At 34.9% G+C, this 72,089-nt stretch overlaps 1 protein-coding gene across 1 annotated transcript; it reads right to left on the bottom strand.

The window, feature by feature from the left end:
* Positions 1 to 35,135: 35,135 nt before the first annotated feature.
* Positions 35,136 to 66,521, bottom strand: LOC149777736 (steroid 17-alpha-hydroxylase/17,20 lyase-like). Its single transcript, XM_089938783.1, has 8 exons — positions 66,087 to 66,521; positions 48,583 to 48,785; positions 46,019 to 46,225; positions 42,480 to 42,618; positions 39,766 to 39,979; positions 38,286 to 38,337; positions 36,679 to 36,806; positions 35,136 to 35,459 (listed from the first exon to the last, which is right to left on the bottom strand). The coding sequence occupies exons 1-8, from the start codon at positions 66,427 to 66,429 to the stop codon at positions 35,252 to 35,254; spliced, it is 1,494 nt and encodes a 497-aa protein (XP_089794909.1). The 5' UTR covers positions 66,430 to 66,521; the 3' UTR covers positions 35,136 to 35,251.
* Between the last annotated feature and the right edge of the window lie 5,568 nt (positions 66,522 to 72,089).

Genomic DNA, 72,089 nt, shown 5'->3' with positions numbered 1-72,089 from the left:
GCTAATTTGGACGAGATAATTTTGGATTTTACCCATTCCCTTTGCCAAAATATTTTGACCCAAATATTAAAAATCTGTCAGCCCAAGGTCATAACTATAATAATTTCTTGTGAAAATCAAAACCCAGCTATTTGCAATATTTTTCTTATTCTAAGTTCTGCTTTATTGCAGTTTTAACATAGCATTATCAAAGAATTCCAAGTATATTATAGCATGAAATAGGATTTGACAGATATATATATATATATATATATATATATATATATATATATATATATATATATATATATATATATATATATATATATATATATATATATATATATATATATATATAATGGTTAATACTATGTCTGACCTTATAAAAATATTTCCATAGCATATCCACAGATTCGACTCCAGTTTCTAACATATGGTACAGACTTTCATGAAAGAATGGTTGGTACTTAACAAATTAAATGTCTTTAACCAACTTATCTATTGTAAATAGGATTTTAAATATAAATAAATTAATCAGCAAATAAATAAATAAAACTGGTGCAGTTCAAGAGAACTCGTGAGTATAGTAATTTCATTCATAAGCCAGTTCATTTTCAGCATTAATATCTCTTTTCTTTATCTTCCGTTTAACAACCCCACTTGTTATGTCTAACAATCTTGCACTTGTTCTTCAGAATTTAAATTCTTCACGACTTTTATCATCACTTTCACATTTAAAGGTGATCTGACCTGACCCTCGTGAGCATGGGGCATGACAATAAGTAATATATCTGCATTAAATTAGGCACAACTTGCAAATAATGGGTACACAAGGCATACGAATCCCAGTCATGTAACTTAATGGTTAGACTTGGCACATCATTCATAGTCATCTAGCTTGATGGGTAAATAGGCGTAGTAATCATAGTCATGTAACTTGATGGTTAGACTTGGCACATCATTCATAATCATCTAGCTTGATAGGTAAACAAAGCGTAGTAATCGTAGTCATGTAGCTTGATGCTTAGACTTGGCACCTCATTCATAGGCATCTAGCTTGATGGGTAAACTAGGCTTAGTAATCAGTCATATAACTTGATATTTAGACTTCAAACAGCAAGCATAGTCCTCTGGCTTGATGGGTAAACTAGGCGAAGTAATCTAAGTCATGTAGCTGGATGCTTAGATTTTGCACAGCATTCATAGTCATCTAGCTTGATGGGTAAACTAGGCGTAGTGATAGTAGTCAAGCAGCTTGATGAGTAACCTAGGCGTAGTAATCATAGTAATGTAACTTGATGGTTAGACTTGGCACATCATGCATAGTCATGTAGCTTGGTTGTTAGACGTAGGACAGCAGGCTTAGTCATGTAATTTGATTACATATAAATATTATTTAGTGGCCCTTTTGTGTGTTTCATATTTTATCTGGTCAAATATTTGAATAAAATCCTGTCCCAAATAGAAACATCTAAAATGTATGATTTGTTTGTGATTTTATTCCCCCACATTTTGCTATGAGACTAGAATTTCAATATACATTTTTTACTTCACTTCTCTGGCAAATATCTGTCATGTCAGTGAACTTCATATGCACTTAACAGATGACATGACATATCATCAGGCTTCAAGGCATTTGACATATAACATGCAAAGTCATTGAGATTCCAGACAGTTGACACATACTTTGTCATGTCGGACTTCCAAGACACTTGATACTTACATGTAATGTCATCAGTCGTCCATGTACTTGACACATATCATGTCACTGGCCTTCCAGGCACACAATATGCCAGGTCACTGGGTTTTCAGGCACTTGATACATACCATTTCAGGTCGCTCGACTTCCAGGCATTTGACACATAACATGCCATGTCACCAGACTCCCAAGGACTTGATTTATGATACGTCATGTGATCGGCCTTCCAGGCACCTGGCACATATCATATCACGTCACTGTTTTTCCAGGCATTTGACACATGACTATACAGTATATTTTTAATTTTAACAATATCTTAACCATTTTAGAAATAATAATCAACTTAGACTTGGGTTTAAATTTGATACCTTAGATTTTACAGTGTAGGTTTATTTCAAACACACATTGTTGAAAATATGTAAATTTTCATGAAATATTTGACTTTCTATTGATACGATTTATAGTGCAACTGAAATTTGTGTTTGGAATAAGAATAAAGAAAATAATACTTACGCTATCACAGCACCTACTTTCACCTTTGAAATGCTACTTTTATAGTTAACGTGACAAGAAAATTAATAAAGTAAATAGGTACCCATTGGTTATTTGATGATCTTTTGATCGCAAATGTTGAAACATTGACTGGGAGCATTTTATGCATTTTCTGTAGGAATCAGACATAGGTTTTGAAAAAGCTTAGATAACACTCGCTGTGTATTTCTAGGCCTAGATTTCCTCATATAAGTTGTAGATCCAAGTGGTCAAATCTTGTCAGAATAATTGGTCCTGTCCATGATCACGCCCACTATAGAAAACTTTATAGGTATACATTTATAAGAAATGATATACTGGTATGTTGTATCAAGCTACTGATCATTTGTCATATCAGTTGAATTGAATTATTGCTCATCCAGGCAGCTGGAAAAACTATATATGCTGCTCTGCAAGAGTTTTCTCATGGCCACAAACTCCTACGTAAGTGTTTAGGATATGTCCTAGTTTTGTTGATTTATCTTATTGTTTTATTACTATATGAAGCTAGAATATTTGGCGATGCTCAAAATGTCATTCCTGCAAACATTGATGATCCGTTTTGTAGAATGAAAATGTGAATCCTGCATATATGGAAGATGAGTTTCACAGACTGCTTCACATGTCCAGACCCACTTTTGAAGCCTGCGTCAACTATCTTCAACACAGTCCTGAATTTCATTTTGAGGGAACTGGTTGAAAGGAGCCCATCTCAGTTTAAAAGTCATTGTATATTACATGAAGTTTTTTTTTGGTGGGGGGCTTTGATACCTTCAAGAAAATAGTTGATGTGTTTGGGCATTAGGTTTTGGCGATCTCGTGCAGGTCTCAAGCAATCAAAGCCGTTTTAATTCATCTCATATAATTTTTGCTTGGCCAGAGGATGAGGACTTGCAAGATATTTTCAACACGTGTATGCAAATACACAGCTTCCTGGGAATGAGATGGTCCCCTGTTTAGTACCCACATTTGCATACGTTTCCTGGCTATTGATCCTGGCAAGGACATCTTTTTAGTCTTTTATCACCCTGCTTAGTATTTACATTAGCATTAGCTTCCTGGGAATGGTGCGTGTCCTGCTTAGTACCCATACTAAAGCAAGAGTACCCAAGGATTTTACCCAAACATATCTGAACAGGAAGGCATGTCATTACATATGGTTGCAAGCTGTGAACGATACTAATATGGCTTCTACACATTATTTTTCAGGTAGTGGCCATGAATCTTCGAAAGCTACTTAAGGGTAGATTTAGAATACTGATACGTTGTGTGTAAGATAATGTCTTTCTAAAACCTCGTGATTACATGAATGACTTTCTACAGGAATATGATAACTTGGCAGATAATCAATGACCAAGTTTTGTTGTAGATAATCAAGATAATGGTGCTGAGAGTGACTTAAAAATAAATATTATTACAAGAATTCTTTTTCATGCACATAGCAATGTATTTCTATTTAACAAGAAAGTAGTACAAATGTGCAACATCTGAATAGTGAACTTAAACCCACTTTAGTATTTAATATTTTGTGTTAGAGAATAAATACTAGAAGTTAAAACAGTTGAAAATGTTGAACAATTTTACCTTTATTTAGTTGTCATTTTTCAACTATAGCCTTGGCCCAGAGCGACAGACAAATTTATTTTGGTTGTAATTGAATAAATATTGATCATATTAATAAGATTTCTAAAGGGTAAATTTATAAAAATAAAAAAAGTTATGTTATTTGCAAAACTCTAAAGCTCAATGCATAGTAAGTTTTATCTGTCAGTGCATTTTGAAAAATGGTTTATGCAACCCAAAGAAAGAGATATAGGGAGGAGAGGTCACTGTGACATATCTCAGCAAGTATTCAGTGTTCAGTAAGGAGATAACCTTTTTGTTTCCGTGGAGTGGGATGGCTTTTCAGATACTCTTTCTGACGAGGACATCTTTTTAGTCTTTTATCACCTAAATGACGTCTTCAATAATGTCTGTCTTTCTGCAAATCAGAGCAAAATAATTTTGTTTCAAGCATTTTGTATCCTGGAATGTTAAACAAGGATCATAGAAAACACATACGCCTTTGTATTAAATGTTTGGACCCTAATGTAATACAGAAATAGTTAATCAATGTAGCACATGCCATGAATTAATATTAATGAAATAGAGGCTCGTGGGATTAGGCATCATTCAGGTAAGTGGATAGTGAGTCTCTGAGACATGATGTCTCCATACAATTAATGCATCTTCATTTAGCAATGAAACTCGCAATGATTTTACTCTATTGTTAGTCAAAACTTGCCTGGGACTAGGAAAGGTTACTATTATTTACTTTTGGCGTTGAAAGTAGCCCTCTTAAAGAGTAATGGCATAATCAGGGGTCATGACTATAGAGGCAAAGATAAAAAAAAATGCTTCCAAATACATCACTGATCACAGTACAGTTTAAGCTGTTTTGAAACGACCACCTATTTTGTGAGCAAAATATGGTCTCTCAGACCCAGTAATCTAATTGGAGGAGGTCTCTATCAACATGACCGATTAATATGTGCATAGAAAATATGGTATTTCATGGTAGTGCTCTCAAGGAAGTTTTATAACATTATGAGATCCAGAATGTAAAACAGGTTTAGTCTGCTTTTACGTGTGAGACAAGAATGATGTACTGTATATAAATAACATTGTATGTCAGTAACAAAAAAAAAGTTGTTTTTTTGAACCCTTTCTGGATTTTATTCTGAATGATAAAATCAAAGAAAACAAAATTATAAAAATAACCTGAAAATAAAATAAAAATTCTTGCAAAAATGTAAAGCAAGTTATTTTTCACTGCAGTTTGCATATGCTGATCTGAAAGTGCCGATTGAAAATAGTTAGTAACCTTTTTATACTCTCACCATCCTATTATATAATCATACATACTGCAGATGATACCATTTCAAAACATGAATAGCGAGGTAATATAACCCCATTATGAATAGTATCTACTCTCTCCATCCTGTTATATAATCATACACACTGCAGATAATTACATTTCAAGACATTAATATATAGTCAGGTAATAAAAACCCAGTATGAATAGTATCTACTCTCTCCATCCCGGGGCCCCGAGTGGCCGAGTGGTCTAAAGCGCTGTCTGTTACTGATCACTGCCATCTCACCTCTGTCTGCGCATGTTCGAGTCTAGGATTCAGCCAATGTGGGTATATGAGAAAGCTTTCCAGTAGCTTCTCGTGGGTCGGTGGTTCTTTCCGTGGTTCTCCCGGGTTCTTCCTCCACCATTAATACTGTCCGCCATGTATAGCCAGCCTATCGTGTGCTGAAAAATGACGTTAAACCCAACAACAACAACAACAACTCCCCATCCCGTTATAGAATGATACACACTGTAGATAATTGCATTTCAAAACATCAATATTGAGGTAATAAAAACCCAGTATGAACAGTATCTACTTTCTCCATCCTATTCTATAATCGTACACATTGCAGATAATACCATTAATATTGATGTAATAAAAACATGGTACGAATAAGTAACATTTGCATACGGGACAGTCATTGCACTCGAAACATGCATTCAAATGTATACAATCCAAGAAGACACATTCTGCAAATTCCCCATCTTCATACAAATGCCACATTTTTGAATAAACAAATTCGTAATAATAAATGAAGAATATGAATTTTGCTTGAAAAGCGAATCATGGATCAATTTCTAACTAAGATGGATTAAAATACTTTTGAAATACACCCTAAGGGAAGAATTTGTCAGTTTTCAATACAATTAAAGAAAAATAATTTGGCATTTTTCAAACTTTTGAAATGTGAAAAGTTACGAATGAAATGTATTTGAAGCAATTGCAAAAGCCAACAACTTATTAGAAAGATAGAACTTGCAAAAAGAGTCAAATACACGTTCATCTTTTCTAAGACTCTCATTTTTTTATATAACAACTTTTACAAGACTCATGATGGCAGAGATTTCTTCCAATGGATCCTCTATCTTCTTTCTGCTTCGTTTGCATCTACAGTATTTTGCTGTTCAGTGTAATTCATCATGCTATCCTATGGTACTGAATGTAATCTTCAAGCTTTTTTTTAAGATTTGGGCATTTCACTGTAGTTGCTGTTGTTTTCCTGAGTTTACTTATTATCAACAAACACTGAACTTGTTAAATAACTATCTGTGATTTTTTACATAAGATATAGATCATTTCCAAAAATGTTACCAAGCTCTTCTTTATGTTTGTATGGAATTATTTTTACTCTGGGTATTTTGTTCCTTATCATTTCTGCAGCATCATCCATCTCCCTAAACCTTGATACGCATTAAAACTGTTTGCATTGACCTTCATGCTGGATGCAATATTTCCGGAATTATTTTTTGCGTCATGCTGCCCAATTTAATTATCTGCGCATACTCGGGTTACACTTGTTTGAGGACAAGTGATTCTTCCATATTCTAGTTTTCTGATGCTGGAATACATCTCAGTGTCCATTTCTATTACACCAGACTGTCTAAATAAAAAATATAATACACTGTGCATAACCTTTCAAAAAGTAAGTATTAGAAAAAATATTGAATATGTTGTTTCTTACTGATTTAAATATTTATAAATCTTCAACTTCATATACAGTGCTGTGGCTTGGAGATTTTATAGAATATTTTATTTTTAAAGGTGACTCAGACAAAATTGTATAGCTTTCCACTTATATTTACAAACAATACCCCTTTGATTTTGTTGTAAATAAGCTGTATATAAATTCATGTCCTTGAGTTTCACCGAAATAATTATTATCATGTATGTATTCAGATCTTTTGTTTCTTATATATTCATGGTGTGCATTTTAATATTTAATATTATTAATATTTCCATATTTCCTTTTATTGTAAAATGTATAATAATACAATTATAACAATAGTATAATAATATTTAAAATGTAATTTTTAAGGACAAAACGTAGCACGATGAGCGGATATCCTTTCATGGGGTCCCTTCATTTGCATTTTATAGGCTCCTTTTGTGAAACCTTTCTTATGGTCTTCTTGGCACCCCATGAGCGTTTTCAGTTTGGCTGACGTTCTTTCTGAACGTTTTTGTATGAGATAACTTTTAGTAGATTGAGAGCTCACATCACTCAACGATTTATTTTTGGAGGCTCATCAAATTCTTTTCGATAATTCTCCCCTGCGAAATCCCAAAACGAAACGAATATTTTTAGATTCAGAGGGTTATCTAGGCCTTTCAATTTCATGCACACACACCCCAATATGAAACCCAGAGGAGGTGTAAATGAAATCCCTTTTTGGAACTGGGGCACGAGAATCAGACACGCTAGCACTGCACTACGTACCAACCCTGCTGATGTATGTTTCCGAAATTATTATGACGCTATCTGTGATTATTATTATACTGAGTAAATAAACTACAACGTGGATTTATTTCCATTTTCCAGAACTCACTGTATTAAAATAAACACACATTATATTTCTGCCTTTGACTTTGTCAACGTTAAGATACAAGTAGATATGTATACAGCTATTTACCTAGAGATCTAAAACTAACTTAGCTATATTGTACACATAAACGGAGCGTGTGTGATTTAATGTTTTTCTGTCTTGATTTTGTCGTTGACGAAGTTATTTGGGGACAAAATTAAAAGGGGTAAATACCCTTCTACTAATTTCAACTATTACAAAATAAAGTTACTCAACTAACGGCTAATTAGACACTGAATGATGACAAAAAATTATATTACACAGTAACAAGCGGGGTAACTAATTAATTACTCTACCGGAGAAAGCTTACCTTGACAGAGTTATCTACCTTGATCTGTTTGTATCTACCACAATTGAGAGATACTGATTTGGTTATATTATTTGCGACCAGTGTATTGAACACCTGCAAAAATCAAAATATTTGCCATCTGCATATGTCAATGGAAATATCATTTCTTCGTCTGCGTTTCTAAATTTGTTATTTTGACAATGTATAATACCTCGTAAATTACCCAAGGAATTAAAGAGTTTCCTGCCGCTGATATGATCATTCACAAGACCGTATTCGAATACCCCGTGGAAACATTTGTAGACAAATTTTTGAGAGAGATAATTTGTCTTCCCCTCAGCAGTATCTCTGAGATAATCAGTATCAATCACATTGCCAACTGCTCTTTTTAGTGGACACTGCCTAGTGATAACATCACGTGATGCCTCCGTAATCCTTGATGATGCGATGTTTCATAAGTTCATTTTGTACCATTTCTTTAATATTTCTTGTATAAATAGTAATCTTTAAAATCTGGCTAGATAGTCTTCTTGTAACCTTGTCATTATTGTCGGTGTTTTATCTTTTTATCGTAATATCTTTTCAGATCTCTGTATTTTGTACCATCACTTTGCACACACAACTGCGTTTCTTCTCTAACCCCAACACCACACTTCAAACACAGCTTTGGTACTAATTGAACCTTCTAAATCTAAATTCGATCTTGATAGAATAACCCCTGACTTGCGGAGGCTAGCTCTGGTTGATGCGACGGAAACTCTGATTGAAAGTATTTGTGATGCCAAGAAAGGATTTAGCAGAGATGGCACATTTCATGTGTAATCAACATTCAAAATCATTAACAATAAAGATGTTATTGATGCTTCAACGAATGACCAATGAGCGTCGACGATTATTAATTACCTCGTTAATCAAAGATATTTTTTCAGAGAAATATTTATTGTGGGATTAGACAATACTAGGATCATCCGTGACAAACATGACCGTCCGTCTTTACACTGGAAATATTCTTACGTTAAATAAAATTTCCAAACCAGGAATGTTAACTAGTAGTACAAAACCGTATGATGAAAGAGCGTATCCTGTGACCGCAGTCCTTTATGCAATATACCCGCTAAATGATAAACCGATAAATCCAGCGTAAGTGATCTCAAACCAATGAAATTTTTGAAAATAAATTGTGTAGCCGAGCGAGTATTTGTATATTTTACAAACGCGATACATGAAAATGGTTTAACGGATCTAAGGCGTAAAAAACAAGAGCTGAAACAGTCAAGGGTAAAGGAGTTACACTAAATGATGTTGATGAATTCAACAAGGAAAGAAATTAAAATTCCCAATAAAAGTAAAAACAATAACAGAAGAGATTTTGTATCAATAGTGATGTCAATCGAAAGGAGCTCCGATAAGTATTATTGATCATAATGAGCATGCGTAGACATCGGCTCTAACAATATTTCCACGAAATCAAACTGTTGTGTTCTATAACGGTGATATGTTTAAGTTTATTAATGAAATAAGTAAGAATGATGCAGTATCATTATGGTTATTTCGTAGTTCTGAAGAAAACCACAACGAATTAATAAAACCTGATGGAAGTGTCTGTGTCGAAGAAAATAAGTTTGATCAGTTCGTAAGACCTAATTGGGAGATTTATCGATGAGAATCTCTCCACGAAGAAATGAAAAATCTTGCTCTGAAATATACCCATGACGATGTCATGCATGAAAAGTTGCTCAGTAATTGTTTTCCGATTCCATCATTCGCGGCTCATTTTGCTAGAGAGAAAATATCGTGAAAGCCTACGAGATTTATTTTCTCGATTATATAATATTGAGTTGTGTTGAATACGGACATGGTGGATTGTGAAATACCAGATGCGATTATATAGATGTCATCTCGATTGATATGGTTACATGTTACCCCATACGTTTTCTTAGAATGGGAGAGTGTTCTAAGTATTTTGGGCGATTTGGGCATCGAGCACAAGAGATGACCAGAGTATCGATAAACAGACCATTAACAGATTTTGACCCGGCTGGATTCGCTTGTATCGAGCCACTTAAATTTGCCGAAAATCTTCATCCAATTTGTTATGTCCAGTTTGGCAAACAATTGTCAGAAAAAAAAATTGGTCACCAACAGTATTATTACGGTTTATGCTTGATGTAAAAAGACTGATATCATTGATTGTAAATGAAGAAATATATCATATAGTCCGCAAAAACAAGATTTGATACCACAGCAAAAGAAATAATCTGATGATGAAAATCCTGATATAACCGATTCTGAGATAAAAATCGCAAAAGATCTTGGTATAAAAACAATTGCTAAATTTTACCCAAGGAGGATCATATGATCATAAACGACATCTTAATAGATTATAACTAATGCTGAACTAGTTTTAATAATTGCTCATACAACGAAGAGAAATAGGTTTATAGGTCGAAAACAGTTTTCTAGCCAAATGAAACTAAATTATATACAATTATGAGTTATATTGATGGTGAGTCACCGCAGTTAATTCATTTAAGAACAACAATACTTGCGTAAGTATCGATATATTTATTATCGATGATGAAAAGATTTTCTGATACCACGGTTAGAGTCGCTACAGATTCATTTTATTTAATAAAAACATGCAGGATTATTAGAACAATTACATATAGGCGCTTATGCATCATGGGGCGAATAAATAAATAGATAATAAAGGTTACTTAGTTATTCTGAATCTGCCGACGTTGAAAACAAAACTATTTATTACAAAAATAATAAAATATGAAAATTATCATCAGCATGATAGGTATATGATCCTGTCGCCAGACATAAGACTCTGTATCTTAATGGACCGGGATGTTCTGGTAAAACAACACGTGCGATTGAGATATTACGTCAGAGTTCTTCAAACTTTGTTGGTATGGTTGTTTTAACACCTACACATAGACTAGCCAAAAAAATGAACGAACGAGGAGTTAAATCTGATACTTATCACAGCTTCTTATAATAGAAGAGAGATACATGGACTCCTGATCGAATGGGTGAAATATATGTTCCAAAGATTATTATCTGAGATGAAATATGTACAGTGTCACAGAAGAAATAAAAAAATATTTCTTAATCGGTTGTTCACCAAAAATACTGCTGTAATAATGTGGGGTGATAATGGCCAAACCCAACTTTTGCTGGATTGTCTCCATATAAATGGCTAAAAGGTTTGCAGATTGTTACGAAAAAATAACTGATGATCATAGAGCGCTTGATCCAGAATTAAGAGAGTTTAAGAAATTAATCCGACTACACCCACACACAAAAAAAAATTCAGTGTGAAATAATGCGTGAAACAATTTAAAACTCCTGTTACCGATTTTTGGAATTTATGGAGACCAGATGATTTGATAGTTGCAAGTAGAAAGATAGTAATATATTTCAACAACAATTATTTATCTTACATAAAGAAAAATGTTTAAAATTTACCTGTACAATTATGTTATCGACCTGCATATACGCGAAGACAAAATATTGGCGTTGATATACCAGGATCGTCAGAAAAACAAACTCTTGTGTTAAATGATATTCTTTTAGTTCCTGTCAGTGTTGGTGAGAGCTTGATGGACAAAACTCCAAGGATAAACTATTTCTGATACGAATATAGTTTATCTCGCAGTGTCTCGACTCAGAAGAATATCTCAGCTGCAGAGGGTTATCATAGACTTTACAGAAACTGCTGGTAATAGCGATAATATTATTGATAATGCTGTGGTAAGCAAATTGGTTATAAACAGTGTGACAAAAAATAAGCGCGACTTTAGTCTCGATGTTGAAATTATCATGACGCTAAAACAACGCCAGAATAATCATGGTGCGAGCTGTAACACAGTAAAGTTGTGGCAATATTCAGATAATAATCCAAGACAATTTACCGTAGACAGAATTAATGGTAATTATGGTCACACACGCGAAAATGTGCTGCTGAACTCTTTTGAATGTAATTGACGTCGAGGTGCTAGTTTACAAAAGTGAATGAGGTTGTAATTTTGTGTCTTCAGGAATTACTTGTAATTGTTCACGCGTAAATCCACGTTGATGAGCAGTTGAATCTAATCTGTAGTTTACAGGTCTACCCGTGTATTTTGCCACGCTGGAAATTGTATGTGTCGTATTACTCCAAATAAGATGATTCGCTCTTTTTTACCACCTTCATGTTCACCAGGTTCATATAAATATCTGACAGTGACATTACGTAGTACTGGTTGTTTTTCAAAGTCATGTCGTTGTATTGGTATTAAGTGTTTTATGATCGCATTGATGGGTTTCATAGAAATCGTACGTGTAATTTCATTATTTAACGCAGCTATCATATTTGGTAGTCTTGCAACCCTTTCACGAGATCTCATATCTTTCTGAATTATTTCCTTCGCATACTGATTACCAAATAATCTATAAGCAAGTGTTCGAGTCAATTGTTCAACAATTGCCTGATCGCGATGAATTGAAGTATGTCCTCGTCTGATTTTGACGTTATGATTTTGCCTCAGAAATCATACTGCACCAAGAAACTCCTTGTCAGGATCAACCTGTAACAACAGCGGGCACTGCAAGGGTCCTCGTTGATAAATTCATTCAAAAGCAGATACAACTTCAGCTGCTGTTTCAGCTGATAGTGGTTCTTCTTCTCGATATCTACTTGCAACGTCAAAGACAGTCAACGCGTATTTGACGTCTACCAATTTAGTAGTATCGTGTGGTAAAAATAAAATATCTGCTTGATGAACTTCATTAGGAGTGTTGATATCAAAATGATCATGCTGAATTTGTTTAGGTGGTGGTGAATAAATTTGCCATACTGCCTGTCGTGCTAACCAATTTTCAGCAACAGAACGTGTGACATTTGCTGCATTAGCAAATTTACTAATCGCTGCATTACCCATCCAATATTCTCTTGGATAAATGAATTCCGTTATAAGAATAACTGGTTGATTAATTACCGGCCACTTATACTAGTTAACCTTATATCGCAAATTTTGCTAGGAAGCTAACAAATTTTTCTGTGAGAGATTTATTTTTATGGAATTTAACGAGTGAAACAACTTCAAGTCTTCAATATGTCGTTGTTATAAATCTTTATTTTTATACGCTACATCATGAACGTGACATGCGTGATCAATCGCATTTATTGGATACTCTCCAGGTCTTTGTTGATATCGCTCGTCAAGTCGGATATCAACTCGATTTCCAGGATACAAAAATTACATCCAGGAAGATGTTTTTATCCTGGATACTTAGCCCATGGGGTTCCTGGTAATTTTAAAAATGAAGTAGCAATATCCTCATCTGTCTTCATACGAAATAAATAAATAAATTTGTATTTTTGGTACCACATTTTACACATTTGCCTGTAAGTGCACGCTTTTTAATTATTATTGTTGTTAATCCACTTGTTGGAGTGGATATTCTGCATCGAACGCAATATAAATCCATATTATTTATTAAATTTGTACAACACAGATACCATTGATTTTTCAGAAACATGAAAGAGAGAACCAGTAAAACATATTTCAGCATTACCTAATTCCATCAGAAGGATAATAATAGGTCCAGCCGGGTAAAACACAATTGTTGCCTAATCTGATAAATAGATGGCTCAGATGGGATAAATTATATTTAGTGGCACCATCCATAGATGATCAAAGATGCTACGATGTACTTAAAGATTTTAATGAAAACGCAAAATTGTTGGACGAAGATGGTAATGATATTATTTATTTTGTCACCGATATTGATGAAGCCCCATCTGTAAATGACCTCGATTTATTTATTAATAATCTCGTGGCATATGACGACAAAATGCTGGACAAACAAGCAAATCCAGCTAGGACATTTTCTCGAGACAGGCATAAAAACACAGACGTTATTTACGTTACTCGACGATATACACAAATACCTAAAGTAATTGGAGATAACTGCAATATTTTAGTTGTGTTTAATGGAGTTGATGCACATACTCTGCGAAGCATTCATTATACTTGGTGTTCAGGAATATTGACTTGTTTAAGTTCAAAAACTAGTTTTTAAAAGCACAAGCTACCCCACAGGGATTTTCGACAATAAATTTGCCTTATCCTTGGTCGAGATATCGCAAAGGTCTTGATAAAATCTCTGGTTAAAAGGATATTAATTTTTCATTATTTTTAGACTCTATATCAATATTTTTCTAAGTCCAATATCTCAATGTGACTCTGAATATCAATCACGTTGGATTCGTCGTATTATTTCATGTAAACGATTTTCTCTAGCTTCATCTATACATTTTTTAAATTCATTTCCTGATTCACGTTCAAGATTAAGAGACATTATAAAATTCTTATTTTAGTTTCTTTTTATCTAAACAGCAGCAGGTAGGGTGCGACCAGAAATGAGTGTTCGACGGGTAAACAAAACATAAAAAAACGAACGACAAAGATAGAGTAACAAAATGAGCTAACCCAATTAGAGAACTCTCGGTTTTGGTTAGAGGCTTTGGTTTAACGTTATTAACCTTATAATTTTCATTTTTGTAGGAAGCTTTATTTTTACAAATGGACTTTTAAGCAAGTGGCCTGTTCATCCTCCCTGCTGCTGTTTCCATTCTGAAAAACTTTTTTTTTTCAATACTCCTCCAGAAGAGATGGCCATATTAACATGGGATTTTTATCAATAAACTTTGTATGATCTCAGTTGGTCCTAAAAGAAAATGTTGCAACTGAGAAATCCACTATTGCTACCAGAGTGGCTATTTTGAAAATGTTGGCACTAATCCTGAATCAATTATCTTGTCGGCATGGGTTTTCACTCAGAAACTAGTTATCTTGGATAATTTAATTATAAGTGAAACTTGTGCCAATCTGTCCTCCAGTCAAGGGCATACCTAAAGTATTTGGCACCCAGGGCGGATCTTTCCTTTGGCATCCCATAGATAATTTTAAAATTTAAACACAGAGAAAAATATATTATCTTTGGAAGCAGATTTTTTTAACAGTACAGTACTGTCATAAGCAAATTGGAAATAAGAAAGATGCAGTATAGTAAAACATTAATATAAACTACCACAATACGGTCATCGCTACGATATGACTCAAATTGTTAAAGCTACGTTAAAAATTCAAAACTTGAAAATACAATTTGAAAAGAAGGTAAGAGAAATAAAGAATGGAACAGCCCCATTGACTTGTATGAAAGCACACTACTACTACGTAATCAAGCGACACTGAAATGAAGTTGGTAACTTATTCCTTATTCACACTGAGCTTTTTATTTATTCATTATTCCCAATTCAGTATATAATTGGTTACCACTTAGTTAATGCAGATGAAAGCTCTTTATGGCATGCATTGGTTTAATTTTAACCTGACTGAAGAAATACGAGTGCGATATGAAGCTAAATATAGAAAAATTACGGACTATATGTAGGAATGGTTTATGATATTGATAGGAATACATATTTAGTAATTTGATATACGGTTAATTAATTGTGTTAAGCATTTGGGTCGTATCTTGTGATCTTGTGATAAATGAAGTGAAGTATTGGTATTCTGGTTCGAAAAGCTTACTAATGACTCAAACCACAGGAAACCGTACAAGTGTGCAATTGAAGACTTCTCGTGTTGTCTTCATGTCCTTAGAGGAGAATTATGTGGAGTATTTACGAGTTTCAGAAGCCTTCTGTTGATTTTCAATATTGTCTCGAAGTCCATGGAACTAGGAAACTTAGCATACTTGTAACCGATTTCCAGAAATTGGGGTGACATAAAGGGGAGTGGATGGTGGGTCAAGTACTTGCCACAAGAAGATTAAGTGATACTTAACAACCAAACTGTATAAGTAAGATCTTCGTCCACAGTCTCAGTCTCCAAACGCTAAGATATAAGACTTCATCTGATTGGATGCTAAAATTATTAATTATGATAATTACATAGGTTACCAGAACATGACCTCTAAGCAGTCGCTGTCAGATCTTCATGTATAACAGTGGAGATCTGATTTTAGTCAGATTGATCCCAATATGAGTTTATTAAATATAAGAAGAATACGTCATTTATCATTTGGTAATTAGTTTTGCGAATAATAGTATAGATTGTTATTGGTATGGACGACGATTTGTCGGGTCAGTATGGTTCTTTTAATAGATGGGTACTGATATCACTGTTGCTTTCCTTCGTGACGGTGTAACGTCGCTGATTTCCCCAGTTTTCTTCGAAGTGTTTACTACTGCAAATGAGGGCTGTATCAGATCAGCCTTTCTGAAGATGATCCAGCTGTAGGTAGTGTCATGGACTCAATTAAAAGATTCATCAAGTTCTTTGATAGTGGAAGTTTATTTTAATTTTCAGCAATGGCACAAAAACTCGTACCATTACATATAACAAGAATAAAACATGAAATTCCGATGTCTCCAGGTTCAACCCTTGTTCCGCTCTTAAAACTGTATGAGCAATAATTGTACAGAAATCATGGGCAAATATAACAACAGCTTTGTCAAACACCTAAAGAAGTCAGATAAATTGGTCACGACCATTCCAGAAATCTCCACTACATTGGTTGAAATATACTCAAAAATTCCTCATCAAAGATCTCTTCTGAAAATTACCGCCATACATTTAAAATCTGATTTGACGAGGACTATTCTTGACATGTTACCTCTAGAGGATAGTGTAGTCACGAAAGAAGTCCTGAAGAATTTCGTTGAGGCGATTTCGAGAAAGCAGCTAGATGACGGAGGTCTGGTACGACACATGCCGTAAGAAGATTATAGCATAGAACCTTTCTTTGACATTTTATCTCTAGGGAATAAAGTCCATCCACGACAAATGTCCTGAAGAATTTCCTCTGGGTACCTGGTATTACCCTCCTCCCAAACACCCGCCAACAAATACAACATCAGCACTCAGATGTTAATAGATTGTATCGATTGCTTGTACTAATTGAACACCTGCTAACAGGATTTTGATTTTAGCGTCTCTAGCATAGTATCTATCTAGGTATACTTTTCAAAATTAGAAATGTTTTTATATAAATAAAATTCGTCAAGGGGATTTCGAGTAATCTACAGCTAGATGAAGGTCGCGTAAGACACATGCAGTAAGAACATGCTGTCTACCTACGAAGAAAGTCCTGACAAATTTCGTGGAGACGAAACAGCAAAATAAGGGGCACCTTAGGGGGTACAGGCTATCAAAAACACGCAAGTGTTAATAAACTGTATCAATCGGTTGTACTTATGGAACCCTTTCTTAGAGGATTTTTATTTCAACGCGCCGGCAGCAATAGCCAAGGACGAGAGAAGAGCAAACAGGCGAATCGAAAAGGATGCTGACTTTGCGACCGAAGACGGCACGGAAAACTGCTTTGCGGGCCACCCGTATGCGCATGTCCAGGGTGACCCTCAACATAATTGGATGCTAGAGCTGGACCACAGCCTGTCATCTCGGCCAATCTTCCAGGCTGGGAGTTTCTCCAGTTGCTAGAGTGTGAGGACTTAAAAATGTCTTTTTGTAGGGCATCACATGCATGTATGTGCTATGGGTGGACATCAAATCTTTTGTGTGGCGGGAGCTTGGAAAACTATCTTAAGTATTCCACCGCAAGAGAAGGACCGAAAATGTGATCTCCTTATCCTCTTTGTACGCATAACATATATTGAACTCCATCTCTCTAGAAATCGGTTTCACAAATTTTCAATAAATCAATCCATTCATGGAACGGATCCATAGATAGAAATTCTCCAAGTAGAGCATCTGTAGGTACAAAATATTAATACAATCGATAGCTATTGGACGTTCTTTTTATATCCGATACCCAGAAATTGACACCCCCATTTCACTTATTCCTCTCACTTTGTCAAGTTTTATTTCATGGTTTCAACATGTTCTCAGACATCAAGAAGGGACAATGTAATACGCTGTATAAGGGTATTCAAAGGTCCGTGTGTATATATATACGATTTAATCCGTTTACTGCATGCATTCCTCCATCATATATTTACCCCTTAATTTTTCCACACATTATCTCGCTGTTTCGTCTCCACTAAATTCGTCTCAAAATCGGCTTGAAGAATTTTCTTTAAACTTTTTCTACTGTTAGAAAGAGATCTTTTCCGATACTGTATAACAGGCGTTGAAATCAAAAGTCTTTAAGTAAGGGTTCCATAAGTACAAACTATTGATACAGTTTATTAACACGTGCGTGGTTTTGATGGCCGGTACTTTTTATAGCATATCCTATCTGTAATTTTAAAAAAAAATATAGACAAAATTCTATTGATGCAATTTTAATATTTTTACAGACTTGACTTAGGAGCACTCAGTAAGGTAAGAAGCATCTGATTCACTTGGTGTAGAATCGATAGCATGTGTTTGATGCACATGTAGATGACAACAATGCCGTGGCTCATATGTACATAACCAGGTACGCCATTACATTTAAGAGAGATAACTCTGCTGGAACTAGACAGGGGTAAGAGTTATCTAGTCACAACAGTCACATTTTCAGCCATGTGTACAACATTTAAAATAAATCATAACAGATGCAAAATGTGATCTAGATATGAATTACCATAATCTCACATGTTTCCAAGAGGCACAACTATTAAAGCCTAACAGAAAGTACAGCTATTAGATAATGCACCAGTCACAGTTAGTGTTGTTCTTTATGTTGTACACGGTGATGAAACGTATCCTGGTATATTTTCTCAAATGACACATACAAACCATGTAGGGTGAGGACTACTATTTCCAACATAAAAGTAGAGAGAAGGTCGTTAACTACTGTCATAACGTCCATTTCACTACTATGGCGAGGGCGATATGCGCACTGTACATTGCAAAACGACACTATTTAATTTGAGATCAAATAGAGGCTGGGATAGAACAAAATTTTCAAAGATGTTTTACAGTAATGGTGGGGGGTAAATATATAACGGCTGTTTTTAAAGTCTGTGCCACATCTGTATAGTAATGATCAGTCAATTGAAACTGTTGTGGAGAATATCTTTTATGGCTTGTACTTCATGACGTAAGACATTTGAAAACTGGCCCGAAAGATCGACGGGAGCCACGATGGTCCCTGATAAAGATGTACATTTATTCTTTAAGATTTAGCTTGTTCATGATCTCGACGAATTCTTAACAGTTGAATCTTCCGTGATTTTAGTACAGTAGTAGATTTTGCTGCATGAAATATGTTTGTAATATTATTCTCAGCAACTTTATAAATCTGCTTATGAATATGGTGGCAGGTGGAAAGCTATATATATATATATATATATATATATATATATATATATATATATATATATATATATATATATATATATATATATATATATATATATATATATATATATATATATATATATATATATATATATATATATATATATATATATATACATATATATACATATATATATATATATATATATATATATATATATATATATATATATATATATATATATATATATATATATATATAGATATATATATATATATATATATATATATATATATATATATATATATATATATATATATATACATATACATATACATCTACATCTACATATACATACATATATATATATATATATATATATATATATATATATATATATATATATATATATATATATATATATATATATATATATATATATATATATATATATATATATATATATATATATATATATATCACATACTTTAAAAAAAAACATGGCATTGAAAGTACTGGTTTAAAGCAATACTATTGGTTTATCAAATTGTAATCCGCCCATGGCGCAATGATACGAATATATAAACATTCTTTCAACTGCAGGCCTGTAGATCAATGACGAATTTGTACTCATTCGTTCATCATAAATGACATATGAAAATAACGATAAAAAGTATGTATACTCCCTGTTTTCTAAATGAAATTAAAAAGGTACACAATTGCAGCAGAATCCTTTCTATTTTCCATTCCCTCTGTCCTCTTGTGCGCAACGGACAAAATAAGCGAAAATCTGGGGTGAGAGAGAAAAACGTATTGCGCCTGAAGAAAACATTAAAACTGAACTTGTAGAAAGTAACCTACAGTAATTTGGTTCGTTGTAACGGTATGTTTACGCTTTCCTTGGGATCTACCTACACTGTACAGTGTTCATAATATCAATCATGCATAGTTGCAATAGCCAGTCGACACTAGGCCTGTATGTTAAATTTGTCGGTTACGAGGCATACATACTGTAGCGTATTAATGCTGTTGTTGCTATTTTTTAAACCTATTATAAAGTTCGAAAATCGACTATTAATAATTTTATATAAAAATATCGAAATGGCCGCGCCTCTCTCTCTCTCTATCTCTCTCTCTCTCTCTTTATCTATCTATCTATCTATCTATCTGCATTATCGTAGCTAGATAAGGGCGAAAATCAATTAATTATCTCTTGTTGGTTCGTCATTTCGCTTAGTTTCTATTATACGCTAATTTCCATACGCCAGTACATGAATGTCTTACAGTTCAGGTTCAGTGTACATGTAAATAACCGTGTTTGTAGAGAACTAAATTCTTCATAAAATCATATTTTTATGTTTAAATCACGAGTGTGTCTTATAGGGATTTAATGAATGTGAATAAAAATAGAACCTCAAAAAGAGAACAATCAACTTATTAATTTGCATATGGTTGTGAACAATAAGAGCTAAATTTTGTAGCGGACACTCTAACGTGGATGTAAGGAGTTCATTTACTCAGTCAATACAGAGTTGCCAGAACCTATCGTAACTCGGCAAACCTCGCTTTGAATGAAACATTTATACACACACACACACACACACACACACACACACACACACACACACATATATATATATATATATATATATATATATATATATATATATATATATATATATATATATATATATATATGTATATATATATATGTATATATATATATATATATATATGTATATATATATATGTATATATATATATATATATATATATATATATATATATATATATATATATATATATATATATATATATATATATATATATATATATATATATATATATATATATATATATATATATATATATATATATATATATATATATATATATATATATATATATACTTACGGCTGAATGGAATTGAACTAGGCAACCGAATGGAGCTAGCACACAATTTAGTAAAATTGTATTTCTATAAGTTACAAAGTTTAATGTTAAGAGGGACACACGTTATTGTGAACTAAATTCCAGATAAACGGAATTGTTCTATCACAATTCCAAAAGTTTGGAAATTTCCGAATGAGTTCCGATATTGAGTCCTTGTATACCAATAGTCTTGATGTATCACATTTACATAATGCAAAATGTCTTTGTATGAATTCACGCCAACCTCAAGGTCATGGTCTAGTCCTAGAGGACAATCAGTACTATGTAATTGGAATTATTATTTTAAAAAACTTTAAATAATGTTTTGCCTCAAATTATGCATGAACACATCATACAAATCTTCAGCGACTGAACTTAGCAAGAGGAATGAATACTTGTGTTTACCTCTTGCTACTGATTTTAATTTCGCTTGCACTAGATCACAATGCAACGCTCAGGATGTGAGTCACAAAATCTCTTTCAGAACATTCCAAGTGTTACGCATGGCTAGTTCTTAGACTAAAATCAAAGTTAACATCTTTTTTGTTTATAAAATTGCAAATAGCCAGTCATATAACAAATATGTTTCTGCTTTATACTCCTAGGGTTAATATACATATGATGCCATATGTAATATAAATCTAAACTTGCATAGCAAGATGTGTTATCAATGACACGAAAGATTAATGAAGCAATATACACTAATTTCCATAGGATAGTGCATTTCCAATGCTATTATCTGGGCAATCCGCACCATTTTTGCTTTCTTAATCAATACTCCACCAACATCTGCATCACATATAGCAAGAGACCTGTTAATAATTCACTCTAATTTGAAGTTGACTCTTAAAATTCCTATAGCCTCCTACCATTTCTCAGACGAATGAAACTTGCATTTCTTACTCAACACATTTACATTTGTCAGTGGTTCAGGAATTTCGTAAACATCTGAAAAATTTGAGAAAACTTTACAATCTTGTCCAGTCATACCGCAATATTACATCATGGTCTTATTTTACTGCGAATTCAGAGATAGCTTTGGCCTTGACTTCTGCAGGCTCGACCTGTCCGCGTTCCACAATATGTCTTAAGAATTTAAAACAGTCACGGCAAAATTCATTTTTGCTTAGACTAATCGAGTCGATACAAGGTGTTTCCAAATGGCTTCCATGTGATCGTTCTAGGTTTAGATGATGACATCATCAATGTTTTCATCACAATTATCTAGCCCGGATGTCATGTTTACCAAACGCTTCAGTGTTTCCAGAGAATATTACTGATTAAATGATATCACTACTTATTGTAAAAGACCACATGAGGTTGCAAATGTCGAAATTTATTTTGCTCCTTCTGGGTATAGAATCCATCTAAAATTTCAAACTTGGTTTCATATTTTGGATTTCCTATTTTTGTGTATGCAGTCGTGTATTCTTTGCGCTGGAAATGAAACTGTTGACCTTTATATAGTGAGTACACATACAGAATGTATTTGGTTTTGACATAATAATGCATATATAATTTTTATTATATTAAATTTACTTGGCTCTATAAAAGTATTGTGTAGGAAATACTGAATATCATGTCTTTGAAAAATTCCTGCTTGAGACGTTTCTTCTTTTACAGGTTCTATTTGACAGGTGTAGAATCGAACTTTGTAGTTAGTTGTGTATGAACATCTGGAAAAGTCATCATATTAGAATAATAGCTGTTTTAGTTCAGCGGTTGTAGATGTGAAAGTTTCTGGTTCAGAGTGTTTATTACTTCTGAATTTCGAAATTTGGTTAAATCAAAATCGCTACCTTCAGATTGCATTCCATTGTTCACTTCCTTGTTGTGTGGAACAGTTGCAAATAAACTGATTGAATCATTGATTGCGATATCTTTGCCAAAATACTCTTTTAATTTGTTCATATAACAAATATGTTTCTGCTTTATACTCCTAGGGTTAATAAAGATATGATTTATGTGATTTACCTTCTCTTGAATTGTACAGTGACACACAATTTAGCCAAAAGAGGATTTTGGAGAATGGGCATGAGAGCCGGAACTCAATTACATAGTAGAAAACACCATTCAATAGCATATCTGTCATATCTTCTTTCATATTTATCGGAGTACATGGACGATGGAATTATGCTACTTTACAAGCCTTTGACATGTTATATTTGAAATCGGAGAAATAGTCAAGACGATTAAGTTTAATTTTGAAAGTTTCATTTGAAAGAAGTTTCTATTTTAATAATATAACCTTCCATGGATACTATGTTCAACACCTAATTCAAATGAACTAAACCCCAACATGTTTTAACTTTTTCTAAAAGAGCGAACAAAATCAAATCCAAATCCTCATTCAAATTCATTCTTGTATCAAACCAATATGACAGGATCATATTTTTCCCATATTTATACATAGCTTGTTGCAAAACAAAAATACATAAAATGTGACCCTTGATCAGACTGGACCGATTTGGGAAGCGAACTAGTGTAAAACAAAACATTTTCAAAGCTTTAACTAAGATTTTGTTGTAATATTCCTTAATCCTAGAAATCTTATTGATGCACAAATTATTGCCATCAATTACTGATTGCCTGACAGTCTTAAGAAAGGAACTAACACAGTATACCACTCTTCTGATAAATGGTTTGTCAAATGTAGGCGTTTGTGGTAGATGAGTCGTGCGTATATTCTAATTGAGTTTTCTTACCATTGGACAAGTGTGACAAGATTTGCAATATTTAAAAACATCGTTTTTAGTTTTGGACAATAATATGATTTAAGACCTTGAGATCAGTCTTAGCGACTCCTAAATGACCATTGAAAACTGTTTTATGGGAAAGACTAAGAATGTCCTGTCAATATGTCTTTGTACCGGCAATTAGATCGATTGTATAATATCTGTACAAGAAACTTCTCAAAATGATTTTTTGTTAAAGAAAAGGAATACATTATTTCCTACACATTAATTGTATAGAGCTTAGTAAATATACTATAATAATTATATATCTATTATTGTGTCTAAAACAAATGCATTCCGCATGTATACTCAGTATAGAAAGGTCAACAGTTTCATTTCCAGCGCAAAGAATACATGAATGCATTGACAAAAATAGGAAATTCAAAATTTGAAACCAAGTTTGAAATTTTAGATGGATTTTATACCCAGAAGGAGCAAAATAAATTTCGGTGTTTGCATCGTCAGGTGTTTTTTTCAATATAAAGTGGAATCATTTAATAAGAAACTTTGTCTAGCGACATTCCAGCGTTCGATAAACATAATATCCGGGCTAGATAATGGTGATGAAAACATTGATGATGTCATCTACACCTATAATGATCACATGGAAGCCGTTTGGAACACCTTTTGTCGAATAGTGATAAAAATCGGACGATTAGTCTAGGTAAAAATGAGTTTTGCCGTGTTTATTTTTAAGACATATTGTGGAACATGGACAAGTCGAGCCTGCAGAAGTCAAGGCCGAAGCTATCTCTGAATTCGCAGTAAAATAAGATCATGAAGTAATGTTTCGGCATGTCTAGACAAGACTGTAAATTTTTCTCTTGCTATATGTGATATAGGTGTTGGTGGAGTATTGATTCAGGAAGACAAAAATGAAGCAGATTGCCCAGATAATAGGATAGGAAATGCATTATCCCATGGAAAGTAATGTATATTGCTTCATTGATCTTGTGTGTCATTCATAACACATCTTGCCATGTAAGTTTAGATTTATATTACATATGGCAGCATATGTATATTAGACCAATATGAAAATAAAGCTTAATTGTATGTATCTGTTCTCTCTTTATGAGGGGATGTGTTATGTAAGTTAAATTTATATTCTGTGATTTAGCTATGTCCGTAATTGAGGGTAGATCTTCTGATTAGCTGATTATTATTTTAGCTGAAGATTGTGTCCACCCAACTTTCGCAGTTTAATAAATAAAGAACTTTATTTTTGTTTTAGTCGAAGGACTAGCCATGTTAAACACTTGGCTTGTTCTGAAAGATATTGTATTGTGATCCAGTGCAAGCGAAATTAAACTCTGTAGCAACAGGTAAACACAATTATCCAAACACGCCATCTGGGCCTTTTAGACTGTTGTCTGACAGGTTAGCGGCTCACATGGGGGTTGTGTTTGCGAAAGACGAAACATTCCCGATGTGAACCTCTAGCTTACCAAATGATATCTTTGCGGGTTCAGAGGAATACATATAAGGACAGTAAAACATATATATATACGGGGTTATATTCTACGCTCAACAGATGTGCACACCCTCCCAAAATCAATCCCGCGAGGTGCAAAATGTCACCGCGTCGAGGTGATAACGCGGAAGTTGTGCAGCTTTGTTGAGTTTCGAAAAACCCCAGTATATAATTCGGACGCTATAGTATATAAACTGACTGACACTTGGAAATTCAAAAATAGCTCACGCGATGGGCGTGGTTTCTCATATTTCTTTTCTTAAATATAATCGCAGAAAAAAATGCAGATAAACCAGAAAACCAAACGAATTTAATAAAACAAGGATATTATTTGTGAAAAAAATAAATAAACGATTACACCGCCCGTGTTGACAGTTTTTCATAAAATCCTTGATAAAATCCTTGACAAGTTAACGGGGAAGTAATTGGAGATGTTTTACTTCTGTGTACAGGTAACATGGAGAATTGTTAACCTGTTGCGCAGGGAGAGAAATCCATAATTGGCTTTTACACAATCGTTGCAATGTTATCTCCATTATCTGCATCCAGATAAGAAAATAACATCCAATTTTTGTACTTGTATGAAAAGCTGATTTGGTCACTTTATCTGCCACACGTCGTACCCCCGCAGAGTTAATACCGAAATACTTGGCAGCTGAGTTCATTGACTGAAATATTTTCTCTTTGCCGGTCGCTATATTTAAAGATTGAACTGCTTTAGGTTTTTTGTTTCCTCTCCCAGTATTCCCCCGTGGGGAATTTTCACTAGATGTGATAGCCTGTAAATTTTGAAGAGAATTATCGAGTTTGTCGTTATTGATGTGATCAATCACAAGACCGTCTTTGATCTTTCCAAAGAAACATTCGAATACAGACCTGTGATTATGATAGGCTTTACCCCCAGCATTAAATCTAAGATAACCAGCATTATCAACAACACCAACTGGTTTTTTCAACCAAAAGTGCTTAACTATTCCATCACGATTCGCTTCGTAATTCTTGATGATAGGATGTGGGAAAAATTCTTGATTCATTTTATATAATAATGTATTTGTCTAATTTATAATTTGTCTGAAAACTTAGCTATATAATCGCGCTTACATTTTAGCGCATCATTGTTATTTTTTTTTTGTTATAATATGTTTTAAGTTCACGGTATCTTTTTCCCCCGCCACTTGCACATAACTGTTTTACTCCTGACCCCAACACCACATCGCAGACACGGTATTGGTTCTAAACTCCCTTTTAAATGTTTGTCTTAAATATAAACTCCCTTTTAAATGTTTGTCTTAAATATAATATTTAGGAATTTGAAAGATTATCTGCAATCAAGCCATGGAAAGCTTCTAGATTCGATCTTGACAGACTAACCCCTGACTCGCGGAGACGAGCCCTGACTAATCTGATTGATATTATCAGAGATGCCAAAAAAGAATTTCGTAATGATGGAGCATCTCACGTATGGTCTACATTCAAAATTATACGCGACACTGACGAAGTCAAGGACGCTACAATGAGCGATGCACGAGCGAAAACGCTTATCGATTATCTTGATATTCAGAAATATCATTTCAGAATAAAGTTTATTGTGCGCTCTGATGATGACATGTGGATTATCTGTGACAAACGTGACCCTGTCCTTGCTAATGGAAAAACCGCTCTGTTAAATAAAGATTCCAAACCAGGAATGTTGACTGGGGTTGATAAACCATATTACGCTCGATCGTATCCTGTGACCGTGGTCATTTATGGAATCTATCCGATAAAAAAACCAAAAATCAATAAACTTGCCCCAATGAGATTGTCAACGCTAAATTGTGTAGCCGAGCGAGTAATGGAATATTTTACAAATGCGAAGCGTGGAAACGGTTTAACTGATCTGCGACGTGAAAAATAAACAAATGGGCTGACTGGGTTAAGGATACAGAGCGTCAATAAACGATGTCGCTGAATTATCAAGTAAATTAAAATTTCCAATAACCGTAAAAACATTAACCGGAGAGGTCTTATATGAATCAACGAATAAGTCAAAGGGAACACCAATTGAAATTATTGACCATATTGCTCACGCTTGGACCTCCGCGGTAACAATATTTCCACGAGATCGTGTTGTGAAATATTACTCGGGGGGGGGGTGGAATGTTTGATGCTATCAGCCGGATAAGCAAAAACGACCCTGTGTCGGTGTGGTTGTTTAAAAGTTCCGAAGATGGTGAGTATGATCAATTTGTAAGACCTAACGCGAATTATATCGTAAAGAATCTCTGCATGAAGAAATGAGAAAACTCGCATAGAGATATTCAGAAAACACTGAGCAATTATTAACTAATTGTTTTACAGTTCCGTTGGTTGCTGCCCACGCTGCTCGAGAAAGAAATTCATGGAGACCAACACGCGCTGAGTTCCTTGAAGATGTCCAGGATAGTTGTATCGAATACGGACATGGCGGTTTGTGGAATACCAAATATGACCACAATGATATCATCTCCGTGGACATGACTGCGTGTTATCCGGGAAGTTTTCTCGGGATGGGCGAGTGTGCTGAATATTTTAAAAGATTTGGTCATCCTTGTCATGAGATGGCAAGAGTATCAATTAATGGTCCATTACCCGATTTTTCCCTGACATGATTTGCTCGTGTAGTTTCGTTTGAATTCGCTATGAATCTTCATGCTATTTGTTATGTTTGGTTTGGGAGACATTTCTCGGAGAAACGTTGGGGCCAATAGTGTTATTACGATATATGCTTGACAGTAAAATATTGATATCGTTGACGGTCAGTGAAGCTATCATATCGTACCGAAAACAGACTTCGGTTTGGTTACCAACACCGGAGCGTATCAGTCTCGATGAAGTCATTGAAGAATATGCACGAGAGTGTCCAAACGTTTCTGCTGATGTCATTAACGATGACGCTCCTAATATTCTTAAGATTAAACTCAGCAACAGTGAAAAAACAGCAAAAGATCTTGGTAGAAGAATAATCGGTAAATTTACTCAAGGTGGTGCATATGATCATAAACGGCATCACTCACGATTGATTATGGATGATGTTGAATTAGATTTTATAATTGCTGATGCCGCTGCGAGAAATATATTTTGTAATCGGGAATACGCTTACTTGTCTGACGGAACACGGTTGGGAACAATTGTTAGTTACATTAATGGAGAATCACCTCAGTACACACATTTAAGATCTTCGATGCTGGCTTATGTTTCTATAAATTGGCTATCGCAAATAAACAGATTTCCTGACACTACAGTTAGAGTTGCAACGGATTCATTTTATACCGATACAAGATATTCAGAATTATTGGCTCGTTTTACAAGCAATGATGAAACATGGAGTTCGTGGAGAATAAAAAAGGAAATGTTACATTGCTATTGTAAATCCGCTGATGTTGCGGTTAAAGATAGTTATTGTAAATCAGAATTATCAGAAATGTCGTTGGCGCCGTCTGTGTATGATCCAGTATCCAGACACAAAACGATTTATTTGAACGGGCCGGGAGTTCTGGTAAGACAACTCGAGCGATCGAATTATTTCGGAATTCAGATATGATTGTGCTAACACCAACACACAGACTCGCCAGGGAGATGAAACAACGAGGATTCATTTCTTGTACTTATCACAACTTTTTTAAATACAGCGGTGGTGTGTGGACTCCTGACCGAATGGGAGAGAAATATATTCCGCGGATTATTATTTGGGATGAAGTGTGCACAGTGCCGTTAGAAACATTAAAAACATTTCTTGATTGGCTATTAACAAAAAGTACTGCAGTGGTTATGTGCGACGATCACGGTCAGCCACCTCCGTTTGTTGGACTATCTCCACACGATTGGTTAAAAGATTTTGCTGATTATTATAAAGAAATTGATACAGATCACAGATCTCTTGATGCAACGTTGAAAGAATTTAAAACATTAATCAGACTACAACCGAATAAAATTCAATGTGAAATTATGCGTAAAATAATTTCAGAGACTTCAATGAGCGACTTTTCGAAAACGTGGAGACCAAACGATTTGATAGTGGCAAGTAGAAAGATAGTCAGAGACACACTTCAGATGAAATTGTTTTCACTGCAACGGAGAAATTTCCAATATTGCCAGTGCCATTGTGTTATAGACAAGCTGATACACGACTACAAAATACTGACGTTGATATACCAGGACAGTCGGGGAAAAAAAATCTTGTATTAAATGATATTGTCACAGTTGATGTCAATGTTGTTGAAGATGCACTGCGCGCTGATAAATCCCCGTGGACGCTAGGATACGCAATGACGATACATTCATCTCAAGGACTGACTATTTCTGATACAGATGTTTGGATTGTTGATGATCGAATCGTGTGGTCAAACTTAGTTTACTTGGCTGTGTCCAGAGTCAGAAGAATATCTCAGCTGCGGAGAATTGTCTTGGACGAGTCAGTGATCGATGACAACTATAAATGTCAAGTCGATATAATAAGAAAAAAATTGGCTGGTTACAAACACAGTGACAAAAAAATAATCTCGATTTTGACCTTGATGTTGAATTTATCATGACACTGAAGCAACAGCAGAATAATCACTGTGCGAGCTGTAATTGTATAATGTTATTGCAGCATTTGAGTAATAATCCAAGACAATTCACCGTAAATACACGCGAAAATGTGATGCTGACCTGTCTTGAGTGTAATCGACGTCGGGGTGCTAGTTAAGTGATCTGGACGGTAATTGTGTGTCCTCGGGAATTACTTGTAGTTGTTCACGTGTGAATCCACGTTGAGGAGCAATTGAATCCAGAGTGTGGTTTGCTGGTCTACCAGTAGATCTAGTTATACCAGATATTTTGTGTGTGGTGATGCTCCAGATAGGATCAGTCGCTCTTTTTTTACCGCCTTTAAGTTCACCTGGTTCATATAAATATCTCACAGTGACATTGCCCAGTATTGGTTGTGCTGAAAAATCACGTCGCTGTGGTATATATTTTTTGGTAATTGCATTAATAGGTTTCATGTTGGTTGTTCGAGTTATTTCATTATTTAATGCAGTTATCACGCTTGGTAATCTTGCAACCCATTCGCGCGATCTCTTGTACTGAATAAATTCCTTCGCGTACTGATATCCATATAACCGCTCAGAAAGTGTTCGATTAAATCGCTCAACCATTGCCTCATCACGGTGAATTTCAGTATGTCCTCGTCTAATGTTGACATTATGTTGCTTCATCAAAGATGATACTGCACCCTGAAATTCTTTGCCAGGATCAGCTTGTAACAACTGTGGCCATTGTAGAGGTCCTTGTTGATAAATTCGTTCAAAAGCAGAAGCAACCTCAGATGCTGTTTTAGTCATTAACGTTTCTGCATCTTCGTATCTACTTGCAACATCAACTACAGTTAACGCGTATTTATATGTTATTTGAGGTCTTCGGAGTATAACTGTATCATGTGGCAGAAATAATATATCAGCCTGATGAACTTCATTAGGAACACTGACATTGAAATGTGCAAAGTGAATTTGTTTAGGCGGTGGTTGGTAAATTTGCCATATTGCCTGTTTGGATAACCAATTTTTTGCAGTAACGCGCGTAACTTTTGCTGCTTCAGCGAGTTTACTAATTGCTGCGCTACCCCTCCAGTATCCTCGTGGTGAATAATAAATTGACTATTTATAATTAATTATCAGCACCTAGCGCTAATTTACCTTTCATTGCGGATTTTATTAACCAACTAGCTAACCTCTCCTTGAAAGATTTATCAGTGATGGAATTTAGCGCGTGAATTAATTTCACATCCGCGAGATGCCTATCTTGTAGATCCTTACTTCGGTAAGCTACATCATGAGCGTGACACGCCTTATCAATAGCCTTTATTGGTTCTTCGCCGGGGTTTGGTTGATCTTGGTCATCAAGCCTGATATCAAGACGGGTTCCAGGACCACAATAATTATATCCTGGAAGATGTTTTTCTCCTGGATATTTTGACCACGGAACTCCTGGAAGTTTTGTTAATTTTGCTGCTATATAACCTCCTCGTTTTTTTTTTTTACTTGGCATTGACTGCGTTGACTTGTTAGTAGAGATAAATTTAAATTTCTTTATACCGCATCTCTCACACTTGCCTGTAAGTGCTTGTCGATTATTTTTTGTTGTAACAGTTGTTGTATCTGCTGTTGGGGTACGTGCTCTACATTTTACACAATATAAATCCATATTTATATTATATTATATCTAATGGAAATCACTGACTTTTCTGCAACAAGGAAACGAGAACCAGTTACGCATCACGCAGCGCTACCAAATTCTGTTAGTATGATTATAATTGGACCATGTGGAAGTGGTAAGACGCAGTTGCTACTTAATTTAATAATGAAGTGGATGAAGTGGGATAAGTTGTATTTGGTAGCTCCATCTGTGGACGATCAACGATGCTACGAAGTGTTAAACGATTTTAATGAAAGTGCAAAATCGTTAAATGAAGGCGGAGATGATGTTGTTGAATTTATAACTGACATTGATGAAGCGCCAAGTATTGATGATATTGATGGATTTATTAATAATTTAGTTGTTTACGATGATGTCATGTTGGATAAACAATCAAATCCTACCAGGATATTTTCCAGAGGCAGACACAAAAATACTGATGTGATTTATGTAACCCAGCGATATACACAAATTCCTAAAATGATCAGGGATAACTGTAATGTTCTTGCAGTGTTTAACGGTGTTGATACACACACGTTACGAAATATACATCAGACTTGGTGCAGTGGTGATATGGATATAAATAAGTTTAGAAATTTATTTAGTCATGCCCAATCAACCCCGCACGGATTTATAACTATAAATTTACATGATCCTCGGGCACGGTATCGAGTAGGTCTTGATACGATTTTTTAATTCATAGCAGCAGGAAGGCGCGCCTCCAAATTGTCACCGACAATCGCGCATTTTTCCTTCAATGCGACAAAGAAAAAAAAAACATATCGGCGATGACAGGTAAACCAATTTGTTTTACGCTGGATACGCATTTTTTTAACGATTTTTGTGTTTTCGTAGGAAGGCTTAATTCGCGAAAATATAAGTGAACCAATTAGAGGCTGTTCGGCCTCCCTGCTGCTTTTGTATATATGACTGTAGCTAGTGTACGATTGGTGAGACACCGGATGTCGATCTAATACGTTTGAGAGAAAGGCTAAGTGTAAAGCGAGAAGAAAACGGGGCCGAGAACAGACTTGTGAACACCAATCCACGGATCAATTGGCTGGAATGTTTTCCATTTATGGACACTGTCATGTTGACTAAGTAGGACTTGAATCACAGTAAATTTGTCGTGAATTAAACACATTCGATGTAGACGGTGATGAAATATATCTTGGTATTTTGTTTCAAAGGGCACATACAAGCCATGTAGGGTGTGGACTAATATTTCCAATATAAAAGTAGAGAGAAGGTCGTTAACTACTGTCAGAAGGTCATTTTCAGTACTATGGCGAGGGCGATATGCGCACTGTACATTGCAAAACGAGACTATTTAAATTCAGACGAGATACAGGTTGGCATAGAACAACATTTTCAAAGATGTTTTACATCAATGGTGGGGGAGGGTAAGAATAGGACAGCTTTTTTTAAATGGCAATGTCAGGTTTTAAAAGTGTTGGGAATTCCCCAAATGATATAGCAATATTGGTCAGTGAATGCAGCATTGAATCTAAGCACTCGAGCAGCAACGATGTTGGAATCGATTCGAATTCATGCGATTTTGGTGTGCCCTTCACCAAAATTACATGTGCCATAGATAGGTTCAAATGCGGTTGATATTCTGTGTCACATATGTAGTAACGATCGGTCAATTGAAATTGAAATTGAGTTGTGGAGACTATCTGTTATGGTTTGTACTTCATGACGTAAGACATTTGAAAACTGGTCCAGAAGATGGACGGGAGAGACGGTGGTCCCTGGTAAAGCTGTACATTTATTCTTTAAGATTTAGCTTGGTCATAATCTCGAAGAATTGTTAACAGTTGGTTCTTTCCGTAATCTTAGTATTGTAAAAGAAACCCGATTTAGCTGCATAAAGGCACACACACAGCACATACACATACATACATACACACAATCATATACATACATACATACACACACATACATAGATACATATATACACATACACTCATATATACATATTTAAACACATTTACATATATATATATATACACACATATATACTCATACACACACATACATATATCCATGCACACACATATACATGTAGATATACACACATATACACATACATGCACACATATACTCACACATACACACATATATACAAACACAAACACATACATACACATATACAAACATACATAAAGTCACACATACATATATAAACATTAGTATATATATATATATATATATATATGTGTGTGTGTGTGTGTGTGTGTGTGTGTGTGTTATGATATGGTTTGTATCACAACCTTCTCATCTCTTGCTATGAGAAGGGATTATTAATAAGTTAAGAAATGTATTTGCCCATGGTGAGAGAGAGAGAGAGAGAGAGAGAGAGAGAGAGAGAGAGAGAGAGAGAGAGAGAAGAAGAAGAAGAAGAAGAAGAGGGAATTCGGGCTCTCTAACAAGAGTGTCACCAATAACCGTGGAGATACGGCTACATTTTGGGGAATGAGGTACGGAATCGATGTAAGGAAAAGACAGAGCTGTTCTGACTCGAGAAACGAACTTTTATTGATATACATATATAATGCTAAATTCTAAAGATACATTTATAAAGCCTTTATATAAAAATACACGAAATACATATAAGATTACACTTTACCTTCGAGCTTACCAACTTCACACATTTGTATAATTTCTGCCCTTTAGAATGTAATACATATAGTTAAATCTCGATTAACTTCATGATATCCAAAGAGTATAAAATTAAATAGTTGCGATTAATGCAACAATCATTTTGAAGAAATGTGTCGTGCTAAATTTAAAATAGGATACTAATTTTGAATAGGTTACTAAACATTACTCAATATTACTTAAAGAATATTTTATTTCCAAATTAAATCTAAACATGAAGTTGGTAACGAATTCATCTTTTCCAATAATACATACCACAAATACAATTAAACATTCCATTATATTATAATATAAAATATAAAGAACTCACAAATGTTGGAAAATATGAACTTTACCGTTAAAATCTCAAATATTAAAAAGTGCACATTCTTTAAAGAAGTTTGCGAACACAGACGATTCTTACATGTAAGGAAAAGACAGAGCTATTCTGACTCGAGGAACAAACTAACTCTTCGTAAGCCTGCTTCGCTATTTATACAGCTTTTGTGTTCGCTCGGTCCAGTGAGAACACGACCCTTGAATTTTTCCCAGGGCTATCGTGTGAACCATCTGCGTAACGTATCCAATATTGATATAATAATTTGTATGTTCAGTAGCTTCCCCCCAAATCTAAATTGATGACATTTAGATATGAGCGTAATGTATTTTGTGCTGACAATTGTTGATATTTAGATACGAGCGAAATGTATTTTGTGCTGACAATTGCTGATATTTAGTTACGAGCGAAATGTATTGTATGGGTTTCTGCACCTGCTCGTAAAGCGCGATCTTTATAAAAAAGCATGCAGTTATATTACACAAATATATAAATTTTATCCCAATATATTTTAGTGGAAAATTACTTTCAATATAAATTAATGAAAACGTACTTTTAATACAATTTAGAATAATTTCAATCTTAATACTTTTACTTAAAAGTTATGTCCCTATATATATGTTAAGCAGAACAGAAATAAATCTGACGGTTTTTTATGCGAAGCGTTTATTCTTCTAAATCACAAAACAATTTTAAAGACAAGCAGTAATTTCATCTGACTCTTAATCGCATCTTGTAATCCTGTGGTCGCAGAATCGCTCCAGGAAGAAACGTCCGAGCGTCATCTGAAGGTAGGGTGCCTACCTTTGGCAGAAGAAAGTCAAACTTCTGTATAAGTGTTGTCAGGTAGAGAAAGATCCGAGACTTAGCCAGGTTTTCGCCGACACAAACCCTTTTTCCTGATCCAAAGCTGACAAGTCTAAATTTCAAACATAAAACAATCCCCATTTGAACATAAAGAAATAGCAAGGACGATGCACATACAGTAGAATTTATTTACAGAATTGCTTTAGGGACTGGAAAATGTCACAAATGCCAGTAAATGCCACATGTGTTCTGTGTGTGTTTGTGTGTTGGTTGTGTGATTTGGATTTTTTAACGTAGCTTTATCGATTTTTCAGTCATATCGCTACGATGTCTGCAGTGCGGTAGCTTATAGTGATATTTGGCACAGGTGCATCATGTCGCAGACGTTTATCATGATCTCCCACCCAATCACATTATTCTGACATCAGAACGACCTCTAACCTCTTAAAGCTGAGCGCCAAGCGAGGCAGCTGTTAGTACCATTTTTGTAAGTCTTTGGTACGACTCGGCCAGGGTTCGAACCCCCGTGACCTCCCGCATCCGAGGCGGACGCTCTAACCACTAGGCCACCAGCGCGGTAAAGAGCATGAAACTTAACGACAATCTCTTTTGTAAAAATTTCCATCACAGCTCATAAGCACAAAAAGGTGTTTCCCGCCATTCGTTCGTTTCATAAACTTTGTGTAAAGAGACGTACATGAAATACATAAATATATACGAACATAGATTATGACAGCTATGTATATTGCTATATAAGTAGGTTTGTTGGTATGATAATATGTAGAAAGAGATGTATTAACCGGTCCTGTAAAATACCGTAGGAGAGATAAGACTCGTGGGCGAAAGCATGGATATTCGGACTAAATAAAAAAGACACTTCAGCTAGTGATATGATGGATCCCATTTGCTGGTTTTTGTGACGCGCTACAAAGTTATACCCGGGTACGAACAACATTTTTACAGATACGCAAATGTCACTCTAAAACATTTATTTCTTACTTGTAAATACGCTCAGGTCTCAGCAAATATATTCTGAATTCTAATTTATTTAAGCTGTATAAACTTATAAATTCACTAATTAAGTCTTACTTTTCGAGTGTAATCTATCTATAAGAATAATCGTGGCATTAAAGTAAAAGCTGTCAGTACGGGACCGGTGTTCGTTGAATAGAGATCAGAGAGAGATATTTTCTTTGCATACATAATAATGGTCAGGAACTATTTGCGTATAGACTTAAAATGAAAATGCAATATAGCAAGGGGGTTTATATATGATTTCTTAAACAGAATCCTTTATATGGATGCGTCACTAAATATCAATTTACACTTACGATTGTCTCAGTGTGTGCTCTGCCGGCAGAAGTTTACCGTTATCGTCTAGGAAACGTTCAGGTCTGAATGTCCACGGGTCACCCCATATTGCTGCATCGTGATGAACTGTCCATATGTTGAGGATTAACTTTAAAAGAAAATCTTTGTTTAAATAAACATATATTCTGTTTCGATTAGTTAACATTATAATCAGGAATGAATTGTCATTTCCTGCATTAATGACGGTATAAAAAATCAGTTGCCAAATCACAGTTTGCATATAACACTTGGATGTAAGCATTGCGTTTCGGCAATCGACAATTTATACCAACATAAATGCCGAAACAACACATTGCAAGTATAATATAATTCCTGAACTAATTTACTGTTGCTTTGATTAAATTGTTTTTATCCATATTTTTCTTCTTTCTTACGATTAATACTAATACAAGAATATTTTTCCATTTCGTTTTCGTCATTTAAAACATGAAATAAATTCATCAAAGCCCAACGCCTGTCGTTTTCCCTGAATGACAATTAGAGTCACATGAATAGTTAGCGAATTACCACACTTGAAATAAATATTAAACGTGCACCCAGGTGATGAAATATATAAATCATTACTAAAAAAAAGCATGAAGCCCATTTTAATAATCAGTTCATCCCCAGTGTGATAAAGTCCAAGAATTCGTTGGAGGTCATGGTCGGAAACTAATATGCTGAACCATGTATGAAAACGAATATGAGCAAAAAGCAACTCGTATTAATTTTCAAAATTAGAGTTGAGACATAGTCATAAACTACGTAACAGAAAGACACAGCCAACAAGTTTTGTAAAAGGTAGCAAACAATTCATTTGTCAATGTTATAAACGAAAATGTGAGCGGAACACACATTATTATAACGTGAATCTAAAATGATCCTGGAAAAGATATATTGAAATCGGAGAGAATGAAAAAGTTCCTTGTAAACTTAAGAACCGAATAAGTACTGCTCCGACGTTGTCAAAATGGAGTTGTCCAGAACTTCTTTGAATAATTCACATATTCCAAGCAACGAGTACTTTCTATTTCCAATGAACAGTAAAATAATTGCTATTCCACTCCAACAAAATTCTACACCTACACCATTTCAACTGAAAAAAACCACTTAATTTACAGCCATGAATAAAAAAATTAATTAGACAAAACGAGTTAGGAAATTTAGATAAACATAACACGTCACAAATGCAGCACCCACTAAGAGAAATGTGCCAACATCCTGTGTAGGAAAACAGCAGACTGGTTTTCACCTGACACATTGTCAATTGCGCTCACATTTTTGCAAATGTAGTAAATAGAATAAACTGTCCATTGCATATATAGTATACCTTAGCTTCGACATTTACTCAAGTCTCTGCTTATTTGATATATTATTTTCGTCCCTCAGCCGACCATGTATTGTATGATTGTATCTCTTTCCTTGCTTTGTATTGAGATACATAAAATTACATAATTTTGTGAGAATTGGACTGGTAGGTCTGCCCAATGTGGTTTATTCTAAAAGGTTTGTCAGGGTTTCTTTACATTTTGATTACATCTACTAAAATTATAACACATTGACAGTGATATCGCTTTGAAAGTCTTACTTTGGATCCTTTGGGTATAGTATATCCTTCGAACTCCACATCTTCCATTGCACTAAGAAAGGAAAAGAAATAAATGTTTTAAACGTTTACAGCGCATGACACCATTCATACTTAGATCCCATCGATCTTGTATTTACTTATCTAGACGATAAAATTGCTACTCTTTTCATTATTCAAGTTACATTACTGTTTTCAACATTCAAGTTGCATTACTGTTTTCATTATTCAAGTTGCATTACTGTTTTTATTATTCAAGTTACATTACTGTTTTCAACATTCAAGTTGCATTACTGTTTTCATCATCATTGCCAAATCTAACTAAATCAAATTACGCCAACGTAAGTTAGCTGGCGAAGATGCATGGTAATTGCAAACACATTGCTGAGTAGTTGATGAAAATATCGCTAAATTTTGTCATTGAGGTAATCCGCGGCAATTAGAAACTAACAATTGTTTATTTTGCCGAAAATTCCATAGAAACTAAATAAAGACCATCTCTGAATAGGATTTCTGGCGAACCTTCCTCTTCCCTAGATTTCTCAGGAAAACAAATGAACATGTTTATACTCAATATAATATTGCGGTTTGAGCAATGACTGGCTGAAGCAAGGTTTTGGATGACTCATAAGATATTGAATCATTGCAGTCTTAAATGCATGACCTTCATCAATTCTCGCGTTCTCTCTGTCTCACAAACACACATAACACACACACGCATACGTATTGTTACGTATTGTTACACAGATGATAACTAAAAATGAATAGAAGATACATGTACTAACAAATACTTGCAAACGAGACGCATAAGGTTATTACTAATGCTAGTAATAATACTAACTTTATTTAACACTTAAATCCATAAGCCAAAATCCAGCACAAAAGGTGTTCGTGTAACAATACAATCCAGCGATTAACTATGGATGAATTCTGGCAACATGCAACGTGAAAGACTTCATTCAGTATTCAGTAAAATGTATTAGGGATAATAATAAAATTTATGTGCCTTTTGTTTTAGGTTCAGTGAAGGAATGTCTGTGCTTAAAGCAATTTTTACGTTTCTTAACTTCACTACAGTAAAGCATGAAATAATATTGCATTTCAAATTCAAGAAAATAGCTCACTTACGAGTCATCAATACTGTTGACCTATGGCGGGCAGTAAATACAAAAGGATATTGTATGAAGCTGCTGTGAACCAGGTATATACATCAAAAGGAGGGAGATACGTTAATAGCAACTAGATACGATTCAATATCCTTACTATCTTGCAACTAGGCCCATTCCTAACCCTTTATTAGTTTAACGGCACATAAACATGTGAAAGGTCATATCGTGCAAGGTAACTGGAGTAACAAGTCTTGCCTAAAGGCATACCAGGACAAAAACTCTTGCCTGACCTGGTGAGGATTTGAATCCCCATTCTTTTAGTCAGACACCATTACTTTTGAGCCAAACTAGCTTCAGAAAAGAAAGGAACATACCCGTGAGGGATACCTAGCGGTGCATGTGTGACGTAGCGCAGTGCTTCTAGTATTACTGCCTCTGCGTACGGCATGGCAGGTCTATCCTTAAGGCTTGGATATCTTTCTAATCCAACAACTTCGACGATTTCTTGATATATCCTGTCTACACACTCGTGATGATGCAGCAGAACAAGTATAATGCACAGGAGACCATTTCTGGTTGTAAGTAGTCCTGAAAAGGTGTACATTCTCTTATTAGAACCTTCTACATTTATTTACAAACTGATGAATGTGAATCAAGATTACATAAGAATGATTAATATGAATGTCTAGAGATATCAATTATGGCCAAGGAGCCACCAGGAATGGTCGGCCCCTCCCTGCCTGCCAAAGGATCTCTAGGACTCTTTCGTAAACTGTGGGTCGGGAGCTTGGGTCCATCAACACGAGATAACCACTTTCCAACTTCGAGACAACGTCACCACCGACAACATCACACCAGGTACATAACAAGTCACACAGAACCACTACTCAACCTGCAAACCAGCACCACAACTAAGACAACACTTCTAACACAGTTCCACAGCTGACAACACAGACAGCCCCAACAGTTTGTTATACAGCTGCCCAACAAACACACAGACACATATCTAACACAGACATTGAAACAACGGCTGTCCATTACATGAACAGCTCTGCAGACTAGGTAGACTGGCCAACACATCGTCTCCGCTCAGTCAAACGTTGGCTGCCCTAACACATGCACAACCAATACGGACAGTTAAACAATGATTTCACAATAGACAGCACATTTCCGACACATCAGCAACAAATACGCACAGCATTATCAGCTCTACAGCTGTTACTCTGCCCAACATAGATTGGGTTTACTCAGACACATTGCTTTTGCTCAGTCAAACGATGGCTGCCCGAAACAGCTGAAATACCATGCCTAAAGCCGTGTAGTAAACGCGACACGGTAAAATGAAATGGCACAAGTTACGCATGCGCTTACTTGGAATTATTTCATAGGGATTAATGTACAAGATTGTCACAATGATCAGGTTTGTATTTGAATCTGCATCTGACAGGTAGAATCTTAAAGAACTCTCTTGTCCCTTACTACAGGCATCATTAATGTGGATACAAAATTTTCTGTTTAGTTATTCACTAGTAATCCTGAAAACAGACAATAAAAACTCTAAAATTGCATGTCATAGTTCGGTACTATCAAACGTACACAATAAATGTGTGAACCACGAAAGAAACATTCTACAGATAGGAAAAGACAATTTTACAATTCGCGTACCACTAGAGCTGGATATATTGCGTGTAAAATGGACCGCTTACTGGCAAGGCTTTTCGTAATATGAAGCTTCAGCATGGATTTAACCGTACTCATTACATCGAAATAATGTACGATACAACTATAAATAGCAAATTATCGGGTAACGCTGTACGCAAAAAGAAAACCCAAGTACATTTCATTCCAAATACACGTAAACACAAACACTACATAATTCCTCGACAGAGCATGCCAATTAATCGACGATATCACCACAGCACATCAATTAGTCGAGCTCATGTGGATACAGTCGTACATTGGAATCTCTGGCAACGAAACAGCAGACAAAGTTGCACAAAGCAAACTAGGAGATCAAAACTCTATCAAGCTTACCTATAGCTCTACAGAAGCACTAAGCTTCGCACAAACATATATAGACCAAACATGGCAAGATTTTTGGAACTCCTCCACAAAAGGTAAAAAGCACCATGAAACCCAAAAAACCGTAGATAGGAACATACAGCTACCTAAGAGTACCTATTTAGAACAGAAAACCATAAACAGGATAATAACTTGATAAACTAAACTAGCAAGCAGTTTTGGAAGGTTTACTGGACCCAAACCAGCAACCATTAACTGCTTTAACTGCCACACCACCGAAGATCTACACCACGTATTCAATATATGCCCAAAATACCAACCCGCTCGGAAAATATTTATCAAAAACCAAAAAGAGATTGGATCACCACACACATACCCAGAGTTATTTATGGACTCTAATAAAAATAAACAATCAGCATATAAAAATATAAATAAATTCATAGACTCAGCAGGACTTAGGAACAAAATATAATTACTATCCCCACAAAACCAAAAGACCCAGTAACTAGCTAAATAAATTTAGAAGCCACCACATAAAAAACCCATAACATATCATTCAATTTTATAAAAAATATTAATAAATAATTCACTTACGAAGCACCTATCAAAAACGACACAAACATTTCATTCCAAATACACGTAAACACAAACACTACATAATTCCATTATATATATATATATATATATATATATATATATATATATATATATATATATATATATATATATATATATATATATATATATATATATATATATATATATATATATGTGTGTGTGTGTGTGTGTGTGTGTGTGTGTGTGTGTTTTAAGTCATATACCCTGATTGTAACACAGTACGTGGGTTTTTTTACCATTCAACGTTTGTTGGTAATGCATGAACAGGGGATCATTTTATATTTCAAATGGGATTACCCCTCCGTGTCTGGATGTAGTGGCACGTATTTCTGCATTTAAAATAGGTCATCGCACCCTACTGGCACAAACAGACAAGTTTTCCTTTTCAAATGGATTCGTCTCGTGTGAAAAAAAGTTGAACTAAAATGGCCAAACATATGAGAAATACCAGCAGCTATAATATCCTGGATGAAAGCCTTGATTTGGAAGTCTGTCAGCCACTGTGTATCTCCAACACTCTTTTCTTGCGATTGGAGCTTGAAAAGAGCATCGATCAATCCACGCTCACGTCCGGGTACGTACGTTTCCTATTATACAATCGAAACAGTAATTATAGTATGTTTTAGATATGAAAAGGTATATTCAAAAAATGTACAGCTTAACATAACATAACTTTTAATGACATAATAAATTTGAATATGGTAACATAGTACAATGAAACCACATTTCTTCGCAGCAAATGTTCTAATCTTGTATTATTATGTAAGTGGGATAAGTGATAGTTTTTACCAAATGCCATAACAATTAGACAATAAACTTTGCTAGTTCATATAAGGTTAATATCATTCAGGACACCTTATTTTCTGATATGCCTTTCACGGAATTGTATAAATCCTTGTATTTATTAAATACCTGTACTCGGGTTTCGTTTTTTGTGTACAACGATACCCGAGGGTGATTTATGTATATTGTACAAAGATTTCGAAATAGTGAGTTTAGTTCATCCTATGCGACCGCTCCGGTGGCCTAGTGGTTAGAGCGTTCGCTTCGGATGCGGGAGTTCGTGGGTTCGATCCCGGCCGAGTCATACCAAAGGCTTACAAAAATGGTACTAACCGCTGCCTCGATTGGTGCTCAGCATTAAGAGGTTAGTGTTAGGACTGGTCGGCCTGGTGTCAGAATAATGTGACTGAGTGGGACATCATGCAGCATGTCTGCGGCATGATGCCCCAGCGCTAGACATCACTGGAAAATGTCGCACTGCAGACATAGTAGCGATATGACTGAAAATTGTTAAAGCTATGCTAAAAATATAAATCACACACTCACACACATTCATCCTATGCCGCACATGCGAAGTGCTTTCGAATATTTCCAGCGCATAGACGATGTATTGCGGCATCATCTGTGTATAAATACCTCAACGATTTTGTTGGCACCCCATGACTCCGTTCCACTATATGCTTGTAATTAGTTGGAGGTGTCCCCCTATTTTTTGTTTCTAAAGGTCATTGTTTGTGATTTATGTATCCCCCGTCCTCCCAATTTCGGATTTCATGTGTGATTTTTTTTTTTTTTTTTTATATTTTTCTCCATCAGGGTTATTCTTTGTTTCGTTTCGTCATATTTCTTTTAGTTGTTCTTGCATGCTGGTTCTGAGACGTACTCCGCTCCCACTCGGTACGTAGGTCGGTTTCCATTCTCATGTCAATACTTGCAAACACTAGTGCTTGTGGTTGTTTTCTTGCCTTGAACATTACATGCATAAAACTTAGGATCGTACTCCTTTTCCCTTTGCAAAAGTCCAGGGTGAAAGTTTCCGCTCTCATCCCCATTTCGTTATCGGTATTATTTGGAAGTGACTTGGCCATAGTCATTAAAGTCCAGTGAGATGCTGATAGTGTGTGTTGTGTTGTAACTGTATGTTTTCCTGTATTGACTGGCACTATCTATATCATATCTTAAGAGTTTGGGGTTAACTATCTAATTTTCAGTAGTGGCAAGGTAGGTTTGGTAAATACTCCCTGGGGAGTAGTACTGTCTGTAATTAGATAGTTGTATGGTGGCTTTTCAGGCTGGGGTATAATTAATCATTGTCAGTTAGTGTTCCTAAGGTTTCCTAGCATTATAGGTTAGTAATGAGATTTTAGTGGGATAGTTTGTACATAGGTGCGTTATTTAGGGGTTATTCATTTTGGTTGTAATTTCGTGTGTGTGTGTGTGTGTGTGTGTGTGTGTGCATGTGCACAGTTTACATATAATTAACACTTCACTAAAATGAATACGACTTGGAATGAACACGGACTAGGATTCAAGACAACGGATACAGGAATTATTATTCTGATAATCATTCTTGTGGGGTGGAGTCTTGCGACTATTCTCACGATTGATTAATGTTTCGCGTTTATTCTTGCGATAGACACTACTTAACCTTGAACGGCACGTAGAATGAATCATAATATTAAAACAGTATATTACAATTTATATATGAATACAACTAGATATAAATATCGAAACGGGAAACGACTCGAATGAACATGGGCTAGAATTCAGGATAAAGACGTTTCATATTTCTAAGAAATATATGTAAAGGTATAATACTATGGAAATGACTCTGAATGTATAGGGCTATGATTCAATAATAAATTACAAGATGTGGAACTGAATAACTGATCGAGGGATACAACTCGATAACAAAACTAACAATATAAAAGGATGTATACAATAAGTATACTATAATACTAGAAGTGAATACAAGTTGAGGATACAACTCGAAAACACAATTAACAATATATTGTGATGTATATGACAATATTCAGATAACGGAACGCAGAAGTTCTTAATGGACGAACAGACAGACTTACAAGTTTCTCTACTTCTTTACTAATTACTGAACCACTCCCTACAAGTTTTCTAATTTATTTGCAAACATGCAAGCACCAAACAAAATAACTACTTCAAGATATCGTATGTTAGCATTGGAATTATTTCAAAGTATCTTAAATGTTCTCAACAGAAAAGATCTGCTACCAAATTGCCATAACTTGTAAGCTTAAATTAACAAATGGAATACACCACAAAGAGGCAATTGCCAGAATTTTCACTAATTTTATCCGGAAACATACAAACAACAAACAAACTTATACACTAGAAACATTATTTACTTATTTACTTATCTGTACTTAAGAAATGCTTTCAAAAATGAAACACTATCGCGGAATGCTAGAACTTGAACTTCTTGAAATAGTTAAACATATATAAGTATCAGTTCAAGAAATTCAAATTATAACATCTTTTAAAAATAATCGCTGCATAGCGAAGTTATATGTTTCAACTCGGTGACATTAGTTACCACATATATCATTGCAAAGCGAGTTATCTCCCTTCATAATTCTGCCGAACGTGATTGGGCTGTTATCTGTAGCAGTCATATTTATCCTAGATTTACGTAACGAGATAAAGCTGCACGAATAGCCAGGTTCACGAGTTACGAAACTTTGTGCATTTTTATCTCGTCGTATGACGAGGTGTGTGCTCAAACGGTTTTTAACTAATTTGTAGCTAGAAGCTTAAACGACATTTTTGTACGAATCATTTAACTGAAGTACTCCAAAATAAAGTCGTGATTTTCGACAAAAGTTTAGCTAAGCTAATTTGGCTTTCATAACTATATGAGCACAGAGACACGCTAAAGTGCTCATAATGCATTTATCTTGTGCAAGTTTGGAGTGTTATACTAAACAATTGCAATTATACTTGATGATTAAGTAGCATTATCTTTCCTTCTAATTAAACTATTTTCATTATGTAAATCATTAATAGTTCATTGATTTTCTATTTTTTATGCGAAAATATATCAATCATGTGCGGTCTGCTTGGAATTTTGTCACTCATAAAGAAAACCACGTATAATCCATATTTATTTGTAAATTCCTTTATCTTTTACCGCTTATAAAAACAAAAGATTGTAAAAACAATTGTCAGTACCTTGTGCGAAAAGAAGTATTTATCCAGCAGCTCCCTTTTAGCCCCTATTGTACGTCTGTATCTCCGACCCACTTCCACCGGCATGAAACGTAAAAAAGGGAACGCAGAGAGCGTAACCTCTGTCGACATCTCAAATATATCGTTGACGTTGTTGTCGTATTCCCATATTAAATCTGCATCAAATTCGTCCACAATGGATCCAGTTAACTGAGTATGAAATTGAGTCACGTTGATGATATCCAACCTCTCAAACCCCGTTAAAAGTTTCAATGGTAGAATATACATTTGATTCCATGTTTCTGGTATAAATAAGCATAAAGAACCATACCAACGTTGTCGAGATTGATATTTCTAAAATAAGCATGTTTCATAAGCTACGCAACTATCCAAGTAAAAACCCGAACAGGCATTCGAATTTTCAAAATTAATACTAAGATAACATATAGGTCATACGATATTTTATGGGTAATACGATATTCTGTGGGTCATGCGATATTCTAGGGATAATATGATATTCTCTGGGAACGATATTCTATGGGTAATACGCTATTCTATAGGTCATACTTAATACGATATTCTATGGGTAATACGATATTCTATGGGTCATATGGTATTCTATGAGTAATACGATATTCTATAGGTAATACGATATTATATGGGCAATATGATATTATATGGGTAACGATATTACATGTGTGATACGATATTCTATAGGTCATACGTAATACGATATTCTCTGGGTAACAATATTATATCGGTAATACGATATTCTATAGGTCATACGACATTATATGTGTAATACGATATTCTGTGGGTAATACGATATTATGTGAGTCATACGATATTCACTGGGTAACACGATATTATCTGGGTAACGATATTCTATGGGTAAAATACGTTCTTCTATAGATCATACGTAATACGATATTCTATGGGTAATACGATATTCTATGGATCATATGATATTCTATGGGTCATATGATATTCTATGAGGAATACGATATTCTCTGGGTAACGATGTTCTATAGGTAATACGATATTCTATGGGTAATATGATATTCTATGGGTAACGATATTACATGTGTAATACGATATTCTATAGGTCATACGTAATACGATATTCTCTGGGTAACAATATTATATGGGTAATACGATATTATATAGGTCATACGATATTATATGTGAAATACGATATTCTGTGGGTAATATACGATGTTCACTTGGTAATACGATATTCTCTAGGCAACGATATTCTAGGAGTAAAATACGTTCTTCTATAGATCATACGAAATACGATATTCTCTGGGTAACGATAGTACATGGGTAATACGATATTCTATGGGCAATACGATTTTCTATTGGTCATAAAATATTATATGAGTAATAGGAAATTCTCTGGGTAATACGATATTCTATGGGTAATACGATATTCTCTGCGTAACGATATTATATCGGTGATACGATATTATATAGGCCATACGTAATACGATGTTCTCTGGGTAACAATATTCTAAAGGTAATACGATATTATATAGTTCATACGATCTTCTATAGGCCATACGATTTTCTTTTTGTGAGTGCGTTTCTAAACATTTTAGTCGGAGTTTAGATCAACAATTTTAAAAGGATGAGGAATTCAATCATTTCATAAATATTTTGTGACATTAATGTGATTATAACATATAGAGAAGTTTGATCATAAAAACATACCGTTACACGCGCTGACAACTATCATATTTAAAAGCGTTTTTCATATCAGACATTTTAATAGACAGCTTGTACTTAGAATGTTCATTTTTATATAGAAACTCTAACTTAGCTTTTCAAATGTTGGAGTTTGATCGAATGTCAAGGTCTAGTTACCCATGTTTTCTTCTCGTGGGTCGGTGGTTCTTTCCGGGGCTTTCCTCCACCATTAATACTGGCCGCCATGTATAGCCTATCGGGTGCTGAAAATTGGCGTTAAACCCTACAACAACAACAACAACAACAATAACAGCCAATATTTCATTTTTAGTTTTGTATACTCGTTTGTATTAAAACCCTTACAGCTGAATTAGCACACTTTCACTTCGGGATATCTTTTATGATTAGTGCTCCTTAAAAATGGATTACTTTTGAATGCAGAATAGTTATTTAACCCAAACTATTCAGTGCCAAGCACGACAATGAATCCTTACATATGCTTTCGTAAAACAACCGAATATAGAATGCAAAAAAATACAATGCATCTATTGGAATGATAGATTCACATGATCCAATCATCTATTTAAAACTGAACCAATACATCGGTTGATTTTAAGTAACAAAACTAATAAAACGTTTAAGGTTACAGAAGCTGAAAAAAGAGATGTTTTGCCATCAACATGACCTATAGCTGACCTAAGTCAGTGTGGACACGTGTATATGTAGTTCTTAACTTTGTCTTAAGTTCCTTTCACATACCTCGCATTCCTGTCTAATTGGCCTTAAGGTCCGGTTGTCTCTTAGTAGGTGTTAAAAGAGGGACACTAATTAAGAAAGATACACATATGCATACAGAGAGAGAGAGAGAGAGAGATTACCAGAATCCCTATGAGGTTGGTCAGTGAGCGGGAGAGTAATGTCTTTGGGTCGAAATCTTTTCCTCCTAAATCTGATATACTCTTCACCAACATCTCCAACTCTTCATGTGCCATGCTTTCAAACTGCTGGACGCCTTCCCCGTACATGTTCAGGCCTTTGTACATCATCTTCCTCAACCGGGTGAAAGTCTGTCCGTATTTTCCTTCAAAATAATGATTATAACGAGGTTCAGAACAACGAGGGGAACAGTGAGTAAGATTAGAAGGTGGAACGGAATGGGAAGATAGAAGCCTTTGACAACTATTGGTGGATCTTGGTTTGCCTGGAGCTGTTACCACAAACATGCATATATATATATATATATATATATATATATATATATATATATATATATATATATATATATATATATATATATATATATATATATATATATATATATATATATATATATATATATATATATATATGGCCTGAATAGGTAGGTATATCTTCATAACTAACAATCAGTTTTATTTTGTTCTCGTCTGACTACGCTCAGCTCTCATAATTTGCCTATGCTGCGGTTTTATTTTCCTCCTGAAGGTGTCTTTGGTATAGTGGTATTACCATTTGTAGACGTTAATGTTTGCTTATTTGTACACTTGTCTTTGAGAAACTTTCGAAGCAATGCTTCTCGTTCATTGTTCCGTTTTTTGATTTAACACTATACGTCAATAGAAGCTCTGTGGTGCATATAATCTGATGTTAGCTTGAAACTGCCTATTCAAATCAACGATCTTTCGGCGTCTTTATACTGGACTATTCTATAAGATCTTATACATCGTTTTGCTTCCAGTTGGTTCCAGTCTTCATGGTATTATTGGCAGACTCTGCATCCACTTACTTACCCTTGCGAGAAAGTTAACTTGATCTTTCAGAATTGGTAACATTCGTTTTTCGAAGTATGACTGGAAACCTGATTCATTGTCCGAAATGGCATATCTTGCATATTTTATTCTTGCTTCTAATACTAAACAATTATCGGTCTGTGAAATTCCTTCGTCACCGAAAAGGGTGTTTGCATATTGACTGTCTTCCACATTTGACGCTGATACTAATTTTGAATGCATAAGTGAAATTTTTATTCAAGTGAAGTGTACAAACAATCTGTGTCGCTCCAGGGAATGACCACGTTTTTAACGTTTACAAAACGCAGTCTCGCCATTTGAACCGACAGTCAAGTTTTATATTTCTTCATCTGTGAAATGACTGGCAATTTGTGAAAAGAAAGTATTGTAGGTTTCAAAATCAGACTTACCACATAGAAAAGATGGGCCGAAATAATAGGAGACTCTCCGGTCTCCTCAAATTTAGGCATAACAAATTGTTTTAGATTTGACATAAACAGAAAAAGAAATCTGTGAAGTGGGCTCTTAAAATGTTAAAAATAATATACATAATGTACATATACATAAAAAGCAATGAGAAGATGGATAACATGTTCTTGTAATATTTCCAGCCTATCATTTTTGGGGTTTAAATACAAGACAATATAAGAAAGATAAAATATGATTTATTTAACGCCTTGATTGAAAACAAAAGTTCAGCATCAGTTATTGGGAGCTTATTACCGATATTAAAACTACACTTGAGTGATGACAATATATTTGATTTGCAACACATCAGTCACAACATTAATACAGTAAAGTAAATCATTTTATTCTTTGCAAATTACGAAATCATCTGACAATCAATTTGCTGAGATGAATACTATAATGAGAGAGAGAGAGAGAGAGAGAGAGAGAGAGAGAGAGAGAGAGAATGGAAAATTTGTGTTATCGAGGTAATGGAATTCGTTACCGAACATGTTATTCTGGCATTCCGTACATTTTCTTACTTTGATTCATTGTATTACATTACACTTACCATTTTCAACATATATACCAGTATGCAATCGGCAACTAATAACATCGAGCTGGTCAAATTATCTTATCAAAGACTCACTTATAAGACGGAAAAATAGAATGTTAATTTAAGGACTAAAAATCACCAATTAGTAATTAGTAACCTACATTAATCAATCAGATAATAACGGTAATGATAACACGCAATTAATACTGAAAAACATCTACTTTACCAAGTTTAAAAGACTTTAATATATGTACCGTTATTAATTAGGTTTTACAATTGATGTTGATAACATTACAAAATCATGACATATATACGCATGAGAACGTGTTATTTATTATTCAAATCGTTTATTTCATATTTCCTTTTCACATTTGATAGCATATTAAGGAAGTAGTGCTTTTCTTTTGAATGACAACAATGGATAAATTGTATAAGAAATTTGAATTTTATGTAGATACTATATAATGATAAACACAGATAACAGGTGGTTTGCATATTCAAATGAAAGGTTGCACTGGCAGCTCAAAGCATTTTCAATGACACTATACTAATAATATACTTTTTCCTTTGTTGAGTTCCATAGCTGTTTTGGTTGCTCTCGTTCCTCCTTTTGTTCCTTTTGGGTGGGGAAAATCGTTATTTCTGCGACATGGCTTTGTTCTTCTTTCTCTAAAATTGTTGGGAAGTTTTTCTTCATGTGTTCTGTCATTACGCAAATCCTGCATTTTCGATAGTATATGCATCCCCATACCAGGATTTTACTGGAAACCTGTGTAAGAAGATGACTGGCTTCGTATTCTTCAGTTCCGTTTTTTCTGTTTCCAGGGTCCTTATCCCGTTGTTTGTTAAAGTACAGAGATATGTGTCCATTCTAGCATTTGTGACTTAGAACTTTTTTCAAACTTTTCTATTGTTGCCTACAGAATAATTCTAGCAGCAAGTCGAAGTAGTGTGGTTCTCCAGTCTCTTTTTTCATTTTCCGTAATATTGGTGATAGTTCTTTTACCGCTACTTGTTTCCCCTCCAATAACCTTTTCTCCCTACGGGATTACTGGCTAGTTTCCCAGTGGTCTTAAAATATAGCCCGTTTTCCCTTTCTATTTAGCCCGTCAGTTAATTTAGTAAAGTCTTTGTTTACCCATATAATAGCTTTCAGTTTTGATACCACTGAAGGTCTTCTTGCCAATCAGATTCCTGATAATCTGTTTCTTAGGTACCCATTTTATAAGCGCATTCCAGGAACGAGCCTTCTGTTGTTTCAGCTCTTCTTGTTTTTAAATATTTCTCCAACTCTGTATGCTCTCTGCAGTACGCCACCTTGCATTTGCAGCAAGAACCAGGTGGGTGAACATATCACTTTTTAGACAAGTCCGTTCACGCAAATAAAGTTTCCTACGAAAAATGAAAATTATAAGGTCAATAACGTCAAATCGGAGCCTCTATCCAAAACGGAGAGTTTCTTTAATTGGGTTAGAGTTTTTGTCTTACCTTATCTTTGTCGTTCGTGTTTTTCAAAATTTGTATGTTTTGTTTACCCATCCAAAACTCATTTGTGGTCGCACCCTCCCTGCTGCTGTGTGGATGTGGGGTAAATAAATCATTATTATATCAATAGTGGAATATCGCGTAGCTAGATTACCTCAAGAGCGATCAGAGACAGTTAACGAATATCTCCCTGTCCGTGATTCTGTCAAATGAAAATTACAAGCGCGTCTGAAGTCTCATGCAGAATTTGCAAAGGGTTCAGAACAATTATTTAAACCAATTGTCGAACCGATAAAGAAAATTGTTACAGCAACTGAGGCGACTCAAAAACTCTTGAAACATTAACTATTGATACTGCTGGTGGTCTTCAAGCAGTTCATCAGCCACCCCAGCAACCTCCTCAACCACCCCAGCGACCTCTTCAACCACAACCTGAAGATGAGCCACAACATCTGCCAAGATTTAGGACTAACATTACAGATAAATGTACGACTATATTGCCGATATCAAAGACCTAGACAAAGTATTTAATATTGCCGCGTATTGATATAGAGATAAGTATGTAAAATCCGAATATGTTAAATCTCTATAAAAAAATCTGATTGGAAGATATTAATAAATTTGTCATCTTTAACCAGAACGTATATGAGTATACTGAATAAGTAATTCAGGAAAGGAGACAAAAAGAAGAAGAAATAAAGCATCAACTTGAGAAAGCAAAAGCTGAAAAGAAACTAAGAAACTATTGAAGAAATTACATTCTTCACCAATTAAAAAAAAGCGGATATAACAACAAGTGAGGACGAACAAACAGCCGGAAGTGGTCCTGTTACTTGAGGAATTGTTTGCATTACCCCATGCCCAAATAGCGTCCTTGCAGATGTTGAACGACTAAAAATTGTGATTGGCGGACAACCAGCTTGTAATAATTCCCGAAAAATCATTAAAGAAGCAGCTGATATTTGTCAACATTTATTTACAAGCGGTAGCATGGACATTTCTGTTTATCGATCTCTCATTGATGAAGTCGTTGATGATTATTTCAGTGATTGAGAGTATACAATTAGGTCAGTGACAATAAAATAAGATGATCGTACATAATGCTCAACGAGGACCTGTAATGGTCAGGGTGATAAATTCACAATTACCAACATATAAAGTTACCTACAGAGATGGACTCGGTGATGTTGTTCAGGGTCTTTTTAAAAGGACAGCCCCGAAAGCAATACCGATTGCAAAACAATTGGGAATGAAAGTTATTGACGTTGTTCGTGATAAAGGTATTGGTGCTGTTGGTGATGTTGCTAGTAAAACGTTTTCGGCAGTCAATGATAGACTAGCACAATTAATGCGACGAAAACACCAGCCAGTAAAATTACCCAGCACTGAAGTTATGCCTGCAAATGTCAGTAAAATAATAAATCAAGTTGCAAATAAGAAACTAGCAGATTTGTCTTTCGAAGCAGAAAAAATATAAATGCAAGTCTGAAACCAGGAATTGGTCTTCGTTTTAGACGATAATATATCTAATAAAATGATCAAGCGTATATCCGATCCAGCGTTTGATATGGTCGTGATTATCAGTATCATTCTTAAGAAGCACGATAGCCAAATCAACGTGTACGAATCGAATTACAAGTTCAAGATACAACTAGATATTTATTTACCTGCTGAGGCATTTATTGAAGTAGAAGGAGAACTTGTAACAGACGTCGTCGCTGATACAGCACACAGAGTTAATATCATACTTGGTTTTGTTAATAATTAAAGCATCATGGCGTTATTCAGAAGTGCTCAATACATGATTGATGAAAAAGAGATTGAATCAATTCAGGCTAATATTGACGTTGCCACAACGGTATTAGGTCTTACAAGATATTCAGATGATTATACTAGATCAGCTGGTCCTCTAATGGTGTTTGTCAAGGATAATTTTGACCATGACAGACCACATCTTAAGGTAAAAGTAGTGCTAGATACTTCGACTAATCCACAACCGACTGGAACGATAGACTGACCCGGAGCTGGATTTTCGATATTACAGAGCGTCAAGCCAAATTAAAAGATTAGATTCACAGCGCGTCGATTAATGCTGAAAGGTATTCGTAGAAGATTTTCATGCTCAATTCCATTGTCACATTTTTTTGGATTTAGTAGATATTGTTAGAAATGCTAGTTTTGGAGCCAAGCCTACAATCATGCTTGTGCGAAAAGTTGATGATAATGATGATATCTGGCATGAGGGTGGCGCTGCTGATGGCAAAGTAATATTATTTAAACTTTCGTTGTGGATGCTGGTAATGACTCCATCGCTTGCTTAAGAACAAAAATTACTCTCTTTTATGGACTCAGGTGGTAAATTATTATTAGCATGGTTGACGATGACTACAGATAGCGTTCAAAGTGTACTTGATGGTTTATTTGCATGGCACATAGCATCACAACAAGATGTTTCTGCACCACGACATATATTTCTTGCTTTCCAAGATACTGTACGAGTAAATTAGACAAGAACATAGTTCAATAATATTTGAGAAACTTGGAGTTAGTGAAGTTTCCATAAGAATAAACCGACATCAAGAACCGTCTGAAGAAGTATTATTAAATTTTGATCAAAATTATGTTGCACGTGTATTTCGTCGTTTGATGACATTCATGGGATGTGATCAAAATGTTGATTCTGGTCTACAAATATCACAGCTGGATTTTGCAACACTGTATCCGATTTATTACTTTTTGCTGGAATACCTGGATTTAATTAGACAATATGTCGTTGATATACACTTTCGTGCTTGCGTTAACACAGGTGGTGGTGTTACTTACAAAGCGACTGCTGTTATACTAACCGACAAACAATGTTAGTTGAAGGTATTGATGGACGAATGAGAGTTATTAATGCCTCAGTGGAAAACATGTAATTAAATCGTTCATGATATTTATAATGTCATATCATCATGTTAGTGTCAGTCTGACTCCTGGTCAGATTGAAAAGCTACAATCGAAATCAGCAAAAATCTGTGCAATAAAAAGATCACTAAAAAAAGATTAGATCACAGGAGGTTGAAAACAAATCATTGTCAGAACGTTAATTCAGGCATTTTAATGACGCCAAACAATCAAAAACCGGTGTTAGACTGAATCTTTCTGCGGATGCTATTAAAAACGCAATTAAAACGGATGGTACATTCCCAGGTCTTGCAGCTATACCAGCGTTAACAGACACTGCAGACAGAGCTGTTAAAAAATGAGCTGTATTTTGGTGCTGTTGGAACTGATACTGGAATGTCAGCATTACAGAAAGCAACAGGAAAAGGAATAAACACTTCTAAAAATAAGGGAAAGGGTCTAAGATTACCAGAAACCCCTCATAGGTACGGAACAGTTCTGAGACTTCCAGGAACACTTCGCTGATTCTTCCTATGTCCATTATTGATTTACATAATGCTGCTAAAAATTAAATATAAAACATTTCAGAGATGTTTATATGCGTCACCAATTACCAAAACAACCAAACGATATTGAAACAGGCATCATTAAAATCGATGGAAGCTCTGGTCAAGGTATTTATTACGTGACATACGCAATTGATCCACGTGAAATTATTTGTTTTGCTTCGTATGGATTAGCACCAACAAAAGAATTTTTAAAATATGTCTTCCCCCGTCTGGTATTCAACATTACCAACATAGACAATAACCGATCCGCCAATATGTGGCCGTGACGTAATTTCTGTAATCGACGCTGTGTCATCATCGACAATACGATCTCATAAAGTCGTGCACGAGTATACAAGTAGACGGTATAACCATCCACCATCGTTTTAAACAGATCTTAAAATATATGGTTAACATTTACGGAAGATATTCTTCTAAACAAAAACAAACAAAAGAAACTGACGGAATAACTCATGAAAATGTGAGTAAACAGATTAGTAACGAAATATCTGAATTATTAAATCTTGCAAATATAGATCCAAAGGAAGTGGTTGTATTTCAGGATAAGCAAGGAAAAAAAGAGTAATCTTTCATTGCAAAATATTACCGTTAGAATTAGCGGAGTAACTGAAACTAGTGTAATTGTGTTTGATAGTAATGGAAAAATTAAACCTGATGTTACTATGTCAACGATATCAGAGAATATTCATAGTCGAGTACAAAAATCCGGTATTACAATAACTGGTTCTTTCAATATGTCAAATGATAAAATTACTGGTTTTGATGGAAGAAATACATCGATAATAAGAACCTTCCAATGAAGAACGCGTTAGTTTCAAATTAATAATGAAATGACCACATTTAAATCTGATTAAACTACTCACGTAAACACATGTTTGAATTCTCGTAAAAGAATATATGGAAATATTTGATGTTTTCTTTGGGAAAGCCGGCATTTATTGGTAATAAGCTCTCGGACAGAAAAAATTACCAACAGTGTAGTATTTATAGTAGCGTCTGGACAAGCATTATGGTCACCACTCAGTAAATTTATCCAACATCTCGCTGAGGTTACCGGATAAATACAATTTCTCAGTACTTGGAGTTACAACATCCACCATAATACCACGGCGTTATCTACTAACTGGATTCTCTGGATCTATGTTGTTGATGTTGGAGCAAAACGACATAGAAATATTTGTAGTGGAACCCGAAGAAAAAAAAATCTTCTTGCTTTACTATTGGTGTCTTGAATTAGTAGTTCCATTCCCACCTACTTAAAATATAGTGATCATTCCAATCAACGTCTAACGTTTTAGACACAATCAAGCACATGAATGGCAAACAAAACTAAAATATGCTGTTGACGATTATACAGAAAAGTAAAAAAATATCGCTGACGTGTAGTTGTTGTTGACATAATTGTGTATTCTGCGTCTTCTGTTATCGCTGGAACCGGCGTATTATTACCAACAATAACAATTATATCGCCAGCAATTGTAACAATTTGTGCTTTCAGCTGCAACAACAATTGCCGTTATTTTTAATATCATCGCAAAAAATATGTGCATGTAAAAGTACGAAATTGCATGAGTATATGATAAAAGTACACGCATCTACGCTAGCATATCCCAAATTATCTTCGTTGACATCATCAAGCCTCAGTGGTGGAAAAATATCAGATATTAAGTTCACGGAGATGATTAAGAGTTGCAAAGAAGTAATGACTGTGATAGAATCTACGCCGTATTTAAATAATAATAATAATAATAATAATAATAATAATAATAATAATAATGTCAATCCGAACAAATTACTGCAACAGATTGTCGTTCATACAACTCCGTCAAAAACTACGATGAAATCAGAAAGCTCAACCAATCCTGAATTTAGCATCAACGTTCCATTTGTGATTCCAGTGAACGAAATATTGCTAGGACAATTAAGAGTATATTACAGTTGCACAAATATCATATCAAATCATTTGGTGGATTAATAGCAAATAATTCAATGGTAATTGCAAATAAAAATAAAACAGATGGGACTCTTGATTGGCAAGTTGTTGGTATTCCCACAGGCAAATATCAAATTGAACAAATCAACGATGAATTTCAGCGCAGAATATATTTTACAAGAGGAAGAGAATCCAAAATAGCTATTAATATTCACGAACCAAAATTATCAGCTGTGATATAAATAAATTCGCTAGATTACATCGTTGGAAAATATTCTTCATCGATTAAATCCGTATTAGGATAGCCTGAAATTCCACCTAATAATCAAGGATCATCAGAACCAAAACGCGACGAATTCTTCACGGACAAGAAAATATTCTTCAAGGATTCAGAGTATCGAAAAGAATATCCATGGAATAGTGGATATCATTATTTTTATTATAATGAAGAAGTTTATGGCCACTAAATCAGATTTTTAGTTTCGTTAACAATTTTATGATCAATGATTTTATTGTTATTAATATTATTTCCGATTAATGGTTAATTTCATCAAATTGATGGATATATTACCCAGATTAATTCAGATTATCAAACATGATAACAAAAATAAATAGTAGCCATGATGAACGGTTATCATTTCCTGGGGTCCATTCATTTGCTTTGCCTTTGTGCCTTTTATATGGTCCTTTTGTGAGATATTTATTATGGTCTTCTTGCCGCCCCACAAGGCTTTTCTTTTTGGCTGACGTTCTTTCTGATGTTTTGGTGTGGGTACCATTCAGTGAGATTGAGTGCTCACATCACACTACTGTTTATGTTTGGAGGCTCCACTATTTCTTGCATAGACAAGCCCCCCCCCCCCTTCGAATCCTTAAACGAAACGAAATTTTAGAGCTTCAGAGGGTTGTCTAGGCATTTCAATTTTATGCACACACACACAATATCAAACCCGGGGAGAGTGCAAAACACACTCACGAAGTTGTTCGACGTAGTGAGGAGGTGTACATAAAATTTCTTTGGGGCTGGAGCCCCCACTTTTTTAAAAATCGCGAAATATCGCCAAAATCGACATTTTGTCAGTCACGCCAGACCTCGAGCATGAAAATCAGCCAAGCTAGCACTACGGTACATACCAACGTTACTGATATATGATTCAGAAATTATTATGAAGTTATCTCTGGTGGATTCAGACAAATGATTATTATTATACCGTGTAAATCATAAATGTTGTAAACTGCAGCGTGGATTTATTTCCATTTTCCAAACACAGTGTATAAAATAATCGGCACGTATATTTCTGCCTTGACTTTGTCAAGGTTAAGATACACGTAGGTCTGTATGCAGCTTATTTACCCAGAGATCTAAAAGTAATTTAGCTGTGTAACGATTTGCGTGTGATTTTATTGTTTTTCTGTCTTGACTTTGTCGATGACAAAGTTATTTGGGCATAAATTAAAAGGTGTAAATACCCTTATACTAATTTTAAATATTACAAATTTACGTTAAACCACTAAAAGCTAATTAGACACATACATGTTAAGTACTGAATGACGACAAAAATAAATATTATTGCGCAGTAGCAAGCGGGATAACTACTTAATTATTCTACCGGAGAGAGTTTTAGCTTGACAGAGTTATGTCCCTTCATTTGTTTATATCTAACACAATCGTGAGATGCTGAAATATAATTTTTTGTTAATATTTGTTCCAAAACAATGATCTGGCAATATTATCTCTGATATATTTCACCGAACGAGGGCGAATATGAAAATTTCTTCCAGCTGCATTTATCGATGTAAATATTCTTTCTTCACCAGCCTCAGTATTTATAGACTTCTCCACCATATTTGCAAATATTTTACCACTCCCAGTAACTCCAAATTTGCTATTTTGGTTTTATGTAATAGCTCGCAAATTATCAAAGGAATTATCGAGTTTACTGCAGTTGATATGATTAATCACTTGTCCATTTCGATTACTCTGTGATAACACTCGCATATGAATTGATGACAGAAATTATTTTTCTCCCCCCTCCCCCTTCCAGCAAGTATTATTATTGAAACCGACTGGTTTTTCAGTCGACAGTGTCTGATTAAACCATCTCGAGATGCAACATACTTCTTGATGATAGGATCTTTCAAAAACTCATTTTGCTCATTTAATATAATATTATACGTCTTAAAAGTTATTTGAAAATCTGGCGAGATAACCTTCACCACTTTTTATAATCTTGTCATTATTGTAGGTGTTATTTTTTCATCATAATATAGTTTCAGCTCTCTGTATTCTTTACCAGCACATTAAACACACACAACTATTTTGTCCACTAACCCAAACACTACACTTCAAACACGGTTTTAGTCCAAAACTCCCTCTTCGTACACATTGTAAGTGAAGTCTACAGAATTCGCTTACGCAGGCTTTGTTACAGGGACTTGTAGAACTGCTTCTCGAGGGTCGGTGGTTCTTTTCAGGGTTTTCCCGGGTTCTTCCTCCACCATTAACACTGGCCGCCCTGTCTGCCCTATCGTGTGCTGAAAAGTGGCGTTAAACCCCACAACAACAACAACTTGTAGAACCTTTCATTAGCCATCTGCATTTATTTTATTTTTTTTGAATCTATATATATAGAATATGTGCAATTGAACCTTCTAAATCTAGATTCAATCTTGATAAAAGAACCCCTGACTTGCGGAGGCGAGCTTTGGTTGATCCGACGGAAACTCTGATTAAAAGTGTTGGTGACGCCAAGAAAGAATTTAGCAGAGATGGCACATTTCATGTGTGATCAACATTCAGAATCACTAACAATAAAGATGTTATTGATGCTACAATGAACAATGAACGAGCGGCAACAATTAATAATTATTTCGATGATCGAACATATCTTTTTGGAGTAAAGTTTATTGTGAAAGTAGAAGATACTTGGATTATCTGTGGCAAACATGACTTTGTCCGTCTTTACACTGGAACTACTTTACGTTAAATAAACATTCCAAACCAGGAATATTTACTGGTATTGACAAACCGTAGCATGAAAGAGCGTATCATGTGACCGCAGTTATTTATGCAATATATTCGCTGAATGATAAACCCAGTGTTCATGATCTCAAACCAGTGAAATTTTCGAAAATAAATTGTGTAGCCGAACTAGTAAAGGAACATGTTACAAACGCGATACGTGGAAATAAACTAACAGATCTACGACGTGAAAAAATCAACAAATGGGCTGAATCAGTCAAGGATAAAGGAGCTACAATAAATAATGTTGCTGAATTAGAAAAGAAATTAAAATTCCAAATTAAAGTAAAAACAATAACAGGAGCGATTTTATGCGAATCGAAAAATAAATCGAAAGTAGCTCCGATTGAAATTATTGATCATAATTATACAGCGTGGACATCTGCAGGAACAATATTTCCACGACATCGAAGTGTTAAATTTTATAACGATGAAATGGGTATATTTTTGATGTTATCAGAGATATTAGTAAAAACGATCCTGTATCTGTTTAGATGTACCAAAAAGGGACTTTGTGATCGATTTTTACCACCTAATGGAGATATTTATCGTACAGAATATCTCCACGAAGAAACGATAAAAATGCGCAGAAATATACCAATGGCGATATTGAACAATTAATAACTACTACTTTTACAGTTCTTTTGTTGCTGCTCATTTTGCTCAGAAGAAAATTTCGTGGAGACCTACACGATCAGAATTTCTTGGAGATTTCCATTTCAGTTGTGTCGAATACGGAAACGGTGGAGTATGGAATACTAAATACGATTTTAATGAGGATATTATTATTACGGTTAACATAGCTTTCTTGTTTTCTTGGAATGGGAGAATGTTCTAAATATTCTGACAGATTTGGACATTCAACAAATAAAATGACAATATTTGCGATAAACAGACCATTAATAGATTTTGATTTAACTGGATTCGCTCGTATCGAAAAGTTTGGTTTTGCTGAAATCTCCATCCGATTTGTTATGCCTATTTGGTAGGCATGCTTTAGTACAAATGTGTGTACCATAATTGTTTTTCTTTGTTACTATATATGCTTGATGTAAAAGTATGTTGGCTGTAAATGAAGCAAATATATCATATAATCAGCAAAAACAAGTTTGGTTACCACAGCAAAAAATTTTTCTGGTGATGAAAATCCTGATTTAGCTGATTTTGAAAATAAAGAAACAAAAGATCTTGGCAGAAGTATAATTGGTAAATTTACCCAATTAGGACCATATGATCATAAAGGACATTGTGCAAGATTGATTATAGATGATATTGAGTTAGAATTTATAATTAACGATTAATCGAAAAGATGTTGAATTTATCATAACTCTGAAACAACAGCTACAATAATCATTGTGCAAGCTGTAACACAGTAATGTTGTGTCAGTATTCAAATAATAATCCAAGACAATTTACCGTAGATAGCATCAATATTAATTTTGGTCACACGCGAAAATGTAGACCTGTCTTGAATATATTCGACTTCGAGATGCTAGTTTACAAACGTGAATGCGGTGGCAATTGTGTGTCTTCAAATTACTTGTAATTGTTTGCGTACAAATCCACGCTGAGAAAGAGTTGATTATAGTCTGTAGATTGCAGGTGTACCGTGGATCTTACCATGCCGAAAATCGTATGCATGGTAATACTCCAAATAGGATCAATCGCTCTTTTTTTTTACCATCTTCAAAGTTCACCAGGTTCATATAAATATCTGACAGTCACATTGCCTAGTACTGGTTGCTTTGAAAAGGAATCATATCGTTGTATTGGTATATGTTTTTGTAATTGCATTAATGGGTTTCATAGAAATTGCACGAGTAATTTCTTTATTTAACATAGCTATCACACTTGGTAGTCTTGCAACCCACTCACGAGCTCTTATATCTTTCTGAATTATCTCCTTCGCATACTGATATGTAAATAACCAATCAGCAAGTGTTAAATCGTTCAACAATTGCCTGATGACGATGAATTGTGGTATGTCCTTGTCTGATTTTGACGTTGTGTTTTTTATCACAGATAATACTACACCAAGAAACTCCAAGCCAGGATCAAAATATATAAACTGTGGCCATCGCAAGGGTTCTCGTTGGTAAGTTCGTTCAAAAGCAGATACAACTTCAGATACTGTTTTAGTTGATAGTGGTTCTGCTTCTTGATATCTACTTGCAACATCAACGACAGTCAATGCATATTTGCATATACGTGATTGACGCCGACCAATTTTAAAAGTATCGTGTGGTAAAAATAGAATATCTGCTTCACGAACGTCATCGGGGCTGCTGACATCAAAGTGTGCATACTGAATTTGTTTAGTTGGTGGTAGGTAAATTTCCCATATTGCCTGTCGTGCTAACCAATCTGCAGCAACAGACCGTGAGACATTTGCTGCATCAGCTAGTTTACTGATCGCTGCTCTACCTTTCCAATATTTTGTGGGCTATAATAAATTGATTTCATTATTTTAATAATTGGTTGATTAATTACCGGCACTTAATGCTAGCTTACTTTTCATCGCATATTTTACTTGAAAGCCAGCAAGATTTTCTCTAAGGAATATATTTTTTATGCAATTTGACGAGTGAATTAACTTCACATTTGCAAATATGTCGTTGCTGTAAATCTTTTTTTAATACACTACATCATGAACATGACATGCCTGATTAATCGCATATATTGGATACTATCCAGGTCTTGGTTGATTGTTTATCAAGTCGGATATCAAGGCGAGTTCCAGGACCGCAATAATTATATCCAAGATGTTTTTCTCTTGGGTATTTAACCCATAGAGCTCCTGGTAATTTTATTAATGAAGTAGCGATACCACCACCGATTTTATTATTAGAGGTAAATTTATATTTATTTGTACCACATTCTACACATTTACCTGTAAGTGCATGTTTTTGTTGTTGTTATTATTATTGTTGTTAATCCACTTGTGGGCTGGATGCTCTACATCGAACATAACATAAATCAAGAGCCAGTAAAACATCGTCCATCGCTATCAAATTCTATCAGATATATTATCATAGGTCCACATGGGCCTGGTAAGACGCGATTATTACTCAATCTGATAATGAGATGGCTCAAATGGGATAAGTTATATTTAGTTGCACCATCCGTAGATGATCTGAGATGCTACGGGGTGCTTAGAGATTAAAATGAAAATGCAAAATTGTTGGAGGAGGACGACAAGGATATTATTGATTTTATCACCGATATTGATGAAGCCCCATCTGTAGATAATCTTGATGGATTTAGTAATAGTGTAGAAGTGTATGATGATGTGATGATAGACAAAATGTCAAATCCAGCTAGAATATTTTCTCGAGGCAGATATAAACACACCGATATTATCTATGCTACTTAGCGATATTTACAAATATATAAAGTGGTCAGAGTTAACTGTAATATTTTAATTTTGTTTAATGGAGTCGATACACATAGTTTGCGAACTATTCATCAAACCTGGTTTTCAGGAGATATGGGTATGATTCAGTTCAAAACCTTCTTTTCACAGCACAAGCTATTCCACACGGATTTATCACAAAAAATGTGCATGATCCTCGATCGCGAAATCGTTTAGGTCTCAATAAAATATTTTGTTAAGAAAATACATTAGTTTTTCATTTTTTAAAATATCTTTATAAGCCGATTAGTTCTATCTAACTCTGATTTAAAATCAGTTTTGTCACGTCGAATTATTTCATATATAAGATTTTCTGTAGCTTCATCTATACATTTTTTAAAAATTCATTTCCTGATTCACGTTCGGGATTAAGAGGCATTATAATAGCTTTTAATATAAATTCATTATCTAAACAGCAGCAGGGAGGGTGCGACCACAAATGAGTGTCGGGTAGGTAAACAAAACATATACAAATTTTGAAAAGCACGAACGACATTGATAAAATAACAAAATAAACTAACCCAATTAGAGAAACTCTCGGTTTCGGTTCGAGGCTTCGGTTTGACGTTATTGACCTTGTATTCATTAATTTTCGTAGGAAACGTTATTTTCGTGAACGGACTTGTCTAAAAAGTGGTATGTTCACCCTCTTTGCTGCTTAGCACGATTCTTTCAGTTTTAGTCCTGTAGTTTGTAGTTACATTTTTCTTCATTATGTTTAAATATTAGGGAAAGAAACACTATTGTTTGATCTCAATTCAAGTATGTAACAAACAATATTCTTCCTACATCTATTCAATTATATTAGTGTTCTTTGACCGTTACATCTCAAAGTATGTCGTTAAATGATAATTATGTTTTGTCATACATGACACTGCCTACTCAACGTACTGGATTCTAAGTGCAGTTAAATTGGACATCAAAAACACGTGCGACAGGTGTGAATGCAGCATTTGATGAAAGTATATTCTACTAGTTTTGGCTTGTTGTGCAATTAAAACGTTTCAGCCATTAGTCCTAAAATAGAAATCAGCTAACTATTTTTGATGAAAATGTTGTAAAATTGAATCTCTTAAATGGAGACAGAAATACGATGATAAACATGTTAAGTTCCATAGCTATGCAACTCCATGTTATTATTTGCTAAGGTAGATTAGTAAATACCATTCACAAGTGACAACATATATGTTTTGTTTTATTCTACATATTTTATTGCCAAGAAGATCAAATGTGTATACAGAGCAAAAAGACTGGTCATACGTTTTTCAACTTATAAGTTTTTCTCCATTATAGACATAATTAATGAACATACAAGCACGAGGTCTGGAAAGAATCGGGACAGTTTACATACATACATACATACATACATACATACATACATACATACATACATACATACATAGAATTAAGCGAGAGGGATAAAAGAAGGATTAATCAGAGGGGTGGTCTGGAATGTACAATTTTAAATCACAATCGTGACTGAACAAAAGATAAACATACGTTTCTGACTCTTTTTCAGTTAATGATAAATAATTTCTGCATTTCTTTTGTAGCAAAATGTTTTGTTTTGGGGTATGTTTGGTACAGTATAAAGTTCACTGCTAAATTCAATTTTATTAAAATCAGTATTTATTACTGATTATCTGCCATAAAGTTCATTTATTGCTTCATTAAATATTCTGCATTTAAAAAAATGATGGCCATTTTCTGTTGGAAATCTATACGAGCAAGAATGATTACCAAATGCAAAGTAACTTGGATTAGAAATTGTGTACTCGTCAACTGGTCTTACAGTTCCATTTTCTACATAAGTAATCTTCTCTGAATAAAGGCTTTAAAAAGCTAGATTGAGGTATAGGTAAAAGCCTCAAGACAGAAAACACTACAAAAATGTAAGAAAGAAAAGATAAAGAAGTGAAGAGCAGAAGAAATTATGAAACAGGAGTAACGTAAGGGTATAAGTATATAACAGGTTTATATATAAATCATATAAAACTAGTTCCACTAATTTACTGCGTCCTGGAATTTCTCTTACATTGCAGTATTTTCATCTCCACTACTGTCCATTACTGTGTGTTTATGGACGCCGGTGTAAGATGATGAGGATGAAGATGAAGATGAGAATTAAGATGAGGATGACGATGACGATGAGGATGAAGATGAGGATGAGGAGGATGAGGATGAAGATGAGGATGAATATATACAGAGTTTTAGCAAATCATTAAAACATTCGTCGAAAACACGAAGGCGGGGACGAGAAATATGAAAGAGATTAAGGAGGATGAGGAGAGAAAGGCACTCACCAAATATTACTCCCTTTGAATCATCCATGATGTATTTTGCAAAGAATGTGTCCGGTCGGTCATTCAGGACATCGGAGAAACCCTTTCCCGCAAAGGCTTTCTTGATCAAGCGAGGACAGCTGATCACAAACACGTTTGTAGCGGCCATCTTGCATAACATTATTGGTCCATATTTCTTAGCCCATCGGTCAAAGCTGAAGTGGAGACGACTGGATTCAATTTGAAAGAAGCATCCAAAAACAGGCCATTTCGTAGGACCTGGGACAATACATTTCTCCCTAGTAATGTATGAGTAGATAACATACAAAGTAACAATGGTCACTGCCAACCATATTGCTAACATTTTGATATCTCCGTCAGCTTGCTTGCAACTGTTCTGGGTGTGTTAAAAATGTACAGCGGTTATGTAACCCTGACTTAATTTAAACTGCAATCCATTGCAGGAGATAACTGTGCGAACAAGTTGTCTGTAAATCTAGGATGTGGTATGACGTACCATTGTGGACAAAATGTAGTCTAATGAGAAAGAAAGAACTGACCTGTCAATCTCACATATCCGTAATTCCATTTTCACTCGCTGAATCGAAGTCGTCGTTTTGAAAGTTATGTTTCACATGTTGAGTTTCTCAGTCTTTTCTGTGGTATTAAACAGAGGTAGTTGATGGTTCCAGTTTTCTATATGTAGTTTTAAAATATTAACGGTTGAATTAAATAGCAATGGTTGAAATTGCAATGTCGTATACTGGCAATGCCAGTTTCACATGTTTGAGTTGAAAAAATCATTTGATATGCCAAGTTTCAGATTTATTGTTTTGAAAATTAAATTTCCTTATGTCGAGTTGTTACCTTTAAACTCTCGAAGTACACATCGATGACTGAAATTTCAAAGTATTAGTTCGAATGTTCAAAGTTTCATCCTTATGTCGTGTTCTTGGATTTTATCTGTTCAATTATATGGCTGTGGGGGAAACTTTTATTTCATAACTGGAGGTTTCATATGTTATATGTTGATGTGAACAACATTAGTTGGAAGTTCCGTTTCTTGCGTTGAGAATTAAAATTTTAAAATGTTGAATACAAATGTGCGTGTCCATATTGTCTGTCATTCGATCATAAATTCTTTAATTTCTTCGTTGTCCATATGTGTGTATATTCAACAAGAAATGCACACATTTTTTTTTAGAAAATATGATCGACTTAATATTGATCATAATCGGAATAGAGATAGAAATTGCAAGATATAATACACTTAATTACTTCTGTCTTATTTAAGTGTTTAAGCAAATTAATTTCTTATATTCGTCTCCGTGATGTTTACGCTTATAGCGCTTGCCATAATTGTTAAGTTTCCTCTTTTTGTGTTGGTGTTGTTGTTGTGATGGGTTAAATGTCATTGTTTAGTATATGATAGACCAATGAGAATATTGTGTAAAGCAGGGATCTCAAACTCAAACCACCATGAGGGCCGCCTGATGTCATTTTCGATGGCCCAAGGGCCGCACCACCTTTATTATCTCTTATGACACATGCGGCCCGCGAGGGCAGTGTGTTTGAGACCCCCTAGTGTATGGAAGAACTTGAGAAAACCCAGCTTATAATCACCTACCCACGGGAAATTACAGATTTCTCACATATCCAGGTTGGCCGATCCAGGAATTCTAACGCGGCTGAAATGTCTGTAGAGACAGATGGTGTCCCCTCTTTTATGTCCTCGCAGAGTTAATTTGCATCAACAAAATACCAAGAACAAGCGTTTAGGGTTGTTTCAATTATTCAGTAAAATTTATGTTCGTATTATCGTAAATTGAAAGGATTTTTTGACTGTATTGATTGTAACCTAATGTTGCAAATGGGGATTGGAGTAATTTTTTGTCACACACTTTTTGCAAGAAAACGTGTCTCAAATATATTTCCCCTAGGATCGAATTCCTCAAAACGGCTACCTTACACGTATACCTCGTTCAATCACCTCATTGTATCATGAATGTCAAGGACGAATCAACAAACAGTTATTTGGAGCTTCTTTATTTTTACCATGTCTAGAATATAATTGTAATCATCCAGCTAAATAAAAAAAAATACCCGACCTCATCTTGATTATACTGTATTCTGACTAGAGGTTCAAAACAAAATGCCAGACCTTAACTTGATTTTACTGTATTCCGACTAGATTTTTAATATTGTTGAGGTACTGCTCATATAAATCACGTGACCTTCAGATAGATAACAGGTCTACGTAGCATGTATCAGATTACTCAGCCAATACAGTCCTTTCCTTTAGCAGAAAGAAATGTATATAATCTAAATCCATTTTAGACAGATATGTACAATCAATATAACCCAATTTCATTTTTGCGGAAATGTGTTTTACAACAGTGAAATTAGGCTTAAATATTTACAAAATGGCAAAGTAGTCCACGCTTTTAATTTCTTTGGCGTATACAAATTGGCAAATCGCCCACCTTATAGAACTCTTATAGTGTATGCTTACAACTGCCAACAAAATTAAAACTTTCTCTTGATTGACGTATCGTGTCCCATAATTATAAGACATATTTTAATAAATAAATACGAATAAATAGCCTCATCACGAGGCCAGTAAATGGTTCTGTTTATTTGACACGACCGTTGATGTGACACAAACAAGTCACGTGATGAAAGATAAAGACGCACTCAGTGTTAGGGCGCCGAATAAAGCAAGACCTATTCGGTTTATCATGTTATGGAGTACCCCCCTGTTTACTTTAATAATAAAGCGTTAAAGTAAGTAACGAAAACAACAAAGGAATGAAAACCAACAGGCTTCGTAATGGTGACAATTTATTGTATTTCCCTAAAATACGAGGTAAAAATATCTTAGTAAATATCTAAGAATATGGCGAATTAAATTATATACAAGGCTAAAAATACTATCAAGTCTAAAAGTGTAGAATAATCCAAATGAATTCCAGTGATATTCCGAATAATATACTAATAGTTCTGACTGGAGTACACTCCAAATAAGGTTTTGAATGAATTCAAAGTGATTCCATTAACTAAGATTCCAAATGTTATAAATGAATTTACAGTAATTCATATGTTAATTTTCATGTAATCCGAGCTCAATAAACGTTAATGAAAGACTGAATTAAATGAATGCTTCCTCTCAGAGAATCGCAATTAAATATTCTTCCAATATTGATATTAATACCTCTTCATCTCATTCACAGAAGTCTAAGAAGTAGTTTAGATAGCGTCGCATTTGTTTCTAGAATAATCTCATTAAAAAAAAACATCACTTGTTTTGCATTTGTGACGGTTATCTGTACTTATATGATGTTATAATTTGGTTTTGTTAAGCCATCTGGGATCGGTTACTTACATTGATTCTTGAATTCTTTTACTTTTATTCAGTTGCTCTCGTGTATGGCAGTTAGTCTATGTATATATCCATTCATAAATCCCTTCTATATGAGCTCCCTGAGTAAACCACTGAAAACAAGATGGCAAGACAAGGTTCCGAACACAGAGGTGCTCACTCAGGCATGCATGACAAGCATTCACACACGGCACAACTCCGATTGGCTGGCCATGTTATCCGCATGCCGGTAGAACGCCTACCTAAGAAGTTCTTCTATGGAGAAATACAGCAAGGGAAGAGATCTCACGGTGGTCAAAAAAGCGGTACAAACACACCCTCAAGGCCTCGCTGAAGAACTTAGGCATTGACCCTGACAGCTTGGAGAGTGTCGCTGCTGATCGATCTGCTTGGTACATTTAAGTTAATGCCGGTGCGGCAGCCTTTCAGCAGAAAAGACTGGCGGAATCAGCTAAGAAACGTGATCTACGCAAATCCAGGAACACTCGTTCCGCTACTCACAATCAGCAACCTGTACATCCATGTCCCCCACTACAACAGACTGCTCCTGGCTCGGATCGGACTGATCAGCCGTCTCCGCACCCACCCCCAGTGACTCGATGACATCGAATGGTCCTCATCGACGCCAATGGATGAACAGCATCAGCAGTCATGACAAGTTCCTGAGTAGGAGAACATAACTATGACGGACCTTGACAAGTTCCTGAGTTGGAGGACATAACTATGACGGACCATGACAAGTTCCTGAGTTGGAGGACATAACTATGACGGACCATGACAAGTTCCTGAGTAGGAGGACATAACTATGACGGACCATGACAAGTTCCTGAGTAGGAGGACATAACTATGACGGACCATGACAAGTTCCTGAGTAGGAGGACATAACTATGACGGACCATGACAAGTTCCTGAGTAGGAGGACATAACTATGACGGACCATGACAAGTTCTTGAGTAGGAGGACATAACTATGACGGACCCTGACAAGTTCTTGAGTAGGAGGACATAACTATGACGGACCCTGACAAGTTCCATAGTACGAGGTCATCAGCCTGTACAGAAAAACCGAGCGCTAATCGCTACACGAAATGGCTATTTTTATATCTTTTTTTTTTCGTTCACGGTAGAGAATGAAACGGTCATTTAATCTGTTCGATGGAAGATAGTCGGCCTTGTAATGTTGCTGCATTTGAGCACTTACCTTGTATGGATATAAAAATATAATCGACTTTTTCGAACAGACTTAAGGAAAAATTACTTAAGCAGCATCGATCCAGTCTGATATAAACCTGACGACAAAAAACAAAAACGTTTTTATCCTGCGGAATAGAGTGGTTAGTGTGGTAGCAGAAGATGCGGAATCTCATTACCTTTCGAACGGTACTGGAGAGATCACAGAAGCCTAGATAGTTATGAAACAAACCGAGCATATGCTAAAACTGATGGATTGGCAATGGAGGGCATTTCTTTTATATAAACCAGTCTAACGTGCTTATTTGTAAAGATATCGCGGCGGTCGAGATCTCAAAATACGAGGAATAACGAAATCTATCAGGGAATGATGTTGCTTAATTTATAACTCCATGGATAGTTTTTTGTTTTACGTTCAACCGGTCAAAATAACACGATGAGATGGTCGTTGGATGTAATTTTATTTTCAATACGAATTAACGAAAACTAACTTGCTACTGTTTTAGAGAAAAAGAGGTTCCATATATTATATGAAAATGTTCCTATTATTATAGCTTTCCCTCATTTATTTCAATTACCGGTAATTTAAAAAAAAAGTTCAACAAAAGACCCACAACAAAGAACAGATGTACAAGTGAGGAAGTAAGATAGTTCAAATTTAAAACTGGCAACGTGCAACACACCTTAACTTGGTCTTAAAATAAAAGGTCTAAATTATTGTCTACAATTTGTATCACAGTTGCATTGCATGTATAGAGGAAAATTTAATTCAGATGTTCAAAAAAGTTCATATTAGGACGAACTAGGTGACTTATTCCCGACTCAACTATTTCTACATACAATTGGTTGCTTATTCCTTAATAACATCCAGTTGGGTATTCAATCTTTATTCACAATTCCATAAGTAATTGTTTATAACTTACTTATTGAAGATTAAAAGCCCTTCAGGACATGCATTGGTGTTATTCTAACCCAGTTAGAGAAATAAGAGTGTTCTTTGGTGCCAGCTATATAAAGCTGACTAGAGACAAATCACGGACTACGTGTAAAAAAGGGGTTAAGACATTGTGTTTAAACATAATTAGCAATTTGAGCTAGGATTAAATAGATGTGTTAGGTGTTTGGGTCGTGTCCTGCTGTGCATGGCGCGAACTATTAGTATTCGGAGTCGAAAAGCTTACTATGACTATTGTAAACGTGAAACCACAAAAAAACATGCAAGTGTGAAATTGGAAATGTCTCTTTTGTGGTCATAATGTGCTTAGAGAAGAATTATTTCAAGCATTTACGGGTTTAGAAATCCTTTAATTGATATCGACTAATTATCCAATTGCTAGGGGCAAACTACACGGATTGCAGTGTTGTTGAGATTCCAGGATGGCATGGTTTAATTTTATAGTGACTTCAGGTCAGATTCCCATAAGTGTCCCTGGAGCTAGTAGTCCCTATTAAAAC

This window comes from Sinohyriopsis cumingii, chromosome 17, assembly GCF_028554795.1.
Source record: "Sinohyriopsis cumingii isolate HCF-2022 chromosome 17, ASM2855479v2, whole genome shotgun sequence".
In the NCBI taxonomy this organism is placed as follows: domain Eukaryota; kingdom Metazoa; phylum Mollusca; class Bivalvia; order Unionida; family Unionidae; genus Sinohyriopsis; species Sinohyriopsis cumingii.
The sequence above is the reverse complement of the archived record's forward strand: the minus strand, read 5'-3'. Positions and strand labels throughout refer to the sequence as shown.

Bases quoted from the DNA above. Each gene is read 5' to 3' on its own strand.
- LOC149777736 (XM_089938783.1), bottom strand. From the start codon at position 66,429: ATGTTAGCAATATGGTTGGCAGTGACCATTGTTACTTTGTATGTTATC. The intron at 46,226-48,582 runs GTAATCTCTCTC...TTTCATACTCAG, and splicing joins CCAACCTCATAGGGATTCTG to TTAACTGGATCCATTGTGGA. The intron at 42,619-46,018 runs GTACTGACAATT...ATTGTATAATAG, and splicing joins AATACTTCTTTTCGCACAAG to GAAACGTACGTACCCGGACG.